General features: G+C 34.8%; 2 protein-coding genes across 3 annotated transcripts; one reads left to right on the top strand and one right to left on the bottom strand.

The window, feature by feature from the left end:
- Positions 1–23680: 23680 nt before the first annotated feature.
- On the bottom strand, positions 23681–26851 carry LOC124537831 (protein hemingway-like). Of its 2 annotated transcripts, none has more exons than XM_047114755.1 (4): positions 26490–26851; positions 25796–26284; positions 25105–25327; positions 23681–23813 (listed from the first exon to the last, which is right to left on the bottom strand). In XM_047114755.1, exons 2-4 carry the CDS (start codon positions 26242–26244, stop codon positions 23757–23759), a joined length of 729 nt encoding a protein of 242 aa, XP_046970711.1. In that variant the 5' UTR covers positions 26245–26284; positions 26490–26851; the 3' UTR covers positions 23681–23756. The 2 variants fall into 2 exon arrangements, with proteins under 2 accessions (XP_046970711.1, XP_046970712.1); XM_047114756.1 differs by having other exon boundaries at positions 26391–26507.
- Positions 26852–27287: 436 nt separating this feature from the next.
- LOC124537734 (UHRF1-binding protein 1-like) lies at positions 27288–60187 on the top strand. Its single transcript, XM_047114625.1, has 29 exons — positions 27288–27563; positions 27925–28126; positions 35807–35917; positions 36247–36324; positions 37614–37718; positions 38149–38275; positions 39063–39223; positions 40098–40248; positions 40621–40747; positions 41160–41265; positions 42669–42771; positions 43449–43540; positions 43824–43959; positions 45777–45952; positions 46023–46137; positions 46595–46729; positions 47693–47859; positions 48384–48559; positions 49097–49233; positions 49583–49723; positions 50121–50292; positions 51269–51383; positions 52678–52812; positions 53606–53617; positions 55553–55684; positions 56114–56257; positions 56971–57269; positions 58469–58580; positions 59291–60187. The coding sequence occupies exons 1-29, from the start codon at positions 27520–27522 to the stop codon at positions 59324–59326; spliced, it is 3747 nt and encodes a 1248-aa protein (XP_046970581.1). The 5' UTR covers positions 27288–27519; the 3' UTR covers positions 59327–60187.
- The last annotated feature ends 11902 nt before the right edge of the window (positions 60188–72089 follow it).

The following is a 72089-nucleotide window of genomic DNA, read 5'->3' as shown; positions in this document are numbered from 1 at the left end:
AAACTTCTTAAGTAGTCCAGATGTTGTCTTCATTACTACTTTTGATTTATGTTGTTTGGTTTGCAGGTGTTGTTTAATCTGAAAATAAAAAAAAATCCCATCACCTTACCCATCAGCATGTCAGCATTAAATAATTATGTTTTTAAAGTTATTGGGAAACTCTCTGCATAAGCATTTTTATTAAATTCAGTTTATTTTATAGAAAAACAAAGTTCCGTTTTGATATTTAATGCAACATTTCCTATAAAGACACACTCGCACATACACACACACGCACGCGCTAACACATGAACATACAGAATAAATAAAAAAAAATCTTACTTGTTCTATTTCTGCAGAAGCAACTGTAAATGTAACCCCTCATAATTTGCATTTTCGATAGCGATAGCTAAAAGCAAAATGCTACTGAAGCAGTTAGATTGAAGTTTGTGTGTGGTTTTTGGAAGTGTTTGGTTGAAGCGGGGCGCAGTAGATACTATCGACAGTGTGCGTGCAATCATTACCAAGAAGCGACACCATTTGTGTTACGCAATGTTCGAAAGGGCTTCCAAAAAGTCGAATATACAATAGTTTTGACAAAAAAATCAGACTTCAACAGAAACAAATTAATAGGTATGAGACGGCGAAGCGACGTGCCCACCGACTACGGTTAATCCACGATCGCCTCGCTACTGAGATGGAAGAGGAACATGCCCAACATCTCAGCTTAATTAAAGATCTTTTATCTAATCAGACGAAGGAGCAACGAGGTATGCCTTATTTATTATTTAGAAAAAAAAAATGACGTTTGCGTGACATAATTTTTCTTGGCGCCACTATCTGTCAAAAAATTGCGCCAAATTTGAAACAAAATTTGTCACTCCGTTAATCTTCTTATTTTTAATTTGAAAAGAGGTAAAAATCTGTTTTTTTATTATGTATTTATGTTTATCCTTCAAGTTGTTTGCTGTACCTTAGAACTTACTATCATATTTAGATGTGAGAGGAGAGGTGGGAAAAATATTCCCGCAGCCCGTGGCGTTTTATGTACACTTGTTGAACTAGTTAATTCTTTTCTCAGATTTTCATGAAAAATGCCGCGTTATATGAATGCAAAAGATATTGAAGAGACATTGGAGCAGATTTTCAGCACTCTCGATGATGGCTCAGAAGACGAATTTGAGTCTGATGAGGCAGAACAGTTCAACGTGATTACAACACAACGGTTACTTGAATCAGATGATGATTCAAGTGACCTTTTACAAAATTCTCCTCCTCATTTGAATTCTACCCCTAATAATAGCTCAGAGTCAGGTATATCTACAATAGCACTACGTTCACATTTAGATAACTCGCAGCCGGAAGAGACTTTGATTGTACAATCATCATCACCCTTAGAACAAGAATTGACTGATGAATCTGAATATGAAGATGAGTCATGGGGGAAGGATTTCTGGACTTCCAGGCCAGATCCCGATAAATTTGATAAGGTGACAATAAAACCTCGGTATTTATTGAATAGGAGAGCACGTCCAGTAGCGCATTTCAAACAGTTTTTTAGTGGTGAAGTCTTCGATTTGATTGTTTCTCAGACAAATTTGTATGCGGAGCAGCAAAACATAAAAAATTGGCAGCCTGTTGACAAACACGAATTGAGTGCTTTTTTGGACATTTTCATTATAGTGGGATATCAGATTCTTCCACATACTGATTTATATTGGTCATGGGATCCTGGATTTCGTGTGAATGAAATAGCTGAAATTATGCCCATAAAGAGCTTCTAAAAATTTTTAGATACTTTGCATTTGAACGATAATTGTCAACGACCAAGTTGACAAGATATAAATTTTGATAAATTATATAAAATCGTCCTCTTATATCCTTACTTAGTCGATCATTTCAAAACAATGCCCCTAATTCGTCTTCCCAAACTATCGATGAGAGCATGATACTATTCAAAGTCCAGTTTGATGCAGTACATGCCGCTAAAGCCCATAAAAAGAGGATATAAAGTGTGGTGCTGTTGTGATTGCACAGGGTAATTATATAAATTTATAAAGACAAAACAGGACAAGGAACAGAAGAGGGTATAGGGGCTAATGTTGTAAAGAAATTGTCAAGTAAATTAGCACAAGAAGATTTCAAGACTCTTGTTACATTCGATAACTTTTTTTGCGACTTTTCTCTCATGCAGTAATTGTATGAAAAAAAAATATTTATGCCACTGGAACAGTGAGAAGAAATAGAGCAATTTTACATAACATAATAAAAAATAAAACAAATAGAAACGGCATAAACAAAAGTCTAAAGTTGAAGTTGAACTGCATTTCATCCTAAAGTAGAAGTAACTTCTGTACAAAGAACGCAAAAAAATGGCACCAGGAAGGCTATACATTGTCCAAGGGTTGTGAAAGAATACACCAAAAGAATTGGTGGTGTCGACCGTTTCGACCAAGTGAAGGGGACGTAAGCCGTCGGAAGGAGAAGTAAACGCTGGTGGTTGCGGATATTTTACTTCTTAGTAGACGCAAGTTTGACTAATTCTTTTATTTTATATTCCCAAATATCGAGAGTAGAAATGCTTACCAACTTAGAATTTCGGGTAGCTGTTGGTTTGATTGTTGTCTTTAGCAGCAGACAAGGAAGAATAAGCTTTCCTACATACATCTGCAAGAAATCACGCATAGTATGCCCAGAGGTATATCAAAAAAGTGTGAATGCTATACCTGAAGAATTGCGGTTTGTAAACGTAGGTTATCACATTCCGGCAGAGACTTGGAGACTTACCGACGCTGTAAATTGTGCAGCACAAAGGTATCTTATCTTTAATAAGCGTAGCAAAATAAAATGCAGTAAATGTAATGTCCCTGTTTGCATTACGCCTTGTTTTGCACAATTTCATAGAAAATAATGTTATATATCTGTTGACGGGTAGTGGGAATATTTTTACCACGTATTTACCAAAACTTCCAAAATAATTAGTGTTTTTCTTTTAAGTTTATTTTTATTATATTAATAAAAACATGCCAAAAAAAAAATAAACGCAAGTTATTTTATTCCTCTGAATCTTTCTGCCTTATAAAGGGTTAGATCAGACAAGTCGTCCAAAAGTGAAATAAATAAAAAATCGATTACATTGTAATAATTGGAGATAAATACTACAAAGACTGCATTGCACATTGCATATTCCAATGGGAATAGGAAAAAAATAAATATTTAAAATATATATTAAAACTTAAATAATATATTTTTGTCTGTATACATTTATTCATTTCGAACATCCTTAGATGAGCCCTCCATTTTAGTTGTTCGATCTTCGAAATATTGCGTTTTGAATGACTGCAAAATTATTTTTGTTACTTTGGAAATAAAATTAAAATAGATTTACGCCGTTAAGTGAAATATTATTGTATCACACCTGATAAGAAATATATATTAATCAAGAACTTTTGGTAACAAATCATATAGTGAACATATCAACAAATACTTGTAACAGTACGGTTTTTTTGGTTTTTCCCTTGTCTCATTAGAAGAGAGTTTGCACTGTAACAGATGTAAATTAAATTATTTATACACTGTAACATATGCCCAAGAGTATATTTAATAGAGAAAATTTTTGATCACAGTACCCGAGGAAACAAATTTTGGTCATATAAACAATGACATCGAACTCCGATGGATTCCTTAACTTAAGAAATGCATTATTAAGTTTTTACAGCGAACAATCGAATATCATATTATACTTATGGCCATTTCGATAGCAGTACAGTAATTTATTTGTTTCGCCAAATAAAGTGCCAGGCGGAAGCTTTCGGGTAAATCTTAATTTATTCTCATTAACATCATTAGTTATAGGCACACAAATGGTTTTGGCGAGGAAAGAGACAATGCGTGTACCCCCCTTTAACCATTTCCAAGACTGGGTAATAAATGTTTACAAGTGGTTCAATAGAAATGATTATTTATTTTATGATCTACCAATTGTTGTATATCTTCGCGCCAATGTAAGTCTATTTGTGTAGTGTAGAATGCGACAAGATCATTGAGAGCAAACGCAAAAAGGACTTGTGAATAAAATACATCTTACTGTGAGAAATATTCATGGATCGGCATCACATCGGTTGAAATATTAGAAGTAACAAGTTTCGGACCTCCCACGTGGTTTTTAACACTTTCCTGCAATGATTAAAATTGGTCAGATATGATAAAAGCGTTTTTTATTGCTGACGGAGGTAGCATCGATGACGCCGAACGCCTGTCATTCCCGCTTCCCGGTAAATTAGTCGAGGATTGACAAATTTATAAAGACAATAAGTAAAAAAACCGCCAAGCTGATGTTCGTCGATTTAATTTTCAAAGTCGACAAAGTCATAACACAGTGTATCTAGGGCCGAAGCACTCGGACGAAGCAAGAGAAAGGAATATTCTGCTTATTAAATAAAAGTGCAAATGAAACCATGGTCAACAGTTATGATCCATTTCTTTTAGGACTACGGAAGGGAAATATTGACGTCCAAACGTGTGGTAGAGTCTCTGCCACGTCGCAAAATAAATAGTGGAGTGTCTGGGGCGTTAAAAACATGAAAACCTCGGATTTCTGTGAATGATTTTTTTTAATTTAAAGTGGAATGTTTAGCTTATGATATATATACAAAAAAGTTTACCCATTAAAAAATTGTGATTTCGGAAAGAAAAAAAAATGAAATAATTCTAATTTTAAAAGTCTAAATGATATAATACCTCATTATATTAGGCTGCAGAACATTTTTTTACATCAAAAATAAGTTTAATTTATATATTTATATAGAGACAGTAGTTAGAAGAACGATTTAAATGAAAGAAAACAAAATTATCAAAAAATTATTTGTTTATTTAAACATTTTACATTTTTTTCTATTTAAAAATTTTCCTTCAACTTCACTTATTTCAATGATTGGCGGAGTATTGAAACAAGTATTTTCGCTACATTTTAGACATGCTACACTGCAGTATAAACCACTCTTTCGACATCCACAAGCAGCTCCACAACCCTTTTTGCAGCTACAAAACAACATTTGCAATAAATTATCTGGAGCTGGTGATTGATTCATTGTTATTGGGAAACGTATGTTATTAAAATATTTCCACCCCCAATTTTCAATGTTTACATTTTCAATATCTACATTTCCTAACCATAACTGGATTTGTAGATATACTCTTTTTAGGTGTTCAAACGCTGCATCAGCTGTAGGAGGTAATTATGACAGAAGAACACTTGTTTTTTTTTTGCTGTTCGTTTCACAAAGAAATGGGACCTCAATGAGTTCAAATTCTTAATTTTTGCTAGAGCTCCATACAAACTCAATATCAATGCTGCACCCGCTTGGAATATATTATTACCATTTTCGTTTGAATTTTTAAATACTCTTGCTAATTCATGTAAATCATGAGATTTCTCAAAGTTTTTGGCAAACTTCATCTTACCTTTATTGAAAAATGCTGATGTCGTATCGCAACCTGTAAAAGCATTTAAAAAAAGAATATGTTCTTTACATTTTGGATACGATTTTTCTAAACATTTTGATGAAAATATTTTTTGTTGGACTTTGCCTCGGGATGGTTTTAGAAAATATATTTCATGATTCTGATTCGCCAATGCTGTTAATATAACAAGAACTTCAATATCTTCTGACACGACAACCACATTTTTGTTTTTAAATTACTTGCTGTATCAACAATTAATTTGTCTGCATCGCTCTCTGCTTGGCATGAAAAAATATTGTTGTCAGTTAATTTAATTCTTAACATTTCTATCAATTGGCTTTTATTTGTGTTGTTGGGCAAAAATTTCTCTTGAGCTATCTTCAACTGCATGTTTTCATTGAATTCAATATCTGTACATCTATTTTTTAATGCACGACGATTCCTTTCAGCTGATTTAATGCTGTCTTTTTTATACCCATCAAATACCACATACGTGTTGCTGTTATAATTATTTTTTAAATATCTTATGTAATGCTCACATATCATTTTAAAGGTTTCATTCAATTGCCATTTACAACGATGTAACAACATGCCTCCATCAATAACGTAATGAACATTTTCTACACTTCTTAACTGAATTGAAACTTCTGGGAATAACTCGTACAAAATAGATTTTTTTGTCTTTCTTAGTTCACCATCTTCAAATATAACAATCGGATATGGTGCCAGTTCATAATTCATATAATTTTTAAGCTCTTCATCGGTTTGTTTTAAAACGCAAATACGTTGGAACAGCAGCAATGGATCAATGGGAATCACATCGTCATGGATTTTAATTTTATTATTTTTTGCCAAGAGAGGATTTATTTTATCTTTTCTTGATAGTTTCAAATTATGTAAATTTTGACCCTTCGTTCTATTCATTACCTTCAAACCTTCTTCAAAAGCATCGTAACGATTTATATCTTTATCTCCAGTGATTCCAGTAGCAATCGAAATAATAGCATCTGTATCAGGAAAAGGGTTGTGTTGTTTAAAGAAATCCACCAATATTTTCACATCAATATTATCTCTTTCAATTCTTTTATGCTTCTTTAGGTATTATTGAACGTATAGATACAAAAAAAATATTTTAATTAAAATTACATGCTTCAATATAATTTTTTATAGTTTTTGTTTAAATAAAAAAAATCAAAAGCACACAAAAGTTTTGGGTAAACTTTATACTTTATAGCATAAAAAAGAAATCCCCCCCTCGCCCATTTAAATTCATTCACTGTAACAGAAGTCTGAGGTTAAAACCCCCAGACACTCCACTAAAACAAGTAAATGCGAATCTCGTGATACGGGTGATGTAATTCGAGACGCTTTGAATGCTAAGAGACAAGACGGTGATATTTGGAAATAAATTATTCTTAATGTCAATCTTAAATTTTTTCTAAATCTTTTAATTTCCGACTGTAGTAAACAATATGTTCATATTATTAACATGCGACCTGTATAAGTTGTACGAAATAGATTTATCTGTGTAAGTTTCACATAAATGTTTGTGCACTTGGTTTGAAAGTATAGAGAGTGGATTAGTAATTTTTAAGAGGTATATTTTGTATTTTAGTTGAGCTTTTAATCAGATTAACAATTTCGTTTAGTATTTCATCACATGTAGACCGATAAAAAACAGTTTTATCTTCATTATAAATGTTCTCGAAATTTTTACACGGATTAGCCAAGTAGGTACTGTAGTGTTGCTGCTTGATTTAGTCTTCTTTTAGCGTATCGTTTGCTTACTGCAGATGCCATTTTTTTACTTACTGGTGTCTTCATTTTATCCATTTTCTTCAATGCAAATGTTAGGGAAACATCACCTATAAGTAATTTTGCTTCGCGTCGACATAGCGCCTCGACAACAGTTTCAAGTTGGATGATATCCAATATTTTATGGATCTCATCTACATTTCCAGTGGAGTCGAGATGGCCCAGTGGAGTCGAGATGGCCCAGTGGAGTCGAGATGGCCCAGTGGAGTCGAGATGGCCCAGTGGAGTCGAGATGGCCCAGTGGTTAGAACGCGTGCATCTTAACCGATGATTGCGGGTTCAAACCCAGGCAAGCACCGCTGATTCATGTGCTTAATTTGTCTTTATAATTCATCTCGTGCTCAGCGGTGAAGGAAAACATCGTGAGGAAACCTGCATGTGACAAATTTCATAGAAATTCTGCCACATGTTTATTCCACCAACCCGCATTGGAACAGCGTGGTGGTATATGTTCCAAACCTTCTCCTCAAAGGGAGAGGAGGCCTTTAGCCCAGCAGTGGGAAATGTACAGGCTGATACTTTCTTTACTTTTACTTTCATCTACATTTCTCCAGTCATCATCTGTTAATGCAATGTCTGTTTTTAAATCAATTAAAGTTTTTGTAATAGATATTTTGAATTTCAGAAACGGACCTAACACCAAAAAACGTATTACATTCAAATACACCTAATACATAAAATACCATAAAAAATACGACGAGAGGCGGACGACATCACGTCAATATATGTAATAATTGGATTAGTTATTTAGAGGAGAGTTGAAGCTTCTTGAATGATACTCTTGATGAGTGGTCGAAGGAATGATTTAATGAAAAATTGCACCGGTATATATACAAAATTTACAAAATAAATTAACCAATAAAAAAACAGTATAAAGAAATAATAAGAAATAAAAGAGACGGAGGATGTCGTTCCGTCTTGCTCGCACACGCTAACGTCACGCGCCGAGCTGCGCGCGCATTATGCTGGGTCGCGTACCCGCTGCCGCGATGTTATAAATCGCCCCCGCATGTCGCGTCAGCGATTTCGTTCGAGCGCCGCGCGGAGAGAGGACGACTGCACTGAAGATCGCCGTGTCGACTCGCTATGTATTGTGAAGTGTTGAAGAAAGATGAAGATGCTTGAAGAGATATGAAGATAAACGAATCTAAAAACAGTCCTTTTCAGGACTAATCTTGTTTCAATACGACGCGAAAAACAGTCCTTTTCAGGACTAATCTTGTTTCAATACGACTCGAAAAACAGTCCTTTTCAGGACTTGAGTGAGGTTATTTTGTTCTTCTGGTTCTTGCAGCACGTATGCAGGTTTCAATCGGTCGATCGATATGTTGGTTTGACGATCGGGTAATTGAATCGTAAACACCTTATTCGATCGTTGTACGACTCGATAGGGACCTTCATATGGTGCTTGAAGTGGCGTTCTCTAATAAACACATGACTGCATGTACGTAAATCTTGATGCACGAAGATGTGTTTATTGTTTCGATGTGTTTCGGCTGAGGCTTATATTGAGCGATGTTCGCGCGTATATTTTCGACGTACTGTTATAACCCTACACTGTTACCCATTTTGCTGACCGAAACTACCGACTCATCACCTTTTCCCCCAGAACCTTCAGTAGCTCGCTCCTCAGAGTCAGTCCTACTCCAACCTCCGATTCCGACGGTCGCGTTTAATAATTAATATTGTTATTATTCTATTTCAAGGACTCACCCCTCAACTCTTACTATTTCTAAGTTTAGTTTTGTGAACACCTTTTTTTAAAAAAGCTTCAAGTCCGTACCGTATAACATTTTTGGTGGCAGCGGTGGGATCCGGAAATTCTAGTGCCCTATTCTATACGCTGAATCGATCCGGAATCCTATTTAAAGTGAAAATCGGTACGGAACCCGTCGTGAGTGTTAAACTGAAAGTGCTAAAGTGTAACGTTTATCCACGCCCACACAAAGTGCGTGAAAATTTGTGAAACCTACTATTCTCTGGGTCTGCCGATCTACTAAAGATCCATTGCAAAAATATCATCACGTCCAAGTAACATCGGGCCAAGCATCAGCTACTGCGGGCCACTACTCACATCGCGAATCTATTGTTCCTGGCTACAACGAGTATCATCTACTCGACGCGACTCTCACCAGGCTGCAGCGAAAATTCTGCGAAATGATAACGGTCATAATTGCGCTCTCCGTGTGCATGTGAGTGAAATTTTTGGTCAATAGCGGTTCTCAAACTTTCGTGCTTTTCTTATCTTATTTTGTTTTCGTTGTTATTTACTGTGTCTTATAATCTTAGTCAAAATGTCCGAAAGTAGAGCTCTTAGCCCAAAACCTGAGAAGGCCGAAACAATTGTAACGGATACAGAAGAAGATATTTTCTGTCCTCCTGGTCCAACCACTAGGTCACAGGCAAAGAAAAAAATTACGCCTAGCATCAAAGTCGAGTTAGATTTAACGACACTACTCAAATTTATTAAGCCATACGATGGGACTAGGGAAACACTAAACTCATTTCTCGTGAACTGTAACAACGCGTATGATTTAGCGTCAGACGCACAGAAAGACATATTATTTAAATATATTCTATGCCAATTACAAGGAAAAGCACAAACTGCTTGTTCCATAAAAGAGTTTTCCAATTGGGCTCAACTCAAAGAGTTTCTTAAAACTCAATTTAGTGAGAGAAAGCATTATGCTCATTTGCTCACTGACCTTCAAGAGTGCCGTCAATTAAATAACGAAACGGTCAGCGCATATGCCCTTAGGATCGAGAAATGCCTCTCACAGCTACTCACAGAAATTTCTATATCTCATAGCCATAAGGCAAGGGAGATACCAGGTCGAACGGCTGCTATGGAGGAATTAGCACTCCATCACTTCCAAATGGGTCTGTTAACACGGTTGTCTAACATTGTTAGGTGTAAATCACCTAAATCGCTCAACGAAGCGATAAATATAGCGATCTCGGAGGAGAAAATACAACAATACCTCTATAAACAGAGTTCGTCTGTTTCAAAACCAACTAATACAGAAAGGCCCAACTTCCAAAATTCGAGACGCGAACAACCTCAAGCAGGTCCGAGCCAACCTAGGACAGCATTCCAGAGTAGGTCTACTAGTTCCAATAATGCTTTCCAAAACTCAGGTACCCCCATTTGTAGATACTGCAAATATCCTGGGCACACAATAGAACAGTGCCGCAAACGACAATTTAATAACAACAGACTTAGAGTAAATCAGAATTCATCAAGGACACCACAACGTGTCAACTTCGTTTCCAATTTCCCTGAACAGCAGTATCCAACCGAATCAGACGAGGGTTATGATACTGTTGATGCCGAAACAAAAAACGAGTAAGAGTCTCGTCCCGGTGTCGTACGGGAACTCAAAATTTTAAAATTGACACCCCAAGCGTCTATTCTAAAACAAGATTGCCTCCTTTAAATGGAAAACAATCTTTACCAAATCTTACTAAATCTATTGTACCAAATCTTACTAAATCCACTGTGCCAAATCTTACTAAATCTATTGTACCAAATCTTACTAAATCCACTGTGCCAAATCTTACTAAATCAATTGTACCAAATCCTACTAAATCCACTGTGTCAAGTTCTACTAAATTTACTATACCAAAACTTAGTGAACCTACTAAGTTCACTGAATCCACTGAATCCTTCGAATCAGCTGAGTTCGCTGTATCTACAAAGTTCACTAAAAATGTGAAACCGAATATATTCAAAATAACTACTAATCCCTCACTTATGTTTTTACCTCATGTACTCGTCAAATCTTCTGTATCGGAACTTCCATTAACACTACTCGTAGATTCAGGATCTTCTGTTAGTTTGCTGAAAAATTCTTGCATCTCAAAACGACCTAAATTGACACAAGAAAAAATTCAATTAAAAGGTATTGATTCCTCGGAAGATCTCATCGAAACTCGAGGTCACTTCCAATTAAAATTACAATTATCTAAATCCAGCTTAACTCATCAATTTCATGTTATCGATGAAATACACCTACCTTACGATGGAATAATAGGCTCTGATATGCTTAATGCGCACAACTGCAACATCGATTACAATAACGAATTATTGCAGATCGGTAAATCGTCTCTAAAATGTTGTCTTAAATTTTCGCGATTATTACACATTTAAATAAAACTAATTATAACGGATGAATCGCGTATATTAATTATTTTTATTATCCAACAGACTGCAAGACCTAAAGATACAGTTAGTGCCTTCTGCGTGCAACCGGAACGTTACTCAAGACATCAATTGAGAAATCGTTGGCGGTAGTTGTTAATAATATTTCCTTTGTTCTTCAAATAGACAAATGTCATCTTAGTCTACCCGTGACCACGAACACTGCAAAGTGCTCGAAACGTCGGGATGTTTAAAAATAATTAATATACGCGATTCATCCGTTATAATTAGTTTTATTTAAATCGTCTCTAAAACTTTACTTCAATGATCCTACTTATTTGATACCTGCAAGAACAGAAACCGTCATAGAATGTTCCGTTAAAAATCCAGAAGTGGAAGAAGGTGTTATATTAGATCAACATATATCAGATAACATTCGTATATCTAATTGTCTAGTGAAAGTGAAGCCCAATAACAGAGTTAATATTTCTATCTTAAATACATCAGAAATACCAGTCGAAATTAAATCGAACTTATGTTTAAAGATCGAATCTCTCAATAAATACGATTATAATCCCATTACAAATTGCAATAATACACTAAAAAGAAGTCAAGAAGTTTTAAAATCTCTAAGAACTTCTCACTTGAATCAAGAAGAATCAGACGCGCTTTTAAACCTTTGCCTTAACTTCTCAGATATTTTTCATTTGCCTCAGGATAAGCTTACTTTCACTTCTGCTATTAAACACCAGATTAAAACAAATTCAGATACTCCAATTAATACAAAATCATATAGGTTTCCGCAATGTCACAAAATGGAAGTACAAAATCAAATTCAGAAAATGCTAGACCAAGACATAATTGAACCATCTTTATCCCCTTGGTCTTCTCCGATTTGGGTTGTCCCTAAGAAGCTGGATGCTTCAGGGGAAAGAAAATGGCGTGTAGTAATAGATTACCGCAAACTCAATGATATTACAATCGGCGAATCTTATCCAATACCTCAAATCAATGAAATATTAGACCAATTAGGTCATTGCAAATATTTCAGTACATTAGATTTAGCTTCAGGTTTTCACCAAATTCCAGTAGATTCAAAAGATGCTGAAAAAACAGCATTTAGCATCCCAGAGGGACATTATCAGTTTAAAAGAATGCCATTCGGATTGAAGAATGGCCCCGCCACTTTTCAACGATTAATGAATAATGTATTGTCAGGCCTTCAAGGAATACACTGCTATGTATACCTAGATGATATAGTCATTTATTCATACGATCTTAAAACTCATATTGAAAAACTTGAAAAAGTATTCCAAAGATTACGTCAATTCAACCTTAAACTACAACCCGATAAATGCGAATTTCTCCGGACAGAAGTGACTTATCTGGGTCACATTATAACGAGTGAAGGTGTTAAACCAAACCCAGAAAAGGTCAAAGCTGTAGAGAACTTTCCAACACCCAATACTCAGAAAGATATCAAATCTTTTCTAGGCCTTATTTCTTATTACCGCCGATTCATTCCACAGTTTTCAAAACTTGCCAAACCCCTTACGACTCTTTTAAGAAAAGACAATAAATTCAATTGGGATAATGAACAACAGTTGGCATTTGAACAATTAACAAACAAACTGACCACAGCGCCTATTCTTTTATATCCAGACTTCTCAAAACCTTTTGTACTAACTTGTGACGCCTCTGGTTTCGCGATTTCCGCGATATTATCTCAGGGCGAAATCGGAAAAGATCGCCCTATAGCTTATGCGTCTAGAACATTGAACAAAGCGGAAATAAATTATAGTACAACAGAAAAGGAATGCCTAGCAATTATCTTTGGGACTAAAATATTCCGCCCTTATTTGTATGGAAATAATTTTACGATAGTCACTGATCATAAACCACTTCAGTGGTTATTTAGTTGCAAAGACCCTGGTTCACGACTCGTAAGATGGCGTCTGAAGTTGGAAGAATTTAATTATGATATCAAGTATAAAAAAGGTAAAATAAATGCCAATGCCGATGCTCTATCTAGATATCCCGTAAATCCTATTCTTCCCGAAAATAAAAACGATTTACAGTCGAACTCTTCTGACGATATTAATCTAAGAGCCAATGACGAAACCTCATCAGAGCAACAGCTTCCTAACATTTCCCAAGAAAATCTAGACGAAATACTGGGAACAGATTTTTCTCCTGTGGGAGAACTAGAATTAGATTTCGTACCACTGAGTCCTCCTACTCCTATTGAGCTCGTAAACCCTGGAATCGATACGGTTATTCCTACCTGCGTAGACCCTACAATTACTCAAACTCCTCCTATACTCGAAGATCCTCTCGCGGTACCATCTGCACTATATCCTGAAGCAGAATTAGGAACCCTTCCTTTAGAACATACAAACTTACCTTTACCTAACGACCCCTATGATGACGCTCCAAATCCATCTACAAGCACAGATCCTACCACCGGTACTGACACTTATCAGACCTTCCTTAAAGCTATTTCTGATAAAAATAAAAATTTTAGTACAGTAATCGTGGAACATAATGAGAATCTGATGAAATGCCCTGCTAAAGTCATACTTGTCCCTACGTCAATAGACCTAGACGAGTCTAATCCTTATATTCAGGAAGTCTTAGATATTCCGGAGTTGAGCAAATTAATGCTCAATACCGAAAGGCAACTTTATTCATTTCAAAGAATCATGAAAGATAATAAAGCTTTCTACCTTATGTTCACAAAAGTCCATCATTTCGATGAGTCATCTTATCCAGAGATTTTTCAGACTTTAAAAACTGTCAGGAATGATCTAATTTCCAGAGGGAATATAAATAATATTGGAATTTCTGATATGAAGAACCCATTTGACAAACATTCATTTGTTAAAATTTACAACATTATTTGCTACTTGTTTCACGACACCGGTATTAAAATTGATATCTATCATAATAAAATCATTTACCCTGTTCCTACTGAAATAAAGAAAATTTTATACGACAATCACAATATCCCAACAGCTGGTCATTTAGGTTCTTCTCGTATGTATAATAGAGTTAAGGAGATGTACTACTGGAAAGGCATGCGAAGCGACATTGAATCCTATGTAAAACAGTGTAAAGCATGTCAACAAAATAAAGCACTGCGTAGAGTAAACCGTGCTCCCATGCAAATTACTAGCACTTCCACTGAACCGAACCAGCGAATATCTCTGGATATTGTGGGTCCTTTGCCAGAAACGGGCACCGCAAAATTAAGATTCATTCTCACTATCCAAGATGACCTCACTAAATTTTCTACCGCATATCCTATCCGAAGTACAACAGCTGAGGAAACCAGTGAGTGTCTTTTGCATTACATATCTATTTTTGGCATACCCAAAATGATACTTACCGATCAAGGGACCAATTTTACGTCTGATCTATTTAAAAAGACCTGCGAGTTCCTAAAAATCAAAAACCTTTGGTCCTCTCCATACCACCCACAAACTCAAGGTGCTCTAGAGAGGAGCCATTCCACGCTTAAGGAATATCTTAAATCCTATATCAATGAAGAACAGACAAATTGGCCTCGATATGTCTATACTGCAATGCTAGCTTATAATACATCAGTTCATACAACGACTCACTTTACACCTTACGAACTAATGTTTGGCAATAAACCATTTATTCCGAATTCCATTTACAACGAACCTCCTGGAACTACATACCCTGAATATGTCCGTCTGTTACAAAATCGATTAAAACACTCAAGAGAAAAAGCTTTGGAATTTATAAGAAAGTCCAAGGAATCTTCAAAATTATATTACGATACCCACACTTGTCCCGCTAAATATAAGGTCGGAGACTACGTTTATCTTAAAAATCATGTACGAATGCGGAAAGCTCTTTCGCCTCTCTGGAAAGGTCCTTACAAAGTGGTAAAAATAAATGGTAACAATACGCTTACCTTATTAATAAACAGACGTCACATTACCCATCATTTTGACCAGGTCAAACCAGCAGCCGACGTAGACCTTAATCTGTGAATATATATAAAAAAAAAAAATTAGATATAGCTAAACATAAATATAAAATGAATAATTACCTGATAGTAGACTTCGCCTACTGAAAAGAAAACACAATAGTATTATACTATTAGTTAATAGCAAACCCAAAGTCTATGTAATTAATTTAATTTTATGATAATACCTACCTTCTTTACATCTCATCCTAAGGCATCATCTGGCTTATTTGTTGTTTACAGGGCCTCTTCCCAAGGTCAATCACAGCAAAGCTATCTACAACCTCTCATCTCGAGTCCTGGAATATACTTTGACCCGATTGGAGAACTCAAAATGAATGTTGGTCACTTAGACGTTGTCACTCCATATGATATATCATATATCTTACCTCATATTCAAAATATTAATGAGGTATTAGGTACAATTCGATTCCTTTGCAATCAATTTCAAAATAATATTACCTTCGAACTTGAATGCCATAATGTTCTAGAACCATTAACTATTAGATATTAAGATATTGTTTCTGCATATTCTTCTATCACTCACCTGACAGGCACCAATAAATTCAAACGTAGTGCCTGGATAAGTGGTGTAGGCACACTGTCCAAAATAATATTTGGCACTCTAAACGAGGACGATGCCGTCAAATATGATAACGCTATACAAGATTTACACGATAACCAGAAAAAATTAGCTTCTCTGACTAAAGAAAATATTTTGGTTACAACATCCACATTTTCCAAGTTTAATGAATCCTTACATACAATCAAAATTAACGAGATTATACTTAACGAAGGAATCGAAAAATTAACATCGAGATTCAATAATTTATCACAAGCATATAATCATATAGAAATTAAGTCAAATATTAATTCAATATTACAAAGTTTAGAAGCCGCTGTACTCACTTTATCATTCCAATCAGATGACATCATTAATGCTATCATACTCAGTAGCCAAAACATTCTACACCCAGCTATACTAACTCCCACGCAATTATTCCAGGAACTTATTGATAATCATAGATATCTACCTATCAACCATAAATTACCAACTACTTTAGAATTAAATCATATCCATGTATTAATGAATGTTTCTAATGTAATGTGTTTTAGCTTAAGGAATAAGATAATTTTTATTTTAAGAATTCCTCTTGTATCTTCTAAGGAATATAACCTGTATCATAATATTGCATTACCTACGCCGCACGATAGTTTGAAACCTAACTCATTTATTTTTGTAGTACCTAAAAGTAAATATATCGCATTGACCAAAGATAAATTAGAATATTGCACCTTAGAATCAATCACGGTCTGCAAGACGATAGATTCCCATGAATTCATATGTGATGTAATTACGGTGTATTCGACAAGTGCAAACCCTAGTTGTGAAAGTGAACTCTTATCCAACGTAATAAGTGCTTTACCAGAACAGTGTCAAACAGATTTTATCTATGGACAATTAGATTTGTGGAAACAAATTAGTAATAATAGATGGATTTATATACAGTCACAGAGTAACAAATTGTCAATTGAGTGTAATAATAAAGAAAATTCAGAGCTAAACATACTTGGTACGGGAATTATTACAGTTCCAATAAATTGTTATGCATATTGTAAAAGTACGAGGTTAATACCCAAAACTGTTAGTATTAAGATAAATGTTACTACTATTCATCCCGATTTTAATATAATATTAGACTCATGCTGTACTTTAGATAAGTTTAAAAATGAAATAAGTAATGGACCCCTTTACAAATTACAAAATATAGATCTTGACTCATTTACTCCAGAAACAAAATATAAATTAAAAGCGTTAGCAGAGGAAACACAAAAGATCTTAAATCAAAAATCTATTATAAAATACGGGGATCATTACTCTATAATCTTAATTATAGTTATTGTCATTATTATAGTTTATGGTGTGTTTAGGTTATTTTTGTTTATTAAATCACGTGGCCGTCTTACCTACCAAATCCCTTTTGTCATGCAGACAGTTCCTGCAGATCCACCGAATCCAGAACCTGCAATTCCTATTCTAGATCCTGTGGTTCCTATCCAGGTTAATAAAGCTAACCAGACTCCAGAAGATTTTCCACCAGCCAGCACCAGAAGGCACATCTAGCTTCTTCTTCCTAAACTTCGAATTTTAACCCCGAAGTTTAGTCTACCCCGGGGAGGTGTTATAACCCTACACTGTTACCCATTTTGCTGACCGAAACTACCGACTCATCACCTTTTCCCCCAGAACCTTCAGTAGCTCGCTCCTCAGAGTCAGTCCTACTCCAACCTCCGATTCCGACGGTCGCGTTTAATAATTAATATTGTTATTATTCTATTTCAAGGACTCACCCCTCAACCCTTACTATTTCTAAGTTTAGTTTTGTGAACACCTTTTTTTAAAAAAGCTTCAAGTCCGTACCGTATAACACTATGTATGTACTATCCATCGTAGATGTAGGTATGGATGTGCTTGCGTCGAAAAAGTCGCCGGCAAACGTAGGTTATAGCCGTAGGTAAGCTCAGCTGTGCTAACGCCGGTATCGGTGCGTAGTGCGGCTCGCAGTCCGAGTAGTACTGTAGCGGGTTCATTGCTCCACGAACTCGTGTTCGATAGCTTCGCTCGCAGTGAAGTCTTCAATGTACGATGCCAGCGTTCGACGATTCCGTTGCTTTGCGGATGGTATGGCGTAGTACGGATTTTGTTTATTCCGAGAATTTTCACAAGGTTATTGAACAGGTGACTTTCGAACTGTCGGCCTTGATTTGCTTGTTAGTGTGGCGGGACATCCGAATCTTGCTATCCAGCGATTATAGACGACATCTGCGACTGTCTCAGCTGATATGTCGGCGGTAGGTATAGCTTCGGGCCAGCGGGTTTGTCTGTCTATCATCGTGATTAAGTAGCGATGTCCTTGTGCTGTAGTAGGAAGCGGTCCGACGATGTCTATGTGGATGTGTTGGAAACGGTCGCTTGGCGGGAATGCTTCGATGTGTCGTTGTATCTTACTTTTTTGACAGTTAATACAACTTTTCGTCCATTGAGCGATGTCCGAGTTCATTGAAGGCCAAAAAAATTTTTTTGTAAGCATCTTGCGCGTTGTTCGGGTTCCGGGATGACTTATATTATGTACGCTGTTAAAAACTTGCTTTCTATATTCTTCGGGTATATAAGGTCGAATTTGAGATGTAGATATTTCGCAGTATATTTCGCTGTCGGTGTTCGGGATATTTATTTTTTTGAAGGATAAGTTGTCCTGTTGTAATAATTGTTGAATGTTGCTGTCTCTTTCTTGAGCGTTCGCTATTTCGCTGTAGTTGATTGTGGATGGGCAGGCTATTGCTTCGATTCGGCTTAAGGCGTCTGCGACGATGTTATTTTTCCCGCTTATGTGACGTATGTCCGTGGTGAATTCGCTTATGTATAACAGCTGTCTTGTTCGCCGCGGAGTTTTGTTCGATGTTTGCGTCTTGTTTATAGCGAATGTAAGCGGTTTGTGGTCGGTGAATATTATTATTTGTCGTCCTTCGAAGATCTTACGAAAGTGTTTAACTGCCATGTAGATAGATAGGAGTTCTCGATCATATGTTGAATATTTGATTTGCGCGTCGGAGAATTTCTTTGAGAAGTAAGCGATAGGTTGCCATTTCTCTTTGATATATTGTTGTAGGACGGCTCCTGCGGATGTATCGGATGCGTCGCAGAATATCGCAAGCGTAGCTTGATGTGAAGGGTGAGCGAGTAAGTTGGCGTCGGTTATGCTCTTCTTACACGCTTCGAAGGCTTGCGTTGCTTCTTCGGTAAATTGAATGACGGTTTTATCGCGCTTCTTTACGTTATGTAGGTATGAGTTTAACGGAGCTTGTATTGTAGCTGCGTTCGGTATGTGGTCACGGTAGAAGTTAAGCATACCGAGAAATCTTCTTAATTCTTCTATTGTTTTCGGTTTAGGGTAGTCGACTATTGCTTCTACTTTTTCTTCAGGCGGTTTAATTCCCTCTTTAGAAACGATGTACCCGAGGAATTTGACTTCAGACTGACCTAGGTTGCATTTGGCGGGGTTGATAGTGATTCCATTCTCTTCGAGTCTTCGTAAAACTGTTCGGAGATGTTCTCGATGTTCGGTTTCATTGTTTGAAGCGATGAGTACGTCGTCGATGAATGGAAACACGTTGTCTAATCCTCGAAGTACTTGATGTATAAAGCGTTGGAATGTCTGTCCGGCGTTTTTTAATCCGGGACACATTCGGGGAAATTCGAATAAACCCATTGGTGTTATAATGGCGGTTTTCTCGATGTCTTCTTCCCTTACGCTTAGTTGTTGGTATGCTCGGTTGAGATCGATCGTTGAAAATATTGTTTTCCCGCAGAGATGATACGTAAAGTCCTTGACTCGCGGTACCGGATAGCGATCGGGTTTTATAATCGCGTTGAGTCTCCGGTAATCGCCGCATACTCGTATGTCGCCGTTTTTCTTAGGACCATGGGCTTTTACTCGGTCTGTAGAGTCCTTGTTGTATCATGTTTTCGAACTCTTTCTTGACTTTTTCATATCGATGTGGCGGGATCGGTCGAGCGCGACAATGTATAGGCGGGCCTTGTGTCTCAATGTAATGTTCGACGTTAATCTTGGGTTGTAGTTGCATCGCAGTTAGTCGCGTAGTGCCGGGAAACTCTGCTAATATTTCGTGGTAGGCGTTGCGGATATCTATACTGCGGACTGTAGGCGTATCTGTTGATGTAATAGGAGCGTTGATCTTGAGATTTGTGACGGCGTCAATCAATTTTCGATTTTTTAAATCTACGATCAATTGATGGTGGTTTAGAAAATCGGCTCCTAGTATAGGCTTCGACACGTCAGCAACGACGAATTTCCATTTGTACGGACGTCGTAGGTTGAGATCGAGTTCGAGTGTTTTTTCGCCATATGTTGATATTGTCGTGTTGTTCGCAGCGTACAGTTTGAATGGTAACGGCGTTGTTTTCTGGCCTTGTCTTCTTGGTAGAACGGATATGTTAGCCCCAGTATCTACTAAGAAAGATAGTTTCGTCTTCTTGTCTGTTACGAATAGGCGGTATGATGTAGTAGGAACGCCGGATTCCGCCGCAGCCAACGTTCTTTCTAGTTTTCCGATGCTTCTTTTTTATAGCTGCATGGTGTTGTGCAGCGCCTCGCTTGACTACCGAAACGACGGTGGTAGTAACAGTAGGGTGATGATGATTCTTCACGTGTGCGGGATCGGGACGAGCTTCGTTGGCGGGACCGGAAACGTTGACGGTGATAGTTGTAAGGCGGTCTTGTATTCGGTCTTGCTTTTAACTCGGCGGTTTCGAGGGATAATTTTCTGATTTCGTTTAAAAGAAATTGTGTGTCGGTTTGATTGGTTGACAGCATCGGCGATTGGATTGTAGATGGTTGCGTGGAGACGGCGGCGACCTCTTGTGTTTGTTCCATCATCTTGTCGGCGAGGAGTGCGAGCTCTTCGAGTGTCGTTTTTGAGCTGAAGGTTTCGCTGACGGCTAGGACAGAACGGACGTGTGCTGGTAGGAGTTTAGTCCACATCATACGCAGCGTTGAGTCCGAGACCTTGTCTCTAGCGAGATTTCGCATGCGTCTGAGTAGCTGTGTGGGTTTTTGATCGCCTAGCTCCATCTCGGCGAGAAGTTTTTGGAACTGACGGCTGTCAGATTCTTCATAGACGGAGATGAGTCGCTCCTTGATGGCCTGGTATTGCTGTTCCTTCGGGACGTTGAATAGGATATCGGATATTTGTTCGATATCCGCCTGTACGAGGACCATCTGTGTGAGTTGAGCCTGGCTCCTCTTCAATTCCTCCGTTGCGGCTTCGAAGCTGAGGTACCACAGCCGTGGGTTTTCGCGCCAGAATGGTGGACTGGACCAGAATGGACAGCGCAATACTCGATACTTCTGGGGTGCTTGCGAAGGCTTGTGGCAGAGCTTGCTTGTTGTCTTCCATGGTGTCGAACAGGGATTCACGTCGGGCAGGGATTCGTCGAGCAGGGATCCGTCGAGCAGGGATTCGTTCCAGCAGAAATTTTCTGTAGATAGCCGGGCAGAGATTCTTCTTCTTTGATGGTATTTTTTTGCTTCAGAGTGCTCTTGTTCGGGGTCACCACTTTAGAGGAGAGTTGAAGCTTCTTGAATGATACTCTTGATGAGTGGTCGAAGGAATGATTTAATGAAAAATTGCACCGGTATATATACAAAATTTACAAAATAAATTAACCAATAAAAAAACAGTATAAAGAAATAATAAGAAATAAAAGAGACGGAGGATGTCGTTCCGTCTTGCTCGCACACGCTAACGTCACGCGCCGAGCTGCGCGCGCATTATGCTGGGTCGCGTACCCGCTGCCGCGATGTTATAAATCGCCCCCGCACGTCGCGTCAGCGATTTCGTTCGAGCGCCGCGCGGAGAGAGGACGACTGCACTGAAGATCGCCGTGTCGACTCGCTATGTATTGTGAAGTGTTGAAGAAAGATGAAGATGCTTGAAGAGATATGAAGATAAACGAATCTAAAAACAGTCCTTTTCAGGACTAATCTTGTTTCAATACGACGCGAAAAACAGTCCTTTTCAGGACTAATCTTGTTTCAATACGACTCGAAAAACAGTCCTTTTCAGGACTAATCTTGTTTCAACGACGACGCAAAAAACAGTCCTTTTCAGGACTAATCTTGTTTCAACGATTATACGCGTCTTAATAAAGTGCTGCTACAGTTACATTAGGATCTTAAAAAAACAATCTTAAACTTACGTTTTATTGAATAAAAAAAAATTAGTAGATTCTCTTCTATGAAGAGCGTCACCAAATACTACATATAATATCTCCTCACGTTCACGCCGCCCGCGCTGGTGCGTCGAATATTTATGGCAGACTATCCAAACAAAATGGCGGAGGTTTTCATCACACGTGCAACGCGCGACGAGTTTCGCTCCACCATCCCCTATCTACTGCTCCACACTTCACCCCATTCATGTCCTGAGATGGACACGCGCGTTCCATTTAACTTGCACGGCTTGTTTTATTGGTAGGAACGTAGTAACGAAGCTACTGTTTACGTAATAAATAATAATTTATCAAAGCGTGTTTTTATTCAATTTACTTATCACTGCATTCGAAGTGAATAAAAAACAAAAACATTAAAAAAAAGGTTTCTTTAATCCTCAGAACCCAAAACCCTGGCTCGATTCCTTATCAGGAGTGCTATTTCAAAGTCAGTGTACAATATTTCTGTTGAGATATATTAATTTATCAAATTAAAAAAAAGATTTCAGATCCTCAGCGACCTGAACGAGTCGTTCGAAATATTACAACCGGAGAAAGCCTTCTTCAAACGAAGAGATATTAAATACATTAGACATATATAGGAAAACTATCGGCTAAAATCAGTAAAAGCATCTTAGATAATCTTTATGACAAATTAAAGGCTAGAAGTAGAAATACATGATTAAAATCTGAAATTCAAAGAATTTATTCCATTAAGGAACTCATTGAATTATAACTGACATTTTTTCCATTTCCCTGAAGTAATAACATGTTTTTTTTATTATTGACTCTTACCGTAGTTCCCGCAACTACTGAAAGAAGTTTTTCAAAATCAAAACTGATAAAAAATACTAATAAAATATACCAAAGAACTTCGATGGGACAAAACTTCTAATAAGACTAGTCACTATTTTCCATAGAGGCAAAAGCTGTAGAAAACGTAAAATAGTCATCAGCTTTAAAGGATTTATTAAATCAGTTTGCCGAAAAAGGCAAGGAGAGTGAGCTATTATGATGAATAAAAATTTCTTTTAATTTTATGGATTTTTTATATGAGAAATCTTCACCGATCCTAAGGGCCTCCACACTAATTGTTAAACGAGGCCAAGATACTCTATTATTTTAATGCCCACTATTTTAGTACTTTGAATGAACGAATAATGATATTATTATTGAATATAATTAGTCATTCATTCAATAAAAACCTCAAAGTACTAAATGATATGTATGTAGAACTAAAATAGTGACTTATGGCAAATTAACATTAGTAGTAATAACCCAAAATAGTTTTAATTGAAATGTATGTATAATGTCCAATCTATAAATATAATAAAATTGGAGTGTCTGTTTGTAATATGCAAATAGCTCTTTTTACTCATTTTTTCTCTTTCTATTATCACGGAGTTGATATTCGAAAAACAAAGACAAGCATTGTTTAATTAATCGCACCAGACACAACATTAGTAATAGGTAAGTGAATTAAAAGGCATACTGAAAACAGTGGTATAAAATATATTAAACAAAGCATTATTATGTCCCGCGCCCGCGCACCGGACGCGACATCTGTATCAACGGCGGAAGCTGCACGCTGAAGACTTGGCACGCTGAATTTTCTTCAGCAATATCTGTAACATAAGACACGTGTAATTTGGCCTAAATTCTCTAACACTATTTATTCGGGTCGCTTAAAATATTGATGATAATATCCTCATGACTTAAACCGGACACGGCTATCATACTCAGAAAGTAACTGTGCAGGAACTACTGTTTTTGGCTAATATTATCTTTTTTATGATATATTTAGGCGGTCGAGCAGTTGGACCACCTGATAGTAAGTGATCACCGCCGCCCATAGACAAAGGCGTATGTGTGCGTGTGTAATGTGCCACCAAACATGGGCACTAATATGTTATGTCCCTAGTGCCTAGTTTCATCGGCTAACTATATCTAATCATACACTTTCAAATAGTTCTTTTCTTTTATACATAATGAATAATGATTACCTATTTTATCAATCAGCATACATTTACACATAAAGCCTGTTTAAATATACCGTATATAACATAATTCCTATAATTACATTCTTCAAATCTCAATTGTACCAGAGATAAAATAATCAGGTTTTATAATAAGAAAACACCTTTTTTGGGTATTATATCTTGTAGGGAAGCAGATGGCCAAATGGTCAACGAATGGTAAGTGGTAATATGTTATAATGACATTCTTCTTCTCCAATTACATCAAATAACTTATACATATAATCAAAGAAGACACTTGAATACATACCTGTATATTGTAGAATAATTAATAATTGGGTGATGGGCGATACTTATTCAAGTGACCCATATAAACAAACCTTATAAATATCTGAATAAATATTAGATACTTCTTTTTTATGCAAAACATTAACAGTGCCTAAATTATACTTATAATCTTACAATAATATCTATTTTAAATAAAGCAAAAAATAAGATTTTAAATAATGGTTATTTTTATTATTAGTTATTGATTTCGGGATATTTACCATGTTTTTTTATTTATGTTCGGTGGAGCTCGATATTTCGACATTATCTACGAATGTCTCGTAAGCTCCATCGAACAAAAATAAAAAACATGGCAAATATCCCGAAATCAATAACTTTAATAAAGCAAAAAAGTAATTATAATTGGTAAAAAACATTAAGCTATTCATAGTACATATTATGATATTCATTAATGCTGCTCATTTAGATTAACTTAAAACTCCTGCTATTAAATTATAGCAATTATTTACAATAGTGTTGAAATTATATTATTAAAAATATAGACATATAACCAGTAAGTAGTACTAAGGTCTAAGATATTTTTGTTTTTTGCCTGTAATTTGCCATTCGCCTTCAATCCGAAACTATAATGTAATGAGAATAATATACGTACCATGTTGTCGTGATCTATTTTCCTTTGCTGCATCTTCCTGTGCACAGCGGCCGGCGGCAACGGGCGTCGAGGAGGCTGTTCCCGGTTTGGTATTGATGATTTTTTCTTATTCCTCGCACTCAAGATCTTATTTAAAAGTATGTGGTTATGTCGTTCTATTTCACGTAGTCTCTCGTTTGTGAATGACATATTAATACGGCGCGTCTGCGGTACTGATATTGAACTGAAAATTTAATACCAACATAATTGTCGAAAATAAATGTTTTTTTGCAAAAATACTATAATTTTATTTGTTTATAAAAGAAATTTAAATTGTTTTCCTAATCCATAATTACCTAATTTGTCCTATTAAAAAGAATTTCGAAAAGACAGAATCTCTTTCAACTTTATTAAAATGAATAAAGTAATACAAAATATTGCTGTGATATGAAAAATAACTTAGGAATAGAACATTTAGATAACATTTAAAAAAGAACAACCATAATTAAAATTACATACTAAATAAAAATAGAATAACTATTAAAAAGATAAATAAAAAAAAATCAAAACTCAAATTAAAATAAGAGTGTTTTATTAGTGTGTACTGAAAAATAATTGTTGAACAATAATGACTTCTAAAGCTACTAAGGTTTTTGGTGGTAAATGCTCATGTATTTATTAAAATAATAATTAATGTAAACAAAAGCCTCACCCATAATCAGTGGATCTGCCAGAAACAGAAGGAGGTTTATTTGTAGACATTGATGACTGACTTTTTGATAATTTAACTGATCTTTTATTGCTATCTCTTTCATCAGGACTATTGTTTAAAATATTATTACTTTTCTGCTCTATCTCTGTTTCACTACCTTCTTCAAATTCATCGGAATAATGTATATCCTCATTATCATTAGCCTTTTCATCATTCTCATTATCACTTCCTGATTCTTCGTACACACAAGTTTCAACGCATATATTTGGTGGTCGTTTAACGGCGTCAACTATGCAACCCATTTCAGATAATTCTTTTGATAATTCATCAACCTCGTTATTGTTCTCCTCCTGGTAAAACTGTTTACATTTCATTTTATTAGAATCGCCTGCAGAGTACTCCCTGTCTATGTACCCACTGATATTCTCTAAGTTCTCGCCAAGTGACATTGTGTAAGCGTGCCACTAAGTCTAATATGCCAGTCAGCAGCTATAAATAGAATAAAATTGTGCATAGTTAATTATTGTGTATTATTTGTGTCTTTACCCTAATTACAAGATATTAATAATTTGGATTTATCAAAAATACAACTTACTAGTTCGTTTTTCTATGCCAATATCGTAAGAAGCATCTAGTTCGTTAAAGATCGTTAAAATTAACTGTAATTATATCAAAACTACAATAATATACTTACTACAAGACTTTGTTTTTATTTAATATAAGTATTGATTTACTTTTGAAGTACTTGTAAATAGCCACTAGCTTCTGATATAGACAGAAATTAAATAAATTAAAGCGCAAATTCGAAACTACAAAGAAAAACGAAAAACTCGTAAAAGTATAATAACATTTTATTATGATGTCAAACTATTTTTGTTTTTAGAATCTTACTTAATTGTCAAAGGAAGTAAATTAATAACTGACAGATTTTATAAAGACACCTAAAATCCTCTTCGAATAGCAAATATTTCAAGCCGTTTTCAATATTGAACAAATAGACAATTGATAAAAAAATCAATAGCAAACGTAACAACAACCAAACAAATATCGCGCCATTTGGTCGTTGACCGTTCAAGTCATTCGAGTTGTCATTTTCTTGTATTGCTACCTTATGCAAAATTGGTATCTTACAAAACAATATTTGTCTCGAGTCATACCCATGTACATCCATCTCATATAAAGTTTTTTAATAATCTTTAATGTAAATATATATTTTTAAAAAGTAGATACCGATATTTTAAAATGAAATTGGATTCCAAGTATTCTTCAAAATGTGGGAATTTCCAATCATTGACAACACTCGTTTAATATCATTCTACTCCTTCAATCATTAGTTCAGTCTAGTACGTTTCATTACACGCGACAAGGAATGAGTGGAATTTGATAATAGGGGATATATGTTTTGTATAAAATAAAATTGTACTTTCCTTTCATTTGATTGCATTCAATTAAAAAAAAAAAAAACAAGTTTTATTTATTTGAAGTAGAAAATAGTAAAACAAAGCTCTAAAATCTTAGCTCATTATTAACAAAGTAACAATAGTGTTCGCCCAGCTGGTCCTGTTGTCATTATTGACAATCAATTCACAAATTCATTCACCAGTCATTCATAAACGTAGAAGAAAGAAAATATCTTTGAATGGGCAGAGAAAATTAATAGTGTAAAATAATGATTTCTCGTTGAAATTTGCGTCTAATATTTTGCTTTATACAAAAACTTCAATATGGTAACTATAATAAAGAATCAACTGCTGAAACATCTATCGAGGTACGCTGTTGGACGTGTATTTTAATATATAAAAGAAATATATTAATCCGAACTCTAATTTAATAAAATTACAATGTGTTTACACTGTATTTATTTAGAAACAAATATATATTTAAATAATATAAAGCTTCACCTTCATTTACCCTTATCAAATAGCTATTAAGTGTTTTTTATTCTACTTATAAATATAGCAAAAAGTTTGTTTCGAAAAAACCGAATACGAAATAATTATATATACAAAAAGTGGATCGAATTGTAATTAAAATTAATAAAGTATGAGTACTGCTCCAATTTTCTAAACTTTAATTATAGTGATAGAAAATTCTTTAAATGTTTATAAATAACTGTTTGTTTTATTTAGGTACACAAAGAATTTATCGCCAGAGCAGATCTCTCTCTCAGCTCTAAGAGGGTCTGGCGAGCTGCAAGATCTGACACTAGATGAAGACTTGTTAACTGATTTGCTGGAACTCCCTGGCTGGGTGCGGTTGACCTCAGCAAGATGCAACCGAGCCTCATTCAGGATACAGTGGACCAAACTAAAAACAGTTCCTATTGTATTGGTGAGACAATAAATATACTATATTTGTAAGTTATCTGTAGAACATAGTATTTACCAATCAAATAAGGAGTAAAACAGAACAAATATTAGATTTACATAGATTTATTAACAGCTCGGCTATGTTATAACATTGAACAAACATTTCTTAATACATAGATATATCTTTATAAATATATTAGCAACACTTCTATTCAACTAAACTACTTATATTTACTTAAATTTCACTTTGGAAAGAAAATAACAATTAAGATGGCTTACAAATAGCTATCTGTAATACTATAACAATTATCAAGTCTATGCAATATACAAATTGTTTATTTATCTATTGTACAATAGGAATAATCTATAAGCATTTTTATTAAAAAAATTGATAACAATAGTAAGAAGAAATGAAAAATGATATCATACAATTTAATATTTTTATTAAATAGGCTTATAAATAAGTTGATAATGTTTTTAAATTTTCTATAAGTAATAAGTAAATAGATATGTATTGATAGCACATACTATCTCTCATTATACTTATTGTTTTATAAGAAGTGTGTCATATTTATATGAAACATTCAACAAGTCTTAATTTGTCATGACAATCAATATTGAGCAAAGCAAATAACAATGAGCGAAGCATGCTCAATAAACAATAATAATAGCAGTTACACTAACAAACACTAGTGTTTTTGTGATATTGAAAGTTACTTGTAACTTTTTTTTTTTTTTAATATAAATAATAATCTTCTATTATCTATTTTTCGTTAAACTATTTATATACATTATTTTCGTAATGTTTCATACAACTTAATAAATGTAATAACTAGTCAATTAAGTTTTAATTTGAATTTGCAAGTCATATTCATTTTACTAAAATAAAATAAAGGTAAGGCTAAAGTATGGGAACGAGGAAAAAATCAGTGCAAAATTTGTCATACTATAAAACTGTTGTGTTACATAAAACTACCTGTTCAATATGAAAATAAGACTTTGTGCCTATTTAAATAAAGTTTGACTTTTTATCAGACCAAGATTTATCAGTACCCACAATAAGTTTATTTAAATTTAATTAATACGCGAATTAGTCATAATTATGAAACGTATTGTGGAGTTATAGAAGTGGATTAGAGGAAAATCTTATACAAAATTTAGATATAATAGAAAAAAACAGTATGGCATAGTAAATACTTAGCGTTTGGCTTTGTTTAAGCTCATCTGCGTAGGTACCATTCGTTCCACTCATCGTAAATTCTGCTGCTAGGGGGCACTTATTATTTACGTTCCGGATTTGAGGGTGAGTGAGCCTGTATCAGTGCAGTTAAACTGGTTCACTCACCGTCCAAAAGACATTACGTGTTAGTTCGAATTTAAGTGGCGCATTCATTTAAGCAAGTTATTAAAATTTCGTACGTTGACGATCTCCATGGGCGTTGGTGACCACTTAAACCCATTGGCAAATCCGCCTACACATTTAATTTAAACATAACTTATTCTTAATCCGCATAAAAATATGTCTGCCATTAACGACCTTCTGCCCGCCTGAAGCAAAACCGTTTTGGGAATGTTTTTCCAAGTGTTTAACACGCTTCTAGATATATTGAGATCGATGTAAAACAATAAACAAACACCAACAGACAGCATTGTTCAATCAAACAGCTAGTTACAGACTGGTATGATACTTGTTATAAGAAAATGCTAATTTCTTATCTTAAAACTCCAACGTTTTATTTGTGCTCTACGTAAACTCTTCCGCGATAAGATATATTGCGTTCCACTTACGACAACGACGTTTAATTAATACCTAACGTTTGTCTACCGGTTTGTGCTATACTAAAGATTTATGCAATACTTAAACAATACCTACTATGAAAATTAAACAGACGTGTAATGTTTAACTCGGTTCAAGGTCAAGTCATAGTAAATTAACAGTTGTTGCAAGACGAGGTAGTTTGAATATTTATTTTATTACATTTTATTATTCTATTGATGATGCTGAGATGGCCCAGTGGTTAGAACGCGTGCATCTTAACCGATGATTTAGGGTTCAAACCCAGGCAAGCACAACTATATATATGTGCTTAATTTGTGTTTATAATTCATCTCGTGCTCGGCGGTGAAGGAAAACATCGTCAAGAAACCTGCATGTGTCTAATTTCATCGAAATATTGCCACATGTGCATTCCACCAACCCGCATTGGTACAGCGTGGTGGAATATGTTCGAAACCCTCTCCTTAATGGGAGAGCACGCCTTAGCCCAGCAGGGGGAAATTTACCAGATTGTTAATTTACTTTAGTTTATTCAATTGATAGATCATCTTACTTTATAGCGATTGCCGATCGGAATTATTCAAGTAACCATTTCAGAGAGTCGTAAATCTTCTCTTAAAAAATGATATCATCAATCATGTTATTAAATGGGCTCATAAAAACACCTTTTGTCACGTTAAAATATAAAGATACCACCGGTTCGGAAACTATATCATAACGAGAAGAACCGTCAAAAAAATCAGTAGTTATCCTTTCCCACCATTTTAATTACAGAGTAAGTTAGTAACATACAGTTAGTAAATAAATAAGTAGGTATACATTATGCCTAGAAATCAACAAATACTAAATCCACGCTTTTTTATCTTTAATATAAAATCGGATTGAGTAATATGCCTTGCTTTTAATTTTTAATAGGGCAAGTTAAAAATAACTGAAATCTTATTAAAGAAACGATAACCGTGACCTCGAATCGCAAACTAAATTCATTCTGTATTAATTTAACTTAGGCGGAAACTAAGTGTTTTTATTTATATTTTATCCTCATGACTATATAATAAATGTCATCATTTCTTTCGAAAACATCTATATTTTTCATATTGTTTTACATAAACGCATGCTCGTGATATGCTAAAAAAATAAAGTGATAAAGATGTTTTGGTCCCACACTCACACACCAACATGCACTTATATATATTAATATACACATAGAGAGGAGAAAATATTGATTGCAATATCCGCTAGTAAACAACGTAGGTAGGTATACATCAGTTGATATACTAATTGTATGTACATTGGAACTCATGCTTGCATGTTTAGCATGAAGCGTTTAAAATTAGACGTTCGTGTTTGTAAGTAAAACTATCAAGTATAAAGTGTTTTTGATGTTACAAATTATATATTTTTCATTAGTGCCAACACTAGTGCCAATAGTTCACTAATTGTAACGCCATTGTTACGTAGAATAGAGAAAATACAAAGATTTATTATTGGTTATTCGAAACACAATATTACAAAGTGACTCAACAAAAGTTGAATGGCGTAATACTTTCAGTATTTTTGTTGTTTCAATTTCACAGATTTTTTATCGTTATTTCATCTCAGATGCTATTTAGATCTTATGTTGAAAGAACTACCAATTCCCAATAAAATAACTTGTAATATCTTTATCTTTATTTACTAAATAGTCTTAAAAAAAAAAACACATGGATTACTGCCTAATTGGAAGTAAGATATAATGTTGGTGACCTTATCGCTACATAGTGATCTCTTCCAGGCAATTCAACGGTGTAGGTGATAAGTCATTGGATATGAGATACCAGAATTACCTGGTACTGTTATCTATACTAATATTATAAATTTGAAAGCAACTCTGTCTGTCTGTTGCTCTTTCACGAAGAAAACGCTAAATCGATTTTCATGAAATTTGATGTGAACAAGGAAGGAGTCTCCGTTTTTTGCCTAATACATGACTGCCAATCTTACGGGAGCGAAGCCGCGGGCCTCTAGTAACAAATAAAATAAAATTAATCTATTAGGTTTCTTACATAAAAACTTAATCTCCGATATCAATTTAGAAGCGATACTTTCGACTCCATTGTGAATCGGTATGACCGTAAATAATCTTTCTTACTTTCAGTTTCTTAGTGTTTTTGTGAAAAAACTATAGATACATAATATGTTTGCGGAGGAATGAGGAACATATAGTGAGGAAGGCCTTGAGCATGGATGTGGATGAATGTAGAGGTAGAGGACGACCAAGGAATCGATGGATGGATTGTGTGAAAGACGGTATGGTTAGAAAGAATGTTACTTGTGAGATGACGTCTGACAGAGAAGTATGGAAGGAGAAGACATGTTGCGCCGACCCCAAATAAGATTGGGATAAGCGCAGAAGGATGGATGGATAATTATACATAGTCTCTTCGTATTCGCTGTAATTATTGCATGGATTCTACCGAGATCCCTTGTTACTAAGTTAACAAATGTGTATATAAGTCGTTGAAGTATTTATAAGCCTCAATAATCAGCTTGTAAATAAATGACATTGTTGAATCTAATAATAGATAAAAAAACCTCATTTAGAATTCATCTAGCGATCTCATTCATTCATCTTTCACCCGGCTTCGCACCGGTGTAATACTGATACTAAATATACTTACTACAGAATATGTTTATTTACCACATCACATTAGAAATTTCTAAAATTACCAGTTTTTCAATAAACAAGAGCCTCCCCTTGAGCCTTCACTCTATCTATTGATAAAAAACTGCATCAAAATCCGTTAAGTAGTTTTAAAGATTTGAGCGCATACATAGGGATCTAGGGACAGAAAAAGCAGACTTTGTCTTATACTTTGTAGTGATGATGACAAGACTGAAAAGTCTTATATTCAATGTAGGTAACAATAAAAACACCATTGCCAACGCAATGAGATTCGAAAAACGAGCTCGTAGCGAGTTTTGAATAATGTATTTTAATCGACGTTTCGTCAAAATCGTCCAGCCTTGATATGACTTTATGCAATATCAAGGCTGAATGAGAGTATTGGCGTTTCGCATTTAGCGTCATTGTTGTCTATAAAAAACATAGACAAAATAAACTATTTTTAGATAATGCGTTTTGCTTATTAGGAACGTGTTTAGCAACTTTATAATAATTATTGTATCGATTGCTGTAAATGCTAAAAATACTGTGTCATAGTCCACGATGAGATGATGATGATGAGCTGAGATGGCCCAGTGGTTAGAACGCTGTGGCCACTGATGGCCCAGTGGAATATAATTTCTGTATATAATATATATATATAATGTGTATAATAGGTTCCAAACCCTCACGTTAATGGAAGAGGAGGCCTTATCCCAGCAGTGGGAAATTTACAGGCTGTTATTTTACTTTACTAGTCCACGATGTATAGTATATGTAATGTACTTCCTTGACAATGTTAGATTACGCAGTTATGATAACGCTGATGTTAGTTTCACAATTTTATACCTACTTCTGCATGCTTGGTAGTAATTAATTGATCTTATTTTAAGCGAAGTCGAGGTATGTAGAACGTGTTTTATCGCATAAAATTTGTATTAGTAACGTAAGTAAACTAAAGTAACAACAAGCCTGTAAATTTCCCACTGCTGAGATGAGGCCTCCTCTTCCATTAAGGTCAGGGCTTGGAACATATTCCACCACGCTGTTCCAATGCGGGTTGGTGGAATGCACATGTGGCAGAATTTCGATGAAATTAGACACGTACTCCCTCACGATGTTTCCCTTCAACGCCGAGCACGAGATGAATTACAACACAAATTAAGGACATACATATATAAAGTGGTGCTTGACTGGGTTTGAACCCGCAATCATCGGTTAAGATGCACGCGTTCTAACCTCTGTGCCAACTCAGCGCAAATTTGTATTATAAGGATAAAATAAGGTTTCACTGAAGTCTATGTTGTAGATGCGTGATGCCTGCTCATCAGTCGGCCGATACTGCTTATGGCCTCGTAACCATTTAGTGTACATGTAAAAATGGTTAATAAATTTTATTTTTTAACTATAAAAGTTTTAGACAGAAAAATCTGAACATTATTATTATTTCACATTAATCAATCAATAAAGACTTACATATGATACTTCAAATTTATTTTTGTTGAATTTTTATTTAGTTAATGTTGTCGAATGTTTTTTTTATTACTTTTTAATTTACAACATCTACGAACTCACAGTAATGTCCGTGCCTTATTTACATTTTACATTTTGGCATTTTATATTTTTACTTAACATCAGATCTTCGCTTGACAATCTCGTCGTCTTCTTCGGAGACGTGGCCCACACTGACTTTTTCTTCATTTTTAAATAATATATATGTCAACTGTTAAGTGGGAACTATTTAATCACGCACTGCACTTCGACACAGACCCCCCGTACTAGAACAGTCTTCGGTGCCAACTCCAGCTTTTCTCGATTTTGCAAATTATACAATAAATTCAGTCAACCTCTTGATATTAACTCATATCCGCCAGATGCCTTTCGTAAAGTAGTTGTCAACCTAGTCAGTCAAGTGTAATAATGATTCACGTTTTACTAATTAAATTAATTTTATTACATTATTAAATCAATTAAGGGAATTATATTGATTATATTACTTAAATTATATTGTTATTTAAATTTTAAAATAATTAAATTCCTTTGTATTCTTTTGTTATACTGATAAATACTTTGTTTTTATTCTGTTTTGCATGATATATTTTTATAATTATGAATTATTTCTTGTTTAATTTCATTTTCACTATTTTATTATGGAAGTCATTCTAAATCATTGTATTGTAAATTAATTTTTTTATTAAATACTAATGTAATTTTGATTGAAATTGAATATTTAATGAATTTTATAACGTACTATAAGTAAATTTATGTTTTTTTTTTTTTTGGTCTAGAAAATTATAGAAATTGTTAAAGATTAAAAGCTAAAATATTTATTAATTTTAAAATTTATGAAATAATTAATATTTGAATTGAAATGTAATTTAAATTTGTTAATGATTGAAAGCTATATTTATATTAATATGTATAAATTTGCGTTGTTATTTGTTTTTTTTGTTGTAAATTGTTATTAACTCGCTTTTAGACTTTTTATCGTAACTAATATTTTTAAAGAATGGAATTTTAAATGCATGTAGTGTTTGCTTTTATATGATTTTACATATGCTGAGCATGATTATAATTTAAGATGTAACTAGTTAAGTATGAAAAGATGTAAAAATCGCTAGCAAACCTTATAAATAAATAAATAAATAAATAGACACCGCTAAGCAGTTTGGAGACTAAATACAACGACGGTACCAGTAGGAATGTTAAATATAAATACGAACGTGATATAGACCACTAGTAATATGTCATAGTGCTAAAGAATAACAAATACTTACAGAAAAATTATATACTTTATTCTTTTGGTGTCACAAGCTCTTGTGTCTTTAGAGAATTGAATGTAAAGTCACTGCCTATTGGAAATTGCTTGAAAAGTTTTGAATTTAGCTGAGATTGAATTTTCCTACTCTACTGGAAATATAACCGTTCTTTATATTAATAATAATAACGATTAAATATATATGTCTTAGTAAAAATTATGTACATTGTGTAAGAAATATAATAAATATAATCTAAACTAACACTTTGTTATTAGTATTTTATTTGTTATATATTTTACAATGTTGTGTTACTAATAGTGATGTATTTACTTCAATTTATTGGCATTTCTTTAGTTAACTTAATTAATGTAATTAAGTATTATCAAACAGTACCTTCTATATACGTCGTCAACATTCTTATATTTAATACAATAAAAAAGTTACGATAAAAATGTATGCAACAGACTTTTTCCTTGGTAAATTCTGTAACGACATTTTTAAAGAGTGATTTCTTTGTTTCAGAATCTAGACGAGGTGCACATAGCTCTCGAAGTATGTACAGAGCCTCGCGTCGTGAACCCTGGCTCGGGAGGTGCCATGCCCATACCGGGAAAATACAGTTATATACACAAGGTACACATATATATAAATATGAGTAATTAAAGCATTCAGATCGTAAATATTCAGTAAGATTTTTTTTGTCTTGTTAGTGTACAAATAAACATTTTTTTTAGTAAATGAATTTGAGTAATTTGACTACAAAAATAATATTTCATAATCAAATTCATCTTCTTTTCGATTTTATGATTTCGAATAGTGATGTCGTAAGTCGATAGAAATGAAACCGACATCAAGATTGAAACTTCCAACTATCGTATCTTAAATTAAAGTCAACACCCATAATTTTTTTGTAGAATAAAAAATAATATTTTTGTGTTTTTGTTTCATTGTTCCAATTTAAGGTAATAGATGGCATATCCGTGGCTGTGAATCAAGTTCAAATAGAGTTCAAATGTGACGCCTTCACCAGTAGTGTTCAGGTAAATCAGTTTTAACACTCTACTAGTAATAATATCATAACTTATAACCCCATTCTCCTCTATAAATGGAAAATACACCTAAACTCAACTAAAATAATATTAAAAAAATATATATTTACGTAAGATTTTTTTATGATATTGTTTGGCGGACGAGCATATGGGCCACCTTATGGTAAGTGGTCGCCATCACCCATAGACAATGACGCTGTAAGAAATATAACAATTCCTTACATCGTCAATGTGCCACCAACGTTTGGGAGTAAGATGTCATGTCCCTTGTGCCTGTAGTTATACTGGCTCACTCAATTTTTAACATTGTCTTAACTATATATATATATATATATATATATATATATATATTTATTTATATGTTATTAGATTATTTCATCTTTCTTCCAATTGAAATTTATTTAAGCTTCTAGCACTCTTTGTCAAAAACAAAACTAAACAAACCTTCTGACCTGAGCGCTGTCGTAAATTGTTTACTTTGAAAAGTGATGACTCATAACGCAATTAATGAATTTAAAAAAAACAGCTGTGACTGTAGTTATTGTTATCAGGCAAATTGGATAATACTTCACTTGATTAAATATGGTGTAAATATCCTAATGGAAAATATACCAACTACAACTTAATACAGTTTTAATCAATTAGAATAGAAAATACCTGTTCCTAATACGTTACGAACGTGCAAATATATTGAAAAAATCTTTCAAGCAGTATCTAATATTTTAAAATAAACATATTACAAATATTCGTCTTCGTGGCGATTATTTTATCATCATGAAAAAATTTGCTTATTCACGTAAACTTCACAATGAAGCGTTTTTGAATCGACAATAATTAAATATTGCTACCGTTTCGGAAAGCAGCTTCTAGCGAGACGGCAAGAAACTAGCATAATTGTTCTTTTCAAATAAACAGATTTACAATGCTGTTACTTACAGTAATTAGTATTTTAGGACACTAATGTTGGATGGAACCCGAGCCTAACTCCAGGCGTTTCTTTCTAGTACTTTTTTAATGAAAAATATGTTTTATTTATTAATTTAGTCCTAATAAGCTTTTTAAATTTTGAAAATGGTAAATTTATTATATTTTTCGGTATCTTATATATGAATGAACGTAAAGTTTTGGGTAGATAAAGCCGGTGGTTCTTCTAAATAAATGTCCTTCGATGCGTTTAACGCCTAGATATTTGTACCAAACATATTCATATAACGCTGATATTACGTAGTATATTTTTCATTTAGATGTTCATAATAGAATGGTATGTATTATGCCTTCAGATCTCTAGGGTGACCGTGGAATCCAGAACACCAGAGGGCAGGAAGGGTGATCTAAGACTGACTAGAATCAAATCACCCGACACTGGCCAATTGCTTATATTTAAGGTACTCAGTTTTATTACAGAAGCATTTCATGTTATGTATATAAATATTGGCTATTAATATTGAATATATTCAGTCGAGATGGCCCAGTGGTTAGAACGTGCATCTTAACCGATGATTGCGGGTTCAAACCCAGGCAAGCATCACTGAAATTTCATGTGCTTAATTTGTGTTTATAATTTATCTCGTGCTCGGCGGTGAAGGAAAACATCGTGAAGAAATCTGCATGTATCTAATTTCATGGAAATTCTACGACATGTGTATTCCACCAACCCGCATTGTAACAGCGTGGTGATATGTTCCAATCTTTCTCCTCAAAGGGCCTACTCTGGCCTTATCCCAGCAGTGGGGAGTTTGCAGGCTGTTGTTGTTTATATTTGACCACAGTTGTACTTTTTTATAGGATTTTGATTGATGTATTGAATTGTTTTAGGAATTAGAATGGCAAAGCGCCCGAATAGAGGCGAAGGCCCACGGCGTTGCGGCCGCCAACCTTCCTCCTTTGCGACTGCTCCTCGGGAACACGCACTGTCGGATAGTTATAAAGAAACGTCTGTCTGGTTAGTTCGTATTTTATTAAATAAAATTCTAAAATTACTGAAAAGTATATAATGCTCATGTGTAACAGTATGAAATAGGCTATTTGACAATGCGAAAAATATAGTGTCAATTATTGTAAACTCATAATATATACTATATCACGAGTTTAAAAATGGTTATTTATCAACGAAAGTTGAAAATAATACTTAATTTATTCAAAAACTCATAAATAAAATTGAATTTTTTTAAACGTTTGTCACGTTACACAAAACGCTCCTGATTTGCCGGGCCTATGATGGAGTCACTTTCTTATTAACCTTGCTTTTCTACTACATGTACCACAGTTTAAAATACAGGAAAGTGACGTCACCGACCACATTGCAGCGCCATATTGTCCAAGTAGTGTTTTCGCGCGCTATTTAAATGTGGAATTTTTAATTCGATATTTCTTGGCAAATATGTACAAAAACAACTTTTACTAGGTTCCTTAACTTCTACTAAATAATATAAAATGAATTTTAAAAACCAGTCAAATAGCCTATTGAACACGATTGTTTTACGTGAGCTCTGTGGAAGGGTCTTTCAAACTTCATTTCTTTAAGAGATTCGTTATAAATGTTGGCCATTCTTCAATATTTATGACTTTATTTATTCCTAAATAAGTTTTTGTTTTTAAATTATTTATTTTAATGAACTGAAAAAAAAAACATACCGTATGTTTTGTCGACGAAATGATTTTTCTTTCTTCTTAATAGAAGTGAAACAAAAATAATTGAACATATTTAAGTAAGTGTATGTGTCGGTCAGACTGCGCCGTGCTGGGCTCGCGGCTGGTGCTGCGGCCCGAGCCGCTGGCGTGGGCGCTGACGGACGGCCAGCTGCGCGCCGCGCTGGCGTGCGCCGCCGCGCTGGCCGGGCCCGTGCGCCGCGCCACCGAGCAGGCCACGCGCACCAAGGCCGCGCACAAGGTGCCCTCTAACATTACACATGTGAAACTTACCCTGTCTGTCTGTTAGAACCTATTTTGAAGAAATTTGGTATTCATCAAACTTTAACTCCAACAAAATACTATACATAGGCTACTTTTTTGCCTGACACATGACAAAGAACACCCTAAAATGCGAGCGAAGCCGCGGGCGACTACTAGAATATAATAAAGCATAAGCACTAAAGGTCATAGCTCATTAGAGCCACCCGGCACCCACTCCGCACCGCCTCGTCGCACGGCGTCCACTCGTTGCGACAGGTGGTCCACGGGTGGACACCGTGTTATTACCAATAAACGTCGCGCGGTCAACCATTGGACCTCGCATCGTCACCCAGTGGACCCCGCGCTAGCCGCTGGTGGACCCCGCGTGGTCTACGACTGGAGACCGGTTAGTCCACGAATTTTCGCTTAGTCTGTTAACAATTGGCACTACATCTACACGTGTGCTTCATCGCCAACGCGTCGCCCTTGGGTGAATCACTCGCAGGCAGCGCGCGGTCTACGTGCGGCAAGCATGCGAGTTGCGAGTTGTCACCGAGTGGTCCACGCGCCGCCCGCGCGTGGGCAACTTGCGAGCGAGGCGATCCGGAGTTGATGTAATGGCGTATACCCATAGAAATCCATACAAACAATATCAACCGCACTAGTTGAGGCGGTGAGGGTCGGGTGCCGGGTGGCTCTAATGAGCTATGACCTTTATTCCGTCGTTTAAATAAAAAAGGCACTTGTATTGAAATCTGTAAATCGGTCGATAGTGTACAATTTACTTTCCTGTAACTTGACTGAAATAAATCGAAATGAAATACTTAGTATTATTAGTGAAACTTAAATTGAGTATTATAACTTTCTTTCAGATCGAAGAGCCCCTCGATCAGATCCATAGCCGTCCAACGTCTGGTGATAAAGACATACTGGCTCGCATGTTCGCGAAGCATGACGTCAGAGAAACCTCCTACCACTTGCTCGCGCCGCGGATAGACCTGCACTTGTGTGACGATCCTGGACGTAAGTTCGTGTAATCAATACATTTTAATCAATTAAGTACTCAATTTGAGTCGAGATGGCATGCATCTTAACCGATGATTGCGGGTTCAAACCCAGGCAAGCACCGCTGATTCATGTGCTTAATTTGTGTTTACAATTCATCTCGTTCTCAGCGGTGAAGGAAAACATCGTGAAGAAACCTGCATTTGTCGGATTTCAAAGAAATTCTGCCACATGTGTATTCCACTAATTGGAACAGCGTGGTGGAATATGTTGCATACCTTCTCCTCAAAAGGAGGGGAGGCCTTTAGGCCAGCAGTGGGAATTTACAGGCTGTTGTTGTTGAAATACTCAAAATGAAACGCGAGGTAAAAAAAATTTTTTTTATTACAGTGGGTAGATCAGAAATGCCCCAGCTAGCGAATGGCGGGGCGCTACAAGTGACTCTCGTCAGTATGCAGGCCGACTTGTTCCCTTACCATAAAGCTTCCAACGATAGGCGTCACTGGCGAGGATACAGGTAATCAATACTTTTTAGTCAAATTAGGGCGTATTATGTTGTAGAGCTGAGATGGCCTAGTGGTTAGAACACGTGCATCTTAACTATATATTATATATTATATATGTGCTTAATTTGTTTTTATAATTCATCTCGTGCTCGGCGGTGAAGGAAAACATCGTGAGGAAACCTGCATGTGTCTAACTTCATCGAAATTCTGCCACATGTGCATTCCACCAGCCCGCATTGGAACAGCGTGGTTATTCCAAACCCTCTCCTTAATGGAAGAGAAGGTCTTATCCCAGCTGTGGGAAATTTACAAGCTGTTTTACTTTACTCTTTTTACTTTATATTATAGAGCAATCTTTACCACTACAAAGATGTGTATATGATGATGATGATGATGGGTATAAATATTATTCTTGTAATTCAGGGAAGCGGCCACCCCTCACAGTCAGTGGCTGTCACAAGCGTTGTCTTCCTTCTGCACTACGCTGCTGGAGACCTTGGATCCCAGACCCATGACACCTAGTGCCAAGGTAAAGTAATATGTGTAAGATACATGACGAATCTTGGAATTCTCGTTGTGATAAGTAGCATCAATGTTGTGTGTGTTACGCAAGCACAGAACATATAAAATATTTGTTCCTCTATATATTTTAATGTTGTTTATGTCACCGTAAGATTACCAAATTCGTTAGATTACAATCTGACGAGACAGATTGTAATCTGTCCAAAATTTTGTGAACAGTGAAATATGATTGAAATGGAACGTATTATTTTTCGCTATATTGTAATATTTCGATGGGAACCGGTCAAATTATGAACTGGCGTAGAACGGATGCATATCGCACGTTGATTGGTTGAACGTTATGTGCCAACCGCCGCCCCGAAATCCGTCATATAATTTTACCGTAAAATTGCAAAAAATACCGTTAAACTATATTTCACGTTAATTCAATTTGCAATAAAATATAAACAATTTAGATAGTTAGATTGTAATCTAACGAATTTTGTAATGTTACGGTGACATTTATACCAATAAAGATGTTGTTAGCTATATTAAATATTATTTTTAAGTGTTTAGTGGTAAATCGATAGTGTAAAATTAAAAAAAAATGTTATTTTGGTATATGTACCGTGTACACATACATGTGCATCGAGTAAAAAAGGGTTATTTTAGTATTACAAAGAGACACTCCAATTTTATTATATGTATATAGTCCAAGATTTTTAGATATCCGCTCTGCATATAATCCTTCTACGTGATTTTTTGATTGGATTATGTCAGAGGGCGCCACCTAAGTATAAAACCGAGTTTCTGTCGTCCGAAACCGCGAGCGTTAGACGCCATCTTGGAAAACGTTTTTTTGCATATATCTCGGAAACGGTAAGTTTTACGTTAAAAACTGAAGAGATCTTTTTTGTAGAGAACAAAATTTCCCATCTTTTTTATTCCAAAATTTTCCCCCTATTGTTGATATTTTCCGATATATTTAAGAAAAAAAAAAACAAATTTTTTGTTATTATAGTTAGTTATAATAGTTGGAGAACATGAAATTTCCTACAAATTTTGTATAAGACTTTTTCTTGTAAATAAAATGATTAGTTGCTGAGTTCTAGCTGAAGCTGGGAAAAGTTTGGTATAAAAAAGATGGTAAATTTTGTTCTCTACAACAAAGATCTCTTCAATTTTTAAAGTAAAACTTACCGTTTCCGAGATATGCAAAAAAACGTTTTCCAAGATGGCGGCTAACGCTCGCGGTTTCGGACGACAGAAACTCGGTTTTATACTTGGGGGGCACCTTCCGACATAATCCAATCGAAAAATCACGTAGAAGGATTTTATGTAGAGCGGACCGATTTTTAGTGCTAAAAATCCTTGACTAATAGATAATGGAAATTTGTGAATATTATTATTATGAATACTGTCGCGCTGCAGCCGAGTCAGGGCGAGCGCGACGAGCCCGTAGGCAACGGCGTCCCGCCCCGCGCGCCCGCCGCGCCCGCGCCCCCCGCGCCTCCCGCCGCGCACGCCTCCGCCCGTGAGTCCTCCTTGCTTACAACTCGTCATCAGTTCATATTCACTTGTATTACATATTTAGAAATAAATAATAATACATAACCAAGAGAGTCGAGATGGCCCAGTGGTTAGAACGCGTGCATCTTAACCGATGATCGCGGGTTCAAACCCAGGCGAGCACCGCTGATTCATGTGCTTAATTTGTCTTTATAATTCATCTCGTGCTCAGCGGTGAAGGAAAACATCGTGAGGAAACCTGCATGTGACAAATTTCATAGAAATTCTGCCACATGTGTAATCCACCAACCCGCATTGGAACAGCGTGGTGGAATATGTTCCAAACCTTCTCCTCAAAGGGAGAGGAGGCCTTTAGCCCAGCAGTGGGAATTTTCAGGCTGTTGTTGCTGTTGCTGTTGCTGTACATAACCAAGGCAGTACAATAATATCTCAAAGGTTGACTTACTCTTTTGAGTGCCGTGAGCTCCCGTGCTAAAAGTCGCTCTTCCTTAACACACTCATACTTTAATTCAAATTATAAAATGAAACAAGCTAAGAATTACAAAAATATATATATAATAGTTAAAGGTAGAACGCGTGCGCGTGTGTGTTCATTTATTATTCTAATACACCGAGCTAATGATTGAATAAATTTAGAACTGTTACTCTTATCATGATTATATCTTATGATTTTTGCTTTAGCATCACCAACTAGAACGAGAATACTTCAGCAGCTCGGCAAGTTGATGACTACCTGTCTCATACTCAGGATAGACGATTTCACTGTTTACAAGGTAAAAACTACATTTTTTTTATAATGTAATTTTTTTAAGTCATCGTAACTTAGAAGGGATGAATGTTATTAATAGGCGTAGGAATAGTTAAATCTTACTGTAGATTTTCATCCCACTCATGCAGATTATCTCAAGATAAGGTCCTTCAACGCCGCACACCAAATAAATAATGAATATATATTAAGTACATGAATTTTGATGCGATTTTTTTACGGATTTGTAATCACGATGTTTTTATAAGATTTAGTGTTGTACTACTACAAGATTTATTTTTCCTTCGCAGGTATCGACAGGGTCCAAGTCGCGCGAAGCCCCGCGGCCGTTTGTGAGCGCGGAAAAAGCGACCTTACCGGGCGACGCGGGCCTGCTTCACGCTGAACTCACATTTTTCTACTACCCTGGGGATGTTTGTTTTCCCGGTAAGCTGAAATTTTAGTAGATTTATTTATAACTCTTGTTGTTAAATTACCCAAGTACTTACTAAATTTTACTAATTTTAATATTTATTAGATACAGTTTTATTTTTTAAGTTACATATATTTTGGCGCGAAAAAAGCGAGTGTATTTTATGTTGCGCGCGCACAGTTAGACAGGAAATCTGCTTCTTGAAGTTGCTTTCTGAACCGCAGATTGATTGTTAGATCTCAAAATGTATTACAAATATAAATTGTGAGAATTGAAATTTTCGTACGTTATAGTAGTGATGAAAAAGTAGAAATTGTAGTTATATTATCGTAATGATTACTTTATCACTAAAAAAAAAATCGCGTGGACATATAGTCCATTCCAATGACAAAAGGAAACATTCAAAACATACCGTATTTTTCAATATCACAAGTGTTTTGTTGATAATTCCACTATAAGATTAACTACAAACAGTTCTTGATTAATATATCTTCATTTGTAATACAACAATATTTCACAAAACTACATAGATCCACTTTAATTTCACTTCCAAAGTAACGAAAATAGTTTTGTCGACATTCAAGACGCCATTTCTCGATGATGAACATTAAAAATAGAGGCCTCAACTAGGCATGTTCGCTAAACGAATGTAGACGAATGAATTTATACAGATAAAAAATATATTATTTTAGTTTTAAAATTCATTATAGATATTTTTTTAAATATATTTATTTAATTGGTTGTAATATATAATATGGATTATTTATTAGAAACGTAAAAACCTACGATTGATAAAAAAGTTATTTTTATACAGTAAGGTTTTTACATAAAAATAATATTTTTACCAAAAATGTTAAAAGAATTATTTTACTTAAAAATAATCTCTTATCTCGAAATGTAGATCAGTTTTGTGCATAGCAATTTTATAGTTTTGAAAATAATACAATGTTAAGAAAGACATTCGTCTCTCATCCTTCGTATCATGTGCACGGATGCATATTCGGAATTCTCTGAAGTTTTTTATTACGACCTGACTTTGTTTAAATGGAAAATTACTTTTAAAATAAAAAAAAATATTTCGTTCTTTAGCATTAATTACCCATTCATTCAATTATTTTCACCTCACTAGTCGAACGCAAATGACATATCAATTCAAGGTCAAAGTTGTTTATTTACCTTTTCTCCTCTTCCCATTGGAATAGACTATAAGTACACGCACTTTTGACGCAGAAGGAAAAATTTTTTTGTTTTTATGGTATAGGTTGGCGGACGAGCATATGGGCCGCCTGATGGTAAGTGGTCACCATCACCCATAGACAATGACGCCGTAAGAAATATTAACTATTTCTTACAACGTCAATGCGCCACCAACCTTGGGAACTAAGATGTTCCTTGTGCCTGTAGTTACACTGGGGCACTCACCCTTCAGACCGGAACACAACAATACTGAGTACTGTTATTTGGCGGTAGAATAACTAATCAGTGGGTGGTACCTACCCAGACGTATTAATGTTTTTTTATTATTTTAATGTTTTTTATTATGAGACAACATCACATACATTAGTCTGTCCCAATGTAAGTAGCTGAAGCACTTGTGTTATGGAAATCAGAAGTAACGACGGAACCACTAACACCCAGACCCAAGACAACATAGAAAACTAATGGTAATCTACATCGACTCGGCCGGGAATCGAACCCGGGACCTCAGAGTGGCGTACCCATGAAAACCGGTGTACACACCACTCGACTATGGAGGTAGACGGTAGTAGAGGACGGGCTTGTACAAAGCCCTACCACCAAGTGGTACCATTAAAAACGATTTGTATTGAAGTGCCGTCGCCGAAGCTCTACGTGCAGCTGAGCCCAGTACGCGTGTCGCTGGACGTGCCCAGCGTGCTGTGGCTGGCCGCCTTCCTGCCGCACGTGGGCGCCGCCGCCAGCGACCACGCGCCCAGCGACGACTCCGCCGCTTACATCGACGTGCGCACCGAGGCCATCATGCCCAAGGTACGCTACGCCCTGCCCGCGCTCACCCAGCGTACTCGGGTTGGAAAACAATTGAAGCCTCGCTTTCTAGATTGTTCTAGAAGCCGGTCCCGAGCACGTGTCGCAGCAACGCGATCGACCCAAGGAGCTTCACATATGCACAGCAAGGGCGACGTTTACGAATGTTCGAGAATCGCCCAGAGCCAGTGAGTATTATTCGAATTTAGATATTCTCAAGAAATATAATACGATACAACTTAGATGTCGCATCGGCAAAATTCGTAAAACCGATCACATCCGAATTGACTACGCTATTCCAAATTATCAATATTTATTTCTCATGCGAAAATGATCTTTACACAAACGTAATAACTTGTAATATCATGTGACCTAATATATTCGTCAATTTGAAGCGTCGATTTACATGCACATGCTTTCTCTGACGCGTGAATCTATAGCGACGAATAGCGTCGAATGGCGCGATAAGAAGCTATTTCTATTGGTTGTGTAAATTGGCAGTAATCGGTTTTATTTTCATTCCATTGCATTTTCCGATGCTACATCTAATTTGTGTCGTACTATACATTATTTTTGTGTCTGGTAAACCATTTAATTGTTTAGTGATTTAACACATACATATATGATTTTTTTTATTAATTATAGATACAGCTGGTACGAGAGCAGACTTAGCGTCTATAATAGCAGCAATACGAAGGACGGCACCCCTTCGAGGACAGTTCCCTTGCTCGTCCGACGACATCGACCCCTTGCACGAACAGTTTTTGTTGCATGCCGATAGTGAGTGCTATTCACATTTATTTATTTTTAATTTTATTACAAAGTTTTTGTGATGCTATTTTCGATTGTCTTAAATCTTGAATATATCGTGTTACAAGCAATGCAAGCATCAATATTTCTATTATTATTGTTCTTTATTTATTTTATTTGTTGATAAAATTATAATATTTTAGAAACTACTAAACCTTCAGACACAACATATAGACCTATTTACCCAGGAAGGCGTGGTGGTGTTTACTGTCCCAAACATACTAAAATTTGTCTTGGGCACGAGCTTCACTCATGCTAAAAGTAAAGTAAAAAAGTAGTAAAGTAACAGCCTGTTAATTACCCACTGCTGGCTAAGGCCTCCTCTCCCATCAAGGAGGTTTTGGAACATATTCCACCACGCTGTTCCAATACGGGTTGGTGGCTAATGTACACCGATAACTTAACGTGAACGGGCGCGACTTACGCAAGACGGCTGGCAAGAGCTGGATGCGAGCCCTATAACGATCTCAGTGGCGTGCAATTGGAGAGGCCTATGTCCAGCAGTTTTTTTTTTATGGTATAGGTTGGCGGACGAGCATATGGGCCACCTGATGGAAAGTGGTCACCATCACCCATAGACAATGACACTGTAAGACCTGACCTTACATCGTCAATGTGCCACCAACCTTGGGAACTAAGATGTTATGTCTCTTGTGCCTGTAGTTACACTGGCTCACTCACCCTTCAAACTGGAACACAACAATACTGAGTACTGTGATTTGGCGGTAGAATAACTGATGAGTGGGTGGTACCTACCCAGACGGGCTTGCACAAAGCCCTACCACCAAGTGTGGTGGACGGAAATGGGCTGATTGATTGGATTGGATTGGGCGCGACTTCTCTAGTGAATAGATTTTCCTAAGATACAAACAAGCAAGAGTGTTATAACTGCGACCGGTTCCTCTGTTTACGTGTGTGCGTGCGTGCCCGCAGACCTGGACGACGTGGAGCGCGGCGCGGGCGTGTCGGCGGAGCGCACGTGGCGCGAGTGCCGGCGCGTGTGGTGCGCGCGCGTGGAGCCGCTGTGGGCGGACTTCTGCGGCGCGCGCGCCACCGCGCGGCCCTCGCCGCTGCTCGACGCCACGCCGCTCACCGCATGGGTGCGCCACTTGACTGCTTTTAAAATCGATTTCATATTATATATTGCCCTTTCTTAGTAAAGGTTAAGGAACTCAGTAAAAGTATTTCTTTTTTTATTTCTAGTACATATATGCCGAAAAGTATCAAATTAAATACTTCATAAATAAATAGCGCGCGAAAATGCTACTTGGAAAATATGGCGCTGCAATGGAGTCGGTGACGTGATTTGCCTGTATTATAATCTGTGGTCTATATAATCCACATACAGTAGGCAAACTAGGTTAACAAGCAAGTGACGTCATCATAAACCCGAACAGTCAGAAACGTTTTGTGTCACGTGACAAACGTTGAAGAATGCATTTTTATTAATGGATTTTTGAGTAAATTAAATATTGTTTTCAACTTTCGTTAATAAGTAACCATTTTTAAACTCATAATACATATTGGTTGCAATAATTGCCACTTTATTTTATACATTGTCAAATAGTCTATTGTGCTACTTGTCTCGTGTTGGTCTTATAACATAATGCTTATGGTTTTCTAGGTGTGCTTTGAAGAAGGCTTCTCTCGGATCTGGGTGATCGGCCGGACGTGCGGACTGAGTGGGATCCAGCTCAATCATTACCAGCTCCTGTTCCTTCTGCGACAGATGGAACGCATCAGTGAACTGACGACGTGGCTGGCTCACCAGGCTAGCAGGATGCCGGAGGCTGACCAGGGGTACGAATATGGTTTGATCTAGTAAACTAGTTAAGATTACATAGACATATGTATTTTTTTATAATATTAGAAATAAATAATCAGAAAGGACGCAGTTTATGTCTTGTTTGTACGCGGATTGGATAACCATTGTCAATAGACATTGGTTCTGAAATATCCATCGTGTCTGTGGCTATCCTGCCTCACTTACTCCCCAAACTACAAAACAATAATACTTAGTATTGGTTTTTGCTGGTTGTATATTCTACTGGATGACTGGGTGGCGCCCCAGGCGGGCTCGAACAAACTCTTCCACGGTTATTCTTGGCTTTTTAAGATTTTAAAAGTAGAACTAAAGTGAGGATCACTTAGAAAGATTATGTTAGCTAAATATGCGTGAAAAAAATGTCTGAAGTTTTGACCAAAAGTAAATGAAATTTAGAATAGCATTACATCTCCATATTTATGAAATAAAGCGTTTAATTTCATAAATAGTCTTAGCTTAGTTTCATAAATAGTGATTCCAAATATTAAATATGATGTGTCTCTATTTTTCAGGTCGTTGGTAGTCGGTCTTGTAGTTCCCGCAGTAGAGGTGACACTGGTTTTACCAACTAATTGCCCGGGACAAGAGTCTTCCAGGGACCTGGATAGTGTACCGCTTGATTCGTCCAGCCTCAATGATTTGAAATTAGGTATGTATTACATACATATTAAGTAGAAATTATCACACCTTTTATACTAGTAAAAGATCGTCTAAGGGAAAATTATTTTCGCAATGAGATGGCAATTTCAGTTTTTGATGGTATACCTAAGGTTTTAAAGAACCGGTTTTTCTTAAAAATTTTTTTGATTTATTAGGGTAATCAGAATGAACTTTTTTTTAATCTTGATACTACTGCTTCAATCAGCTTTAAACAGAATCTAAGATATTTATTTATGATCGTAATTAGACATTGTACTAAAGTTTTGATTATTAATTTAATTAAAATTGTGCAATCTTACTGGTGCATATAACTAAATGTCTGATATTTTCATCCGCAGGGTCGGAGGCAACAATGGCTCCCTCTATGCTGGACCGAGACAGCGGCGTGCTAGCCACACAGGGTACCATTGAGGTGTGCACCGCGCAGCCGCTGCCCGCCGACGAGATACAGCCTCCTAGCCCCGGACTGAATTTTAGTGGTATGCTAGCTTTGTACGGCTAAATGTGTAGAACATATGAAATTTGAAGACTAAGTATATTGAACTTTTAATGCAATAAAGAGGGGATAACTACGTTCCCATTGGAATAAAACTAGTTATAACGGATTTGAATCGCGAATATTAATTATTTTTGACGTTTGTGACGTTTCGAGCACTTTACAGTGTTCGTGGTCACGGGTAGACTACCCGAAACGTCGAGATGTCAACAATAATTAATATACGCGATTCAAATCCGTTATAACTAGTTTTATTCCAATGTGTAATAGTCGCGAAAATTTAAGACAACATTAACTACATTCCCTATATGGTCGCCGGACTGGCATTGCCTAATACGAGGCTGGCAGGAGTGGCGTATGTAGCGTGTGCGCGTGCGCAGGGTTCTCGTCGATGCGGCGCGGGCTGACGTCACTGGTGACGTCACTGGACAGCGCGCTGACGCGCGACGACGCGCGCAGCGACGCCGCGTCCACGGCCAGCTCGGACAGCGAGCGCTACGTCGTCGTGGGGCTGGCCGCCGAGTCGCCCGACGACGCCGACGTCGCCTTCCGGTGCGCCATACAACACACGCTCCTCTACTGCCGACTTTACTATTAGCAGTGGCGTAGCTATCATAGGGCTAGGTGGTGCAGTGCACCAGGGCCCTCTAGTTCGGGGGGCCCTCTAAACTAAACCTTAAGCTTCTGAAGATAGAAAATCACGACCCTGCGCAAAAAAATTCTTATTTGGTATCTATAATTTTGAAGGGTAATTATTAGTTGAAAAGGAATGGGAAAGTGGGGAAGAGGGCCAAAGTCTTTTTCTATGCACCGCACCGGGGCCCTTCCTCACCTAGCTACGCCACTGACTATTAGTCCAGATAATAATGAGAATCAACGACAACAGTGTAACTTTCCCACTGCTGGGCTAAGGCCCCCCTTGGAGGAGAAGGTTTGGAACATAGTCCCGGTGCGCCATGCTACAGCACACGCTCCTTCACTGCGAAACTTATTACTAGTCCAGATGATAATAAGAATCAACAGCAATAGTGTAACTTTCAGTGTAACAGCTGGACTAATTAATAGATAGTCTGATTCGAGAGCAAGGTTTTTGTATATAATACATGGACAATATAGTTAAGAAATTAATTTCAGAAGTATCTAATGTGATGTCGTGGCCTCCTCTCCCTATGAGGCACATTCTATCACGCTGTTACAATACGGGTTGATGTGACATGTGTGAGATTTCTATGAAATTAGATATATACAAGTTTCCTCACGATGTTTTCTTTTACCGCCAAGATGAATTAATTATAAACACTAATGGAGCAAATGAGTATTCAGTGGTGCTTACCTGGGTTTGAACTTGCAATCATCGGTTAAAATGCACGCGTTGTAACCATTGGACCTTCTCTGCTCCTAATTATAAGAATCGGTTACCAAAATACGTAAGACTTTCGACTTTGCTTGTAGAAGTTGTAGGTACGGTTGTTTCAATTATTGGTTCTATAATAATTATAGAATTAAAGTATATGTTTGTTTGTCACAGGGAATTCGAACACGGTCGGTTATCGAGCGGCGTGGAGGTGGCATCGGAGGTGGTAGAACGCTCGTCGTCCCCTAGTGACCACTCCATCACCAGTTCCTGCAAGCGACGCGACATGGTGAGTGCGGGATAATAAATAATAATAATAAATATGAGACAACATCACATACATTACTCTGATTCCAATGTAAGTAGCTGAAGCACTTGTGTTATGGAAATCAGAAGTAACGACGGTACCACAAACACCCATACCCAAGACAACATAGAAAACTAATGGTAATCTATATCGACTCGGCCGGGAATCGAACCCGGGACCTCAGAGTGGCGTACCCATGAAAACCGGTGTACACACCACTCGACCATGGAGGTCGTCAGTGTAACCAACGTCGAAATCGATGTCATAATTGAATTGTATTGTGCAGAAATATACCATCCTACAGACTACTAAAAGTTGTTAAGATTAAAAAGATCTAAACAAATTTATAAAAGAAAAAATATAAAATGTTTTAAAACAATAACCAAAACATTTTAAAAATCTATAAAATTTTAAGTTAACGTGGTTATTTTTATTATTAAAGTTATTGATCTCGGGATATTTACGATGTTTTTTATTTTTGTTCGGTGGAGCTCGATATTTCGACATTATCTACAAATGTCTTGTTCGCGAGACTGAACAGTGTATATATCCCGAAATCAATAATTTTAATTTTAATAAACGTTTTCTCTTTTAAATCTTATGAACTTTTCATTACTTTTTGTCGACACATGTCTGCACAACCATTTACAATTAATTTTAAGAATCTCAAAATTTAAGAGTGTTCTTTGTAAGTTCGTGAAGAATCGCATTCTTGAATTTAGTTTTATCGGAACAGTGGTCATAAATCAAAGTAACTTTTTTTACTTATTTTATTACAACATTGTATTAGATGATACATCGAAACAAAGATCTCGACGCGTACATCGAGAGGTACAAGTACCATCTTATCTGAATGTCAATATAACTTGTAAATGTATAAAGTGCGTGTGCAAATGTAAGCAATTTGGATACAACAAACAACAACAACAACAGCAGCAGCCTGTAAATTCCCACTGCTGGGCTAAAGGCCTCCTCTCCTTTTGAGGAGAAGGTTTGGAACATATTCCACCACGCTGTTCCAATGCGGGTTGGTGGAATACACATGTGGCAGAATATCTATGAAATTTGTCACATGCAGGTTTCCTCACGATGTTTTCCTTCACCGCTGAGTACTAGATGAATTATAAAGACAAATTAAGCACATAAATCAACGGTGCTTGCCTGGGTTTGAACCCGCAATCATCGGTTAAGATGCACGCGTTCTAACCACTGGGCCATCTCGACTCTTAAATTTAAAAGCAATTTGGATCTTAAAAGATATTTTCTTTTGGTCAAGATATCGACATGCACTTTGCGCTTGAACAACATATACCTCGTGCAGCAAAGCGCGAACGCCAAATCCTGCATGCGGATCGTGGCGGACGACCTCAAGACTGACGAGTGCTCTTCCATACCCTGGGATGAGTTCCAGGTATGACCTTCTAAGATCTGTACATATTGAAAATTGAACATCACTTATGAAAATTCGAAGAAAAAGGCTTATTATGAATTTATAATATATAGATTGCCTTAATTAGTAATGCATTAATGAAATAGTTAAATGAACTTATTTAAAAGAGTTAAATTTATTACCATTTATCAGAGGCATGTTTTACATTTAATTAAATATTTTATATGCACAGGAATATACATTTCTTTTTTTAAAATAAAATTACTATCATTACAGTAATAAATTCAAAGACGCTGTAGATATTTTGGATATACCTAGATTTCGGATATTTAAATAAATTTTGCTGTCATCGATTCAAACACCATCCATGCTAACACATTCCTCCTTAACATACTCGCCACAATATATCACAGATAATCTAACTTATCCAACAGACATTTTATCACATATTCTCAATGGCAGATATCATTAAAAGAAAAATACTCGTAGCATGATAATCACCTTTTTGATTCTATGTCGTCATTTATCGTTCATCAATTCTAAATAAGGCTATACCATAAATATTTTAAATAAAGACTCAAGTTTGAAGTCCCAGTATAAATAATATTTTAGTTAAATTATTATGGTAGAGGTTTATTAATTGCATGATCACATTAATTCCTATCAACTCATTATTCGTACCCCTCACGATTAAAAGTCGCTGTTGTTCTAAATCGAAAAGATATTATGGAATGCATTCTTTTCTAACTATGTTGTCTATGTGTGTTTTTTTTTCTCTATGGCAACTCCCGCCCGCTCGGCTATCGTGAGAAAGATTCGACTCAAGGTATTTAAGCGATCAGCTGATCAGACAGATCGTTACTGTTTCATGACACAGTAGTGGTATCATTATGTTAAACCAATTAGATGTAGAGGTTATGTGTCGTAGCCAAGGGGGTTTTGTCTGTGTATATTTAATTTAGGAGGATATTGCAGTCTCGATGTCAATCTATGAAAATTAAAAAAAATAAACATTCGAGTAAAAGCCATCCATAAATTACGTAACATTTTTTTTTTATAATTAATATGTGGCAACACTCGTTTTAAATCATATATTCAAATTTTGCTTTCGCATGTGTGGATGACTCATTTTATTTGACTTTTAAATGGGATATCAAATTATCCATAACTCTCATCCTTATCATACCAGGGAGTCACACCAGGTAGACTGCCTTAAGTGTGGGACGAAGCGTAATTAATGAATGGTAACATTTTTGTTGACATTACTGCAATATCTAGACACAAGCTTCATAGTATATCGCACTTTGCGATCATATAAAAAAGCGTTTAGTTTGCATGAAATATATACAATAATTTGTGCACCTCCGTTTTTAGTATTTAAACTATCGATTGATCAATCAGTTTTATCAATATTCACAATCCTCAAAATCAACAAGTAACATATATAGTAAAATTTGAAAGCAATGTTCTGCAGATGTTCTGAGATAATTGAGGATAAGAATCATTGGCTTTTTAAATATCTAATTTACAGACTAAGTATATGTTTTGATGGTAATTCTCAAAATTTTAATAAAGTAAGAAGAAATGAAAAATAAATTAGTTCTAGTGTCCTGGCGCCAGAAGTTTCTTTGGAAATTGCCAAGTAATTTAAAATATAATCTCATTTCCGCTGAAATCTTCACATGCAATATAATAGCAAAAAGGCATATGTGAAATGAATAACTAATAACTGTGCAACCTTTCAGCACCAGGGTATAGATAGCGTTTTAATAATTATTTACTCTTATTCTTCAAGCTTAATTTACTGTAAATGTTACAAAGTTTGTTAATGTCTTTTCCATTTCACCTCATTGTAGATGACCAGATCTGACCATTTGATGTATTAAATGAAATCAGAGATTTGCGTAAATAAATGTTTTGTATAAAATGTAAACAAAGTCACCGTTTCTTTTGTTTACATATTATACGCATTATATGTAATTATAGTATTTGTGATTTCCGTATTTTTGGATACACTATTTTATTTTAAGATTTTTTAAGAATTAATTTACTTAGTAAAAGTATTCTTAGTTTTATTTAAATATTTAATAAGTAAAATAGAAAATAGTATTGCTTAATCTAAATAGAATTGTGGATACATATGCAAATAAAAATAAAACAATTACTAGTAAAAAGTCTATATCTTGCAGTGATACAACTTGCTGAATGTTTTGTATTATACTATGTAGAGAAGCTTAGAATACATGTACTTACATATTTTGCAAATGTAACCAAGTGACATGTCTGTGTACAACAGATTGATGTAAACTGTCTGCCTTGGATTCCGCACCTGAAGGGACATATCATAAAAATCCTTAGTTTAGGTTAATGAGGTTTGGGTACCGAAGCCAAAAAAAGGATTTTTTGGATTTATGTAAAATATATTAATTTTTAAGAAACTTAGGTATAATTTCACTTCTAATATATAACGCACTGTACTCTTCTGATATTTTTTGTTAAAGGCGACCGAAGCTTATAATTGTTTCAAGAGCTTATTTAAAAAACACACCTTTCGCATGCTTTCTATACAAGTAGTTCGACCGCATTCGTAAACACAAACAAATCATAACTAACAAACTGATTCACATTACCCATTATTGTATTTCATTCGAACATTGTTACTAACATATATCATGAAGAGTTATATGATTATGCTTGTTGCATGCATATAGATGTAACAGCTACTTACAAATGGTGCATTTGATATCTAATTATCCGACAGAATAAGTTTTCAATGCGCGCCCGAGCGTGGTCGGAGCCAGTGACGGAGGATGACGAACTGCGGCCTCGTGACGCGCCGCGCGTCTCAGCGAGGCTACTGCGGACTGAGCTGCCGAGAGTTGTTAATGAAATGGTAATTTGTAATGATTGTTTTACTGGCCATCCACTGTGTTTCATTACTAATTTTGTCCAAGTATTCTATATCTTTAAAAAAAAAAATTCAAGCGTACCCAAACATATAACAACAACAACAACAGCCTGTAAATTCCCACTGCTAAAGGCCTCCTCTCCCTTTGAGAAGGTTTGGAACATATTCCACCACGCTGTTCCAATGCTGGTTGGTGGAATACACATGTGGCAGAATTTCTATGAAATTTGTCACATGCAGGTTTCCTCACGATGTTTTCCTTCACCGCAGAGCATGAGATGAATTATAAAGATAAATTAAGCACATGAATCAGCGGTGCTTGTCTTGGTTTTAACCCGTAATCATCGGTTAAGATGCACGCGTTCTAACCACTGGGCCATCTCGAATCAACAATAATCTTACTTTGAAAATTAGGGTGAGCCAGTAGGGCTGGCGCCGTACGAGGAGATACTGGAAGCGCGCATCAGAGAGTTGAGCATCGCGCTCAACATGAGCACGGCGCTCGCGCTGTCAGAGTTTATCGAAGACGAAGTGGTGATACCACCCATGCCTCTAGAGGTAAAGTATCTAATGCTATACTTATCCAATTCATTATTATCAAACAATACTAGTATAGTACGACACAACTTAGATGTCGCATCGGCTTAATTCGTAAAACCGATCACATCCGAATTAAGTACGCTATCCCAAATTATCAATATTTATTTCTCACGCGAATATGATCTTTGCACAAACGTTATAACGTGTAATATCATATGACCTAATATATTCGTCAATTTGACGCGTCGATTTACATGCACTTGCTTTCTGTGACGCGTGAATCTATAGCGCCGAATAGCGTCGAATGGCGCGATAAGGAGCTATTTCTATTGGTTGTGTAAATCGGCAGTAATCGGTTTTATTTTCATTCCATTGCATTTTCCGATGCTACATCTAATTTGTGTCGTACTATACGCTTGTTAATTATAATAACTGTCAATTTATTTTTGAAATCAAATGTAGTTAACTCTAGTATTTTTACAAAAAAATATATTATACTATAAAGTATATTGTACCTAGAAATTTATGTTGTGGTCATCTTAGACGGTCGCACACTTTATATTGAATATAAGTATGTTTGTACGTATAACATGTGTAAGTGTTATAACTGCCTGGTTGGATGGGCCTTAATAAATAATTAAAAATCCTGAAATAAAGCAGATAATATGACAAATTATAAGGCGGACCAAAATATTAGTTCAATGTTACATGTTTAAAATCAATCTTTGCAGGTGCTAATAGAAAACGTTAAATTACATCTAGTCGAAGACAGACCAACTCGCTCCATATCTTCACCTCCGCCTCAACCACTAGACCTGGATCTAACCACGCTAAGATTAAACCGAGATACTTCTGGCGTTGTCCACCTCGGACCCACTGTCTCTTCGAGAACAGTCTCCCCGAGCAGTCCACCTCCGGAGCTGCAGATGGCAATGGAGGAGATACAGCGATTGAACGAGGAGAATGAAGATTTGAGGAAGAGGTTGGCCACGTTGAATAGGATAGCTGAGGACAATCGAGATTTGAGGGCGTAAGTAGTTTTACTATACTATCTTGAAAACAGTTAACGAGCGCTTATTTCCATCTACTGATATCCCTAATTGACATATCCATTTCGCGAATTATTATTTATATAAGCTGCTGATTTGTCAAGGATAAGAACTTAGTTCTTAGTAGTATTTATTAACTGATTTCTAAAAAAATAAGGTTATTAGTTTGACATGTATAATTGTAACATTGTTAAAATTTCAATATCAAAATTATTATAATTATATTTTTTATATTTGAGTATGATAATCCATTTAGGCTTCCAAGCGCGTGTGCTTAATTTCAGTTAATTAGTTATTAGTCCATCTGAAATAAAGGGTTTTGTAAGAACCGACTAATGGGGTGTTTGGTACACAACCAATAATCTTTCGTAACGTTCATTTTTACAAACGAAGTTAATACAAAATCAAAAACATTCCCAAAAAGTTTTACGCGAGGCAAATGCTCAGCCCAGTATAGGCTATTTGACAATGCGAAAAATAAATCGTGAATTATTGTAATCAGTGTATATTATGAGTTTAAAAATGGTTATTTACTAACGAAACTTGAAAATAATACTTAAAAATCAATAAATAAAAATGCATTTTTTCAAACGTTTGTCACGTGACACAAAACGCTCCTGATAGGCCGGGCTTATGATGAAGTCACTTTCTTTTAAACCTTGCCTTTCTACTATATGTATCACAGATTAAAATACAGCAAAGTGACGTCACCGACCCTATTGCAGTGCCATTTTGTCTAAGTATCGTTTTCGCGCGTAATTTAAATATGGAATTTTTAATGTGATATTTTTCGACAAATATGTACTAGAAATAAAAAAAATCAACTTTTACTAGGTCCCTTAACCTCTACTAAATAATATAAAATTGATTTTAAAAACCACCAATTAATGTCCACGAGAGAAACCTGAAGTAACGATATCGACCACCGTTTCAGTCCCCCTAACCTCTACAAAATAATATAAAATTGATTTAAAAAACCAGTCAAATGGCCTATTACCAATTAATGTCCACGAGAGAAACCTGTAGGGCGCAAGTGACGATATCGACCACCGTTTCAGTCCCCCTAACCTCTACTAAATAATATAAAATTGATTTTAAAAACCAGTCAAATAGCCAATCACCAACTAATGTCTACGAGAGAAACCTGTAGCGCTATTGACGATATCGACCATCGTTTCAGCAAAGTGGAGGAGGCGAGCGCGCTGCGAGCGTGCGCGCACGCAGCGCAACAGGAGGCAGCGCGCCTGCTGGCCGACAAGCACGAACTGCTCGAGGCCGTGCGCCTGTTGCAGGTACTGACTGGATATTAAATTTAAAACAGATACGATTTGGACGTAATAGGACAACATAGAGACAGATGGGGTTACTTTCACATTTATAATATTAGTATAGCTAAGGGGGGAGAGAAGTTGCTAGATGTATAGTTTGTGGAGATTATTTCGAAAGAATAAGCGAAAAATGTAATTATCGATTGTTACTCCATGTTTTTTTCTTAAAAACTGTCTTTAGAAGTGTTTTAGTGTGTGTTCAGTATTTTAATGTGATAACTTAAGTTTGATCAGTCAGGTGTGAATATTTGTATTAATATAACAATTAATACATTAACTATCAGATTGAATCACTCAAAGCAATTCAACTAAATTTTAATGTAGTAGATTGGATTATAAAAGCATATGTTGCGCATTATATTAAGTCATATACATAACTCTCTCTGTCGGTACATAAGCGACGACCTCCGTGGTCGAGCGGTGAGTACACCGGTTTTCATGGGTACGCCACTCCGAGGTCCCGGGTTCGATTCCCGGCCGAGTCGATGTAGATTACCATTAGTATTCTATGTTGTCTTGGGTCTGGGTGTTTGTGGTACCGTCGTTACTTCTGATCTTCCATAACACAAGTGCTTCAGCTACTTACATTGGGATCAGAGTAATGTATATGATGTTGTCTCATATTTACATATTTATTTATTTATTTATTTATAAGTAATGTTGGCAATTTCCAGGAGCAGCTGTCGGGTCCGTGCCGCGGCAAGAGATAGCGCTCCCGCGGCGGCGCTCAGGCCTGCCTCGACTGCGCCGCCTGTACTGCCTGCTGCGGACAGCGACTGTAGGCGGCTCCGCACGACCGCCCGACTGCCGACGACTCAATGTTGCCAACATTATTACATTACCCTCAAACATCACGCCTGACCTCATCCCATTCACTTGGGATCGACGCAGTGGCTTATAAAACTGCATGAAATATATTTGATAGATTGACGCTAACCATCCCTGTAAGTGCTTTTGCTTGTTGGATGGTTAAGATGCTCAATGGTTCGATTATATAGAGACGATAAATAAAATTTCCTTAAAGGGTTTTGACGATAACCAAATGTTGGCATGTGGTGGCGTTACACTACTGCTAATAACACCTCAAAGAAAAACTTAATAGACTCGCTCCGTTAACGACGAATGTCTGGCTGTCGACGATAAACAGTAACCAGACATAATGATAAATTACATGATATTATAATACAAGTTTAAATGTAAGAGATCAAAGTGTAGCAATAATATATAATTCAGCGCATCCCCAGTTATATTGATAAATACAAGAGCTTCCTGGTGAGAATGACTTTTGTTACTGCGAACGGGTCTTTTGAAATGGCCATATAATAGTGTAGAAGTTAATGACATATCGAGATCTCATTTTTCATGGTATTGTGATAACGAATGATTCCAAAACGAATAGTCGTCTGAGTAAATCTGTCTTTATCACAGATAATTACAAAGTTATTCTTCATGTAAAACAAGTAACAGTGGTTTTCAAGACAGCTTTGTATATTGTTTTTTGTCCTTTATATCGTAATTTCGTTGATTTATAGGCTGCTAATGAAATATCATGTTTATGACAAAGTTATATTAGTATTTCTAAAGTATGTCATTTCTATATATTTTTCATGTATTGTGTAAATGTAACTTTCATTTTATTTTGAAAAGGTTCTTTTTCAAACCAAGAAACGAAATAAGTCTTAAAATTCGATTACAGAAGGTTATTCTGAATTTTAACTAATTTGAATCTTTTTTTATGGTGTTAAATAATAATATATCCCAGTTATATCAAAGTGTTGCCAGAAAGATACACAATTTTTTTTAAATATTTCCATTTAACCGAATATTTCTATAAAAATCTAAATAAATAATAGAATGTTGTAAAATTGATCACATTATTTATTTATGATTAAAAAAAAAACATTACAATATAAACGACACATAACTATTTCTTCATAAACATGATTTAATCAATTCTTAATATTCTTTCTTTTAAAAATTTCATTTATTCATAATGCGTTCTTATACATTATATTCTTTTAGTATAAATAAATGTCCAACAAATGAAAATGTGGTACTTAAAATAGCATTTATTATATAAATTAGTTTGTATAACTCATAGTCAACCAGGTATACAGATTATGAATAATTTATTTTGATCTTTAATATTTAACATAAAAACATTGTGTTTTTGACTGTACAAAGCAGCTATAAAATAATATGATGATTGATTTTTGCAATTAATAACTAACTTAAAAGGTTACATCATATCTATGATTAATAAGTAATTAAATATTTTATTTAGTAATCCATATGTTGCAAACATGTTCCCATAGTTTTATCACGAAGAACTTTCAAAATAAAATAGAATGCAAAGGGCTACCAGTCGTGTCTAATATAATATATTTTTATACCAATAAAATAAAGGGCGGTGTGATAAATATTTTTGTATTTAGTTTTCCAAGTCGAAACTTAATTTAAATATCATAATGAATTAAAAAATTAAGAAATCACTCACTCACAATAGTTTTAATAGTTGGTTAATAAAGAACTATCAAGTTCATACACAATAAAGGATTTAAGGTAGAATGCAGAGCTTCGATTTTTGTGAAATTTTGATTCTCACTCAAACGGAATTGACAGTTTTGAAATAAATTCAATTTATTCAATTTTTCCAAACTTGGATAATTGTCGCTGACTGAAAAGCTATATCTATATCAGTGGAATCGCAAAACAATATATAATATAAAAATGAAATTGCTTTTGACATGTATATGTGTAAAAAAAGAACAGTTACACTTAACTAATAATTCATTGGGATGTGTCGTAATTTTTAAAAATGTAAGTTGTTTTTCTACATGCATAATATATTTTCGATATAATTTTTTTTTGCGCACTACATGAGTTTCATATATGTATAACTAACAAAGTCAGTATGTAAATGAGTCTAGGATGTAGATTTTTATCTTTGCAGATCTAATTGTTATACAGATTAAAAAAACGATTGTTGATTGTATAGTATGGTACCATCGATTTAATTCGACAATGAAACCGAAAAATAGTGGATATCACGATCTTATATGATAGCCTCATTACGTTGACTACTCCTATACATTTATAAATCCACTAACAAAAGCATTTTATTGTTTTTTTTTAAGCTACAATGAATTATAATACAATAATCAATTTTGATTACAAGCAAGACAATTTTCTATGTATGTAAATAATGTGTATGAATTTGTATATTGATTAATTATTTAGGGCGTCTTGAAAATATATTTGAATTTAATTTTTAAATGATCAGATTATTTATATCAATTCTTGTTTTTGTTACATTAAAGTTAATATATTACAAATTCTTTTAAAAACAAATCTATGAATTAATTTTAAAGTTTTTCATCAAATTGTTAAGGAAATTTTTAGATGTTTTTATTAGTCATTTTTGATATTGCATGTGTCACTTGTTAGGAATACAATTTACATGTATTTGAAGGTTTTGTCACACTCAGAACGCCACGGTAGGAGCTTGACACACATGTTGGGTTGACGTTTCATATAGAAATCGACTGATAATCACTGCCCATTTAATAAATAACCATTTTTTAAACTACATGCATAAGGATGTATTTGTTGTTCATAATGCTAAGTGTGACAAACTCTTGTATATTCCATTAAATATTTGTTATAGATAATATGTTTCAATATAGTAATTATAAAAAATCGTGCCTGTGTATCATCCAATTCGCTTCGTTGTAATACCATATACTAAATGAAATTTAATCGTATTTAACCCATATATATTATGTCATTTGAAATATTAAAGATTAGTGAAAATGTAAGAATTATTTATCATACATATTTCGTCCCTCTCTATATATGAAATGTAATTTATCTGGTACTATAGTTATTGTATCCAGTTTTATAATAAGATATGTATGTTAATTGGCATCGCTAGTTTGTACATAAAATATATAATCAACTAGATTTTGTATGTAGCATTATTTTTTTCTATTATAAAAAAAATAAAAGATGAAAATATTGTGCTTTGCGACGTTTACTACGCCCATGATTTGGTTATATAATTTGTAAGTTGTCAAAATGTATAGCTATGTATTCGCCATGAAGTTTATTCGTATATAAAGTAAGTCATGAACTCATTCCATACAAAAGGCAATATTATCGATTCTATCGTAACCAATTTTAATCCAAAATTATTTCACAAGTTTAAAAACATTGCTATCGCTCACTTCTGGGTTAATAAAGAAAAGAAACTTTAAACTTGTAATAACTTTGTTTTGTAATTCTGTACCCTACCTTTAACATCAATATACGACCCACATAGTTTTTGTTTCAATGTTTGTATCATTTTTAAATAAAATGAAATGACTTTTTTAAATTTAGAAGTACTGTTGAATAATCAGATCAATCTCACTACATAAATGCCTACTATAAAAGTGTCTACAATACAATGTGTAAGAAAATGGTTGTTGCAATATGTTTAGTTATAAAAGGAATTGTTAAAATTAAATTTAATATTCTATGTACCAGTCTTTTATTTTATGGTATACCATAGTATATTTATGGTATATATAGTATAATCAAATGTTTATATAGAAAAAAATTATGAATTCCAGAGTGATAGTAGAACTAACCTTATAACAGCAACACTGTCTACAATATTGAGTGTTGCCTAGTCATCATTGATTCCAAGTATTGTAGTGAAATACATTAATCAAAATACTTATTAACTAAATTTTAATGATGTCTACATACAATATTGATTAGTTACTTCTAGTAACTTTAATAGACATTTAATCTTGATATGGAATGTCTTTACTAGGCATTTTAAATTTACGAACATTAAGTTTATGCATAAAAATATACGCTTAGACAGTATATGGGTAATTTTTTTCAAAGTATGGCAACTTTCTCTTGAATGCAGAAATAACGTGACTAATACTAGTGGCAACATTTTCAGTTATGGCCGTCAGTCAGTTGGAATGGAGGCAAGTGATAGTTGTCGAATTTTTGCGCTGAAATTATCAAGTTGCTTGTAAATCGTGATTTAGTGAGAATTGAATTAAATTTTAAACAACTTGTGATAGTTTGTGCATTTACATTGTGACTTAATTAATCGTGAATTACCTTAAAGAATGTTTATTGTGTCCTTAAAGTAATAGGATCGGATCAGTGATCATTTATATTATTGGATTACAGTTTCCAGTTTGTACAACGAATATAGTAGACAGGTGAGCTTTTTAATGACACTAGATAATGAATGAATGAGTCGTTTGAGTTTACGTTGGATTAATTTTGCCACGAACGCGAGACGCGTGATGTCTTCGGTTCCAGCCGGGAGATAACGGGCGATTTAGCAGATTGCGTTGATTCTGATAACATTCTAATACTACTTACACTCGTACCTGTTTTATAATGGAACAGTTATATAATTAAGCATACGTTCAATACATAAACACAATTTCTTTTGCTCTGGTGCAAGTTTGTTGAATTTTATGCTCCATTTCCCGCTGAAAGTTAAATTTATATTGAGATTTATAAAAAGTGAGCGGTCTAGCCGAATTAGTCATACAATACAAAATCTAAATAAATCATGATAATATACAATTTTCGATAATCTTATATAATTTAAGTTGAAGTTTAGGATAAATTTGTTTTTCACAAAAAACATGAAATAATGAATATCACTGAAATGTTTAATTTCTACTTTCTACATAATAATATTATTTTCTCCTCAATTCATTTTCTACTGTAATTATTCAGCTTAATCTAAGAATATCTTAACATATTGTTAGTAAGACTCACAGTGAGCTATTAAATTGAAGTACATTTTATAAATATAATTGCTATAAAAAATCTTAAAAATTATAGAAAATAAGTACCAACGAAGGAAAATCTTTAATTATCAACCTTGGCATTATTGAATAGTGAGATCATTACATGAGGTTTCTTAGTTAATTGTGCTTAACAGAATTTTAATTTCTATGAATAGTTAATATGTTTGTACAGCATATGTATGTATACCATAATTAATAATAATTGCTCTAGGTGTAACTGCTGCTGTAATATACCTTTATAATAGATATTTCAAACTGTCACTTATCTGTTGTGATAATATAAAATGCAAAAGCCTACTAGAATTGGATATTTTTTTATTGTGAATTCCATATTTATATTAAAAATGCATAAGAACCTCTTTCTTTTTTTACAATGTGTTTGTGTAAAACAATTGATAAATATGTCATGTACTATACATATACTTTTTTAAGTAATATGTTAACTTGATACACCCATATTAAACATTTATTTATCAACTTGATTGAATAACTTCTAAAATATGAATTAAAATTTATACCCTATGAGAAGCACAATTTTGTAATATTAACAATACATTAAAGGGAAATGTGTGCAGAATAATATAGTATTTATATTCTGGCATAAATAATATTAACTAATTTATTTCAATAAATATGAATGAAACTCTTTATCTAATGACATAAATGCTTGTGTTAAGATATAAGAAAAATAATCCACAGCGGACAGAAAATATTTATTGTACAATCATTGCAATTGCATTATCGTAATAATTTACTGTACCCCGTCGTTCCTTCAAGTGTATTAATCAGTCCAATGTCACCTGAACTTTATCAGCATACCATAGATATCTATATTGTATAAGATTATTAATATGATATATATAAATGTATCAAAATAATATTTATTTAAATAATTATAGTACGATGATTCTGCTATGTTTATTATTTTGGGTCATTAACCTATTTTTGCTTAGATTACTATGGCTTCATTTAATTTATCTGCTAATCACTGGATTACTAATTAAATGAATTAGCAGTAGTATAGCAGATTACACATTAGAACACTCATTATAGAATAAACAGTTTTGTTTTTGTAAAATCAAGTTACTTCTAATTCTAATCTTGCTTTTATTACTCACTTTGATGTGCTTGTGTTAGGAATTAGTATGACAAAAGATCAAGGAACCAAGTTAGAACCGGCCTATTTTTAATGTAAGAAAATTTTTAGACCTTTTTTATGTTACCACCTCAACAATATATTTTTATTAAAACTTATAAAACTGTCAAGAAATTTGACAACCTTGATATTTGGAGATGTTCATTATAAAGATTTTATTTTAAGGAAGCTGGATGTATGTATCTAAGGTTTATTTACATTCGTTCTTTATTTAATTAATTTAAATCCTTAACTGATAAAGATAACAAGCATAGATAATATAATCTAGCTGAGCCGCGGTCAAGGCGGCAAACAATGGTATGCCCCAGATAATGGTATTACGGTATTTGGGAATTGGCCACGCCATAACCGAGGCAAGGCCGACTGCGCCCCGTCTAACTGATTGAACCGAGCACAATAAACCTGAACCATTATTAAAATGTAATTTGTTATATTGAAAATGTACTTAAGTTCATGTTTTATATGTTTATTAAGCGTAATTAATTGAAATGACTAAATCTGCCCGGTGTTATTAAAAGGGCGATTGCAATGCAATGACGAAGCTTTTAATATTACTGTTAACGGATCTAAAGTATATAAACGGCGCGTATAACTTTTCTTAGTGAGTGTTTACATCTATAATTTCATATAATATACGCAGTATCTTTCAATTATAGTACATAAAAAGACAGGAGTATTAAAAACCTAAACTTAAATGAAACTACCACGTAAAAAGTTATATATTTAAAGGCTTATAAATTAATACGTCAGTAAAAAATATTTTTTATTCCTTTTTACATTATATTTGTGTTAAATATTTTTGTACTCTATGTACGAACATATATACAGCGACAAGTGTGCGCTTTAAGTACGCTTTACAGTTTTATCTCATCAAGGCGAGCTGTAATCCGCTCGTCAATCATAATTCGCCGCTCACATACCACTTATCACTAGCAGATGCAAGTATTGTGTTGTTATACAATTTCATCACTGAGGAATATGTTTTTAAAGTAGTTTTTTTTTTTTAATTATGAAATTAAGTCGAGAGTGTAAACACTCAGTAGATTAAAATCCAAGCAGGCCGTATACGAAATCTCGTTTGCTAAATTAAACGGTTTCTCTAGTGCTCGGCGATGAAGCTAATCGGCGCAAAAGAGAGATCTTTTAGGTATCACAACTTGCACTTAGCAAATTACTAAAATGAGCTCTGAACTCTACCCTCCTACCGGATAGGAAGCCTTCACCCAGGTGCATGACATTTATCGGATACAACTTTTCTTTATCTATTAATTCTTCAAATAGTCACATAGCGTTTAAATATTTATTTTTTATTGGCAATAAACATTCCTTTGCACAACTACAACAACAGCAGACTGTAAATTTCCCATTGCTGGGCAAAGGCTTCCTCTACCTTGGAGGAGAAGGTTAAGAATATCATAAATCCACCACGCTGTTCCAGTGCGTGGAGGAATACACATGTGGCAGAATTTCTATGAAATTAGACACATGCGGGTTTCCTCACGATGTTTTCCTTTATCGCCGAGCACGAGGTAAATTATAAACACAAATTAAGCACATGGATACTCAGTGGTGCTTGCTTAGGTTTGAACTTGCAATCTTCGGGTAAGGTCCTCGCGTTCTAACCACTGGGCCATCTCGGCTCATTCCATTGCATATCTAAGGTCATATATTTTAAGCAATTTCTTAGTAATGAACTGATTGGTTAAAAGAAATTTCTCTTTCAATGTCATGAAAAAAAAATCGACTTATAAATTTAAAGTATGATGCCATTGTTGATTTCGAAATATCAATAATCGAATCTGAATCGATTAGAAATCTTAATAGATTGTTTATTTAATTAATGATTGCGAAATGTCGATCCAAGGACCGCGTAGCGATGGCCCCGCGGATTACATTCTAGGGAAGCCGAATGGTATCGAATCCTGTTGAAAGGTAAAATAGTAAAAACTAATGGAAGTACGCTCCGCTGCGGCCGCGATGCAAGCTGCTGCTTCCGGAAGCGTGTAGAAATAACTGGTTTGATCCGGTCACTGGGCCTTTGTGATTTACCGAAAATTTATTACTTCTTTGTTCATGTGTTTTTGTGTAACGTAAGGTACATACATGACTTAAAGCTTATAAGATAGTTCTAGAATGATTTAAATAATTTTGATGTTAAGGATCTACCTGATTTATTCACACGAAATTGAATTAAATATATCCATCTTAATCGGTTTAGTTTTATTGCATGTTCTAAAAAAAAGTCACTAAATAAGGGACCCAATTAAGGTTTTACAAAAAATGTCAACTATATAATTTAGATTTTCTTTTATTAAAATTATTAATAATAAGTCAGATATACCTTAGTCTTCTTGTAGTTTCTTGTGTCTTGAGGAATGAAAAAATTAAAATACAAAAAGAACTAATCTTCTGAACCAAAAAGTTCTGCTGAATGATTAACTTTTTACTATAAAATGTTCGAACTGGACATAATTTTAAGTGAAATGTTTTCGTCAAATCAAATCAAATCAAATCAAAATAAACTTTATTCAAGTAGGCTTTTATAAGCACTTTTGAATCGTCATTTTACAATTAAGTGAAGCTACCACCGGTTCGGAAAGTAGATTCTACCGAGAAGAACCGGCAAGAAACTCAGTAGTTACTCTTTTTTAACATTTAAAAAATACAACGTCATGTTAATTAAATACAATTATTTCAATTAATGTATCCTGCTTGGAAGTCAACAGGTATTAACTCCACGCTTTTTTATCATCTACAAAATCTTGTATCGAATAGTATGCTTTTTCTACCAATGTATTTTTAACAAACGATTTGAATTTACTAAACGGCAAAGTTAAAAATTTCTGCGGAATTTTATTATAGAAACGGATACCTTGCCCCAAGAAGGATCCATTGACTTTGCGGAGTCGGAAACTTGGCGTTATAAGTTTATCCTTACTTCTAGTGCATATACAATGATTATCACTGATTTTATCAAAGTGATCAATGTTACTGTGAATATACATGATATTGTTGTAAATATATTGCGACGCAACAGTAAGTATTCCTACTCTGTTAAAAACATCCCGAAGAGAGTCTCTAGCTCCAAGATTATAAATAAACCGAATTGCTCTCTTTTGTAAAATAAAGACAGATTCAATATCTGCAGCGTTACCCCAAAGTACTGAATACCTGTTAACCTGTTTACAGTTGTATGACGTAAATTTGCAACCGCAATGCAATTTCTACCAAATCGAACCGACGAGATTTACTATATAGATATTATTCATATTCCTTAGATGACAACATTAAACAATATCTATTTATCTTAGATCTTAAAACCTTAGATAAATAACTCGGTATAGATACGATGATTGATACAAAAATGTGTTTCTACGACGGCCTCATTCCACAATATCGAATATATCGCAGATACAGTGATTTTGAAATTACGCAAATACTAAATTTACTTAATGGGATCATTAGTCATCATTAAAACGAGGTCGTTACGATTGTTCAAACTGCACGCTCGCTATGTGCGCTATTGTTATTATAACGTTATACAAGCCACTCGAACTTATTCCTCTTCCAACGGAAAACGTCGATTAATGTATTAAATCTATATATATAGATATTCTTTTCCGGTAAAAGTTACATTAAAGATAAAGAAAGCTCAGTAATCTATGCTTGTATTAAAAAATCGAAAGTAACTCTTTCACGGCCAAACCGCCGAACCGTTTTAAATGAAATTTGGTATCAATGCAAGTTTAAGTCATTTAGTCAATTAAGAAAGGATTTAGGATATTCTTTTATGTCTAATAATTTGTGTCATTTAGTAGTAATTATAGCTTGTTAATTATTTGTTTATATATTATGCCAATAGTTGCAACAGGTTCTTATACCTCAAAATGTAAACGATAACGATTTTTGACAAAAAACTGAAATAAGTATAAAAAGTTTGAAAATTACCTAGTAAAACCATATATTGACTTTTATGAGCATCATTAAATGTAAGGAAGCATTAAAACGTCTTACGAACTCGGCACCAATTTAGCAGACTTTTAAATTATACAAGAAAAAAAAAATGTTTACCTGAACTCCATACATTATAACTAACGTTTTATACAATATATAATTATGTATTATACAAAAAATGATGATTATATTTAATGTGAAGTTAGTAAATCGTGGCAAAATAATTGACAGTACCAGCTAATATTGTTCCATTACAATGTATGGTGACTGGAAAGTATACCTTTCAAAAAAGATATGCTCTATTTACCGATTGACATTAGTGGTTGAGCGGCCCGAAATAACTTGTTCAAGTTCAAACTGCTAAGAGCACCAGAATGTATATAACATTATAGATTAAGTAAAGTAATAAATTATATTGCAATTGTAATCGTATGTTGATAAGTCACAGACCATTGGCCTGTGTCGTATTAAACATTAGAAACATTTAAATTTGAGCAAAAAAATATGCTTCGACTTTTTGAGCTGAGATGAATTGTACACGTTATTAAGTAATGACAGAAAATTGCAGGTTTCACGCTTCGTCTTTATCTTCTTCAAATCAAAACCAAAATCATAATCAAAATATACTTTACTCAAGGAGGCTTTTATAAGCACTTTTGAATCGTCATTTAACAACTACATTAAGTGGAGCTACCACCACCTGACGCCGGGTGTCATTTAATTCATTTGTAACTTTACTCGAAGAGATGTAAATTTTTTACAAAATAAAAGTGAGGGACTTTTTGTTCAATGTAACATTTAAGAGTCTTTTGTCGAAACACGACATTTGAAACAACCGTTTAATTCAAACTAAATATAAAATCTGCTCTAAATAAAATGTTAGTATTTTCTGCCAATTCATTGTAATGATTAAACTATTTGCGGAGCTTAGAATAGCTGAGAATAAGTTTTACGTATATTGGATTATTATTAGTTTTTTTTTCTTATACGTAATACAAAAAAAAAACGTATTAGTAGTTATTTAGTTGTGAATAATTTTCCGTTAATCAAGCACATTTAATTCGGTGTCGTGTGTTTATATGCGTATATTTGTAGAGTAAGTACGTATTAATTTTATAACCGTGGATTATATGTCAACCTGAATTGTCTGATTAATGGAGTGACGGCTTGTAACGTAGAGAATAACGAGGTCTTTGAACGGCCTCTTAGTACTATGTATATACAGTATAGTTTTACAGATACAAAATTTTTCTGAGTAAGATTTGAAAAAGTGTCATGATGTTATGACCCAACCCGAAGGGGGTTGCTGTATCAACGTTATACGATGAGTTATGTATATTTATCAATGATAATGTTTAATCATAAATCTCTTCTGAAACATGCTGATTATAATGGTACAAATATCATGTCCAAATATTCAGCGGTTAATACGTGATGCGCGTTAAAACAGAATCTAAGATCTATTGGATATAAGTAGATAATTAATTATTTATTTGATATATGTATGTATGTCTACATATTATGTAGGTCCACAACGTAAATATTTTTATAATATTTTAAAAGTTTAAATGTAAAAATAGTACTATTACTGTATCTTTGTTGTTATATTTACTATTACTTTTTAACGATCTATTTAAACATGTCCTCAGTTTTATTGGACTCTCTTAATCGTAAACACACAAACAAACTTTGATGATCACGTATTATTAAAAAAAACGTCTATAATTTTCATGATGCTAATTTTAATGTATGATTATTTTAATGTATTGAATTTTAAAGCTATTAATTATAAAGTCGGTCGTTGAACTGGTTTATGTAATGATAGTATAGAAATAACAAGTTTGTCGTTTACCCGAGACGAGTTCAGGAAGTCAAACATCTATAACTGTAGGTTTAATGCTGATCTTCCAACGATCTCGGAAGATATTCTATGCTATTGCAGTAATAGAACTTAGTTGGATCATGAGCACTGAGAGCATGAGAACTGGGCTTATTTTACTTAATGCTTTACAATAATAATAATAATTACGCACATGTAAGAAAAAAAACTACATTTATTGTTTTAGGATACTTTACTTTTCACAATCACGAGATGCTTCTAGGTTATCTTTTTCATAGGTCACAAAATTCATTTGTCATATCAATGAGTGTTTGATGACGTTTGAAGCGCGGAATCAAAATGAAAGGAAATAACATGTTTTCTTTATATATGTGCATATATATGCATTTCATATATATATACAATTTCACATTTTCAAATAATATAAAACTCAAATTAAATATATCTATGTTACGTTATTAAAGCTAAAATATAAAGACCTTAAAATATTTGGTTGTAATCAAAGTAGAATTTATTAATCGATAAGCGGGCTTATCACTGTCACTAGACAACAATTGGATAATCAAAGCGACATATACAATTCTGAATATAAATAAATAGTGTTAAGAACATAGCTAGAAGTTATTCTATTATAAAGGTTGGAGAACCATCAAATATCCAAATCATCCCAGTGCATATATAGCTTTAAA

The sequence above is a fragment of the Vanessa cardui genome, chromosome 19, assembly GCF_905220365.1.
Source record: "Vanessa cardui chromosome 19, ilVanCard2.1, whole genome shotgun sequence".
In the NCBI taxonomy this organism is placed as follows: Eukaryota; Metazoa; Arthropoda; class Insecta; order Lepidoptera; family Nymphalidae; genus Vanessa; species Vanessa cardui.
This window is presented reverse-complemented; position numbering and strand designations above follow the sequence as displayed.

Coding starts and splice junctions, on each gene's coding strand:
- LOC124537831 (XM_047114755.1), bottom strand. CDS start 26,244: ATGTCACTTGGCGAGAACTTAGAGAATATCAGTGGGTACATAGACAGG. Junction 25,328..25,795: donor GGCAGATCCACTGATTATGG/GTGAGGCTTTTG, acceptor TTAAATTTTCAG/TTCAATATCAGTACCGCAGA. Junction 23,814..25,104: donor AAATAGATCACGACAACATG/GTACGTATATTA, acceptor CTTATGTTACAG/ATATTGCTGAAGAAAATTCA.
- LOC124537734 (XM_047114625.1), top strand. CDS start 27,520: ATGGTAACTATAATAAAGAATCAACTGCTGAAACATCTATCGAG. Junction 49,234..49,582: donor CCTCAATGATTTGAAATTAG/GTATGTATTACA, acceptor TTTCATCCGCAG/GGTCGGAGGCAACAATGGCT. Junction 56,258..56,970: donor TACCACCCATGCCTCTAGAG/GTAAAGTATCTA, acceptor CAATCTTTGCAG/GTGCTAATAGAAAACGTTAA.